The sequence below is a fragment of the Anoplolepis gracilipes genome, chromosome 10 (assembly GCF_047496725.1).
Source record: "Anoplolepis gracilipes chromosome 10, ASM4749672v1, whole genome shotgun sequence".
NCBI classification, from domain to species: domain Eukaryota; kingdom Metazoa; phylum Arthropoda; class Insecta; order Hymenoptera; family Formicidae; genus Anoplolepis; species Anoplolepis gracilipes.
Genome location: NC_132979.1, coordinates 12,734,397 through 12,806,485, shown reverse-complemented (window position 1 = coordinate 12,806,485; position 72,089 = coordinate 12,734,397). Strand labels below are relative to the sequence as shown.

At 46.9% G+C, this 72,089-nt stretch overlaps 4 protein-coding genes and 1 long non-coding RNA gene across 5 annotated transcripts; 3 read left to right on the top strand and 2 right to left on the bottom strand.

The window, feature by feature from the left end:
- The first annotated feature begins 4,506 nt into the window (after positions 1–4,506).
- LOC140670586 (uncharacterized) lies at positions 4,507–5,553 on the top strand. The gene is made up of 5 exons (XR_012047594.1): positions 4,507–4,594; positions 4,684–4,771; positions 4,844–4,960; positions 5,035–5,257; positions 5,324–5,553. It is a non-coding gene; the product is annotated as an uncharacterized lncRNA (long non-coding RNA).
- A 16,201-nt stretch (positions 5,554–21,754) lies between these two features.
- Positions 21,755–22,775, bottom strand: LOC140670700 (uncharacterized). Its single transcript, XM_072901414.1, has 2 exons — positions 22,530–22,775; positions 21,755–22,411 (listed from the first exon to the last, which is right to left on the bottom strand). Exons 1-2 carry the CDS (start codon positions 22,773–22,775, stop codon positions 21,755–21,757), a joined length of 903 nt encoding a protein of 300 aa, XP_072757515.1.
- An 8,390-nt stretch (positions 22,776–31,165) lies between these two features.
- LOC140670699 (uncharacterized) lies at positions 31,166–31,540 on the top strand. The gene has a single exon (XM_072901413.1). It carries the CDS (start codon positions 31,166–31,168, stop codon positions 31,538–31,540), a length of 375 nt encoding a protein of 124 aa, XP_072757514.1.
- Positions 31,541–46,212: 14,672 nt separating this feature from the next.
- On the bottom strand, positions 46,213–46,563 carry LOC140670698 (uncharacterized). Its single transcript, XM_072901412.1, has one exon. It carries the CDS (start codon positions 46,561–46,563, stop codon positions 46,213–46,215), a length of 351 nt encoding a protein of 116 aa, XP_072757513.1.
- Positions 46,564–53,845: 7,282 nt separating this feature from the next.
- LOC140670697 (uncharacterized) lies at positions 53,846–59,811 on the top strand. The gene is given in 4 exon segments (XM_072901410.1): positions 53,846–53,944; positions 53,996–54,205; positions 57,995–59,537; positions 59,540–59,811. Coding segments are annotated over 4 exon segments (2,124 nt in total).
- Positions 59,812–72,089: the final 12,278 nt, after the last annotated feature.

The window sequence follows — 72,089 nt, the reverse complement described above, 5'->3', positions numbered from 1 at the left end:
CTCACCACGACAAGGTGTGCCCACGAGGGGGTGGCCCCATGGACAGTTGGGACTGGGTCGCCGCTCCCCGGCCCAATCTTACCCGCCATGGCGGCCAGCTTGCACGCCTCCTTGACGGAAGTTACTTTCCGCCAAAGGGCCCCGACGATGCACCGCTTCGGAAGGGAAACTGTTGCGATGCACCGTCGGGCTCCATCCCGCCGTCGAACCCTGCCTCGGAATACGTCCGAGCGGCTGGGCCGACCCGGCGCCGTTGGGCTGTGCCCGTGCGGCCCGCGCCGGCCCTCCTCCGCCTCCCCGACCCCGTCCTCGGAAAACGTCCAAGCGGCTCGGGAGAGGCCCGGCCCGATGGGTCCGGGAGTTCCGGAGTTTCATCGGCCCGTCCGCTCCCCTCGCGGCGCGCACTCAGGGGGCAGAACCCACTGAGCCGCCTGCACGCGAGATGGAGCCCCACGACTGTTGGACGCCAGCCCATGCCAGCACCCACATCCCTCCGAGGGACGCCGCACGGCGGGAACACCCACACGCGCGGAAACCCTCATGTGCCAGGAGCACCCAGCGGTGTGTCACGGGCGGGGAGCAGTCCTCCCCCAACAGTGCCGTACCACCGGGCGATTGCACTTAGGGCCGCCTACCCCTACCAGCGATTGGGTCCGCGCTTTAGACCACCCCCAAGGGGGTGGGCGCAGTCCCTAAGGGAGTCGCTGGGCTCCCCTTGTACTCTTACTAAGGATACGGTGCGCTCTTAGTTCCCCTTCCACCCCGGAGGTTCACCCAACTTGGCCGGAGCCGTGTGGGTGTTCCATGGGGTTTCAGGGTTAAGTTTCCTCACCACGACAAGGTGGCGCACGACGAGGAGGGATCGGGGAGGAACTTAACCTAACCTAACCTAACCTAATTTTTTTTTTTTTTTTTTTTTTTTTTTTACCAAGCAAAGGGAGGAGAAAATGCAGTTAGGCACACCCCCCGGTCCTCCCGGGGGTAGTGTTGGACTCACCCGGCCCGTCGGCGCAAGCGCCCGGCCAGTCCTACCAACTAAACTCTCCCCCCCGTGGGCGGGTGTTGAGACCCGCCCACTGCAGGTAAGTCCTGCTGTCTTCTCCATGTGTCCGGGCCACGGGTACGCGTGAGCACTCTTCCGCGACCCGGACGGAAGCGAGGCTTGTTTAGCCACCTAAGTTGTAGATCCTCTGTTTTCTTCTTCGGTTGCTTGACTAGAGAGGCCCTCCTTCGGGACCGGGGGTGGCAAATTGGGGACCTGGGATGGCGTAAGGTTCTCTTCTGTCTGGTCCTCCGATTGTACACCTAAAGCCTTATCGATAGGATCGTCTTCAGGTTCCTCTGTGTTACGTCTCGTTACCGCCCGCGCTCATTCCTGAGCAGGAGATAGGTTCCGTCTTCGATTACTTAATATGTTGGTTCAACCTAGGGTTAAACTTGAACTATGAGTTAAGAGTATCATAAACTACATGCTATCTTTATACTACATATCACTTTAACTATAACTAGTTTTACGACTAGATTAAATATTTCTTGATTATAACAGCTATATATACGCGGTCTCGCACTATTGCACGGCCGGCTTAGACCTACATACAACCGAGCCCATACGGTGCGAAAATTCCAGGCCCGTCTCTTTACACAGTACACACTGTGTCACTACTTTGCAGCCATTGGCCATCAGGCCAGCTTGGTCGCAATTATAGCAGCAGCTTCCTCTATCTACTGTAGCTGTGCACTTCACACTGATATGGCCAAATGACCAGCACCTGTAACACTGCACAGGACGCTCCACAATTTTCACTTTCCCTCTGCACCATCCTATAACTAATGCACCTTTTTTGGATATCTTGGAAGCCACCAGCACCGGACAGTTCGCCTATGCTGTACGTGGCATCGCCTTTGAGGTCTTCCTAAAATTGCTCACTTTAATCTCATCCCGATGGCAGTCACCCTCACGGGCTAAAGCCATCGCGACATCCTCTTCAGTGATGGAAACGTCCAAACCCGAGATTCTCATCTCGGCTCTCAGCTGGGGCCTAGTCACCCTGGCAGAGTCACCCAGAACCCGGGTGATTTTCTCTTTCAGAGCGTCGGCCTTGCTTCCGTTCCCACAGCCAGTGAGTTCCACGATTAGTCCTCCGTTGACAGCTCCTCTGACTTAGGTTCCCTCTATTCCTAAATTCTTCAGATTAATCTGTTCGCGGACCCTACACAGAGCCTGAGCGTACGACGTCTTGGAAGTATCCACTCTAATGAGAACCGCAGCTGTCCTGGCGAGACGAGACTTATTCCTCAGTCTAGCCAGTTCAGGTGACAGGTCTATCCGTCCAGGTTTAATTAATTCCTGCTGATAATTTTCAATCCCTGGAGAGTCCTCTGTAGAATTGTCTCTGGAAGTGCTGGGAGCCTCCAGAGTCTTCTTCTTTTTCCGCGTCTTAGGAGTAATCCACTGTTTTCTTTCCCTCTTTTTTTTAGGCATCATCGACAGTTTGCTCTTCGTCGAGGTCGAGTTCGGACTATCGGCATCCTTTTCGACTATACAGATCGTAGGGACCGGTGTACTCGCGTGGGCAATCTCCCCTTTGAGCACAATCTTCCTCAGCTCGCTGACTTCCCTTCTAAGTTCCTGGATGTCGTCCTCATACTTTTGCCTTGCTTCTTTTTTTTGTTCCTTCATGGTAACCTTGACGATATTGGTAAATTCTGTCACTCCATCTTTGATTCCTTGTATGACGTCGTCATTGTCACGTCCTATTACTGGAACATTCTTTTCACCTTGTAGGTCACGCACCTTGGCGTGCAACACTCTATTTTCTTCCCTGAGCGTTTCAACCTCAAGAGATATGGCATCATATTTGTCCAAGGTCGGCAATGCTTCTCTCAGCTTCTTACTTATAGCGTCTAGAGCCTCCTTGTAGTCTTCGTAACAATCTCTTTCGTCGATATTGCCAAGCGCGCTCAGCACGTCGTACGTAGCATAGCACCTGTCAAACATCCTCCGCTGGTCATTTTCGCCTATATCTTGGCGACTCTCCACGAATTGGTAAACCTCTTCTATCCAGGTTTTGCCGGCATCCGTAAGAACATCGTGATCGTAACCGACAAGTTTCTCAAACGCTACAGATTTCCTACCTCTAAGATATCTATCAAGTTTAAGACTAATTACTTCACCATTTTTGTCCTTGACCTCACTAATCACCTCCGCTTCTTTATCGGTAGGCGAGAGGTCTTCTTCATAATAGTAAAACATTTTCCTCATCTTTTGCGTGCTCTTCGCCATTATGACCTCTAATGCCTACTTATTGTCGTTTATTGTTTTGTCTAATTCTATAATTAGCCTATCATAAACTATATCTATTTTAATCAAGTCTCTTAGTGCGCATGCACACAAGAAGACTTTAACACGTAGTCGCGTTTCAAATACGCAGCAGGAAAGAGAGCGTCCAACGAGGACCCCCAGGCACAGCGCGTACTCCCCAACAAACGCGTGATCGTACTGCCGTACTGCGCACTGCAAAAGTCCAATTTTGGGTTAGAATCGGAAACCAGATGTGTTGTGGCCCTCAATGAGAGCCCATGAATAAAACCATATTGATGCGCATGCTAATCTATAACCTCAATTTTAATGCGCACCAATAATTGGGTTTTGGGTTCAGGGATAGTTAGGGGATCTCCATGTGTCTCCAAAAATCCAATTGCACATCCACAAAAAGTTTCACAGCGTTACTGCGCAACCTCTAAAGTTTGCACCAATGGTATGTGCTATCGTAGTTGCGACACGTTGGTGAACACTACCTTATGTCTCATTTCAAGATTCGAGCTCGGAGTCTCGAAATATTCGCTAAAATACTATTTCCCTATCTGGTTACTTTGGAACGCATGTGAGACTCATGCGAACTCACCATAGTCATCGGCGAGACGCGAACTTACTATCGCGACTGTCGGCACGAATTAATTCTTGGTCGTGATTGTATCACTACCCAAAATGGCCGCCAACATCGCGATCGCGCTGCTCCCGCGTGTCGCTCAATTTGTTCCTTTGTTAATAACAAGGTTTGTGTTATTTCCGCGTGTCGCGCCCGTCAAGGTGGCTACTGGGGGTCACCCGCCTCCCCGCGTGCCCCAACAGTGCTTGACGTAGCTCAACTAAGTGCCAATTATCTTGCGCGACCCCGATGCGCGGTGACAATTATCGCGCTGCTAATGATATGTGCCGTCACTTCATTTAATACACAGCACTGCCACTGACAAGGATCTCAGCCTCGCAGGGCAGATATCGCTTGTGATTTATCATCCACTACACGTGATCGTTTAGTAATTGTACTCCTATTGTCTTCAGGCACCGAGATCATTTAGGCAGGCCGAACATAACCGCACCTGTCATGCCAAGTATCGTAAGCCGAAGGAAGTATCGATAAATATATCTATACAAAGCGTAATACTTATTCACGTCTATATTATTATCCACGATATTAATTAGTTTTTATTTCAGGTATACAAGTATTCGCAATCGTTTGCTGTTGTGACGCCGGGAACATGCATCAGATGCGCCAGAAAGGCGCATCGACAATACAAAGTATCATCAACAACAGTACGTTCCGGTTTTATTATATTTTACAATCTATTACAGCGGTCAACGCAGTGCAACTACAGATAACCAACAACTTTATCTTTTTACAGGTTACTAATCTTCAGCACTACACCGGAGAGGATGACAACACATCATCGACTCGTCGACGGTGTTAGCTTTGCAACGATTAGCGTTACGGTAAGTATTCGTCTGTTATTTAATAATATATGTAATATTATTTAATATTAAGTATAATGCTTCTTGTTTCAGGTTCCTCATCAGAATTATTTCTGTCGCAAGATGTTTTGCAGTGTCGAAAGCGCTCTAGGCTCATCAACGACGCTGGCAGACTCACCCACAATATTTATAGTTAATAAAGATATTACGGTAAGTATTCGTCTATTATTATTTATTGCAATAATCCTAATGCTCCTAATGAACAAATTGTTTTTTTGTTTCAGCACCTGTCATCGACCAAGATCATCTAACCTGCATGTGTCACTGAACATGTGTGCGACTGCCAAGCTCACCGGAGGATCCAAACACTCAACAGTATCACTTAGTAAGACGGCTACGCACACCGGACACCGCTAATTATGCTCTTCACGTTCCAGTGGAGATTGCTTCAATACTTTCAATATTTCTTCTAAATTAAACGTCTGTTAATCGTACAACATTATTAAGGTAATTATACACTATTATTGTTTCGTTCTTTTCAATATATTATTCCTCTATGTGCATAATTCGCAGATAACCTGTTACCCCATAGCCGTCATTGATATGTGCACGGTCGCCAGACGCACCGGAGAAAATGGTTCCTCAACAGTGTATGCGGCGTACACAATTCATAATTTTGGTAATATAATGCGTATTCGTCTGTTGTATAGTATAAACAACATTCATGTATACAACCATGTATATATATGATAACCCAGTGCATTTACAGGTAATCTACAACTGTCACTATCGCCTTTATTACCAGATGCACCGTAAAACCAGATCCTTGACACTAAGTATGAATGTACACAAGGATTCTCTATTCTAATATTATAATAAGTATTTCCTATAATTATGGTCTTTCTCTTTACAGGTAATTAACTATCCAAAAAGAGTCATAATCGAGCGTTTCTAATACTACGGTAAGTAATACTATTTCTATAATAATTCATTATTTATAATATATTCTTCTTGTTTCAGATTTCACAGGATACTATCTCTCCTGGAATTCCTTCAAATCTGTGCTTCTATCTTCATACAAGATAAGTAACTCTCTGTGCTTATTCGTTGGAGTGAATAAATATACTATTTATTATCTAATCAAGCAAATACGTCTGTGTCATAATAATCATCTAATGTTCTTTTATTTTATCCTTGTTTCAGAAACTCCAACGCGCGAAGCAGACAGGAGGCCACGAATATCACCAGAGTCGAATTCCGCCATGTACAGACACGCCATCGTCAGGAAGTCCTCGCGCGCGAACCAGATCTTCAGATATTTCCTAGAAAGAAAGAGCAGAGACCAGACGAGCGCGATCACCGAAACAAGTTTCAGTGATTAACGGATCATGTTGACATCACGGTCGACAGTTGTTCGCCGAATAAACAACCTTCTGGAGTCCGCACGACGCCGTCCTGCAATAGTCTCCGGCTTCGACAAGGAGCCCATGAAAGAAGCCATTATCGTAAAAAGGGTACGTATAGTCTGTTATTACATTTGTTTATACTATATTAATAAGAGCAAGTGACAGATTTGATAACCTATAAACTTTGTTCTAGGTTACTGCCACTGTCCATCACTGACGCTCCAAGATGAAATCTCAATTTTATAAATAAAAATATAAAAAGATCGTCTATTTTATTCTACCTTAACTAACAAAAATGAAAGTACATGTACCATTGCACAGAGGTTCGATGTTAGTACTAATTTTTGTGTTAATAGTACGGTTATTTCGTCTATTTTATGTCTAATTATTTAGGTCACTTTTTTATGTGTTAATATGTAGTTATTATCTGATCCTATGTTTCTAATATTTTAAAAATCATCCATTTAATCAAGAACATGTAGCATTGTCACTGTTGTACTTGTTTGTTCGCCATTTCCAGTAGGTTTCCCTTTCCACATGTTTCTTGTCTTTTCCAATCGTCACTCCCGTTATCCACTGTTAGGACTACCAACCCCTTAGCAGTTAAGTCAAGTTCCTCTGCCTGTCTTTCTAATCCCTAAATGTGTCACTGTTTCCAAATGTATATTTCATGTCATCCGTTTTATGTCATCCAAGTGTATTTCATCTGTTCTATTGTGTCATGTCCTTTGTCAATCGCCAAGAGAACACTCCACTAAAGACATTAAAAAAAATTTTATAAATAAATTATGATGCATATAAATAAAATTAATTTTTTAGTTGTATTAAACTTTGAATAAATATTGAATATTAATATTATATTTTAATGTATTATGAAGCATAAAAATTTTTGAAATTTTTTGAGATAGTTTAAATCTATTAAATATAAAAAAATTAATTTAAATGAAAACATATATAAATTATGTATGATTTATTCTATCAAAATAATCCTTTTATCAGGCATATCATTAAATAAATTTTTAGTTATTAATAAAATTTAAATAGCAAAAATAATTAATTAAATAAGAGAAAGATAAAATTTCTATATTTAGGGTATGAACCTAAAAGCTTAGAGAATTAGCTTACTTACTTTAATTAAATAAATATAAATTAGTATAATATTTTTGAAAATTGACTATTAATCATTAGTTAAAATTAAATATGATAAGTAAATTTAATTTAAAAAAAGGTTATAAGTAAATTTAAATAAATAATTTAAATTAAATTTGTATTAGTAAAAATAATAAAAGAATTTATTAAAATTAAAGTAGTTATAAAGATTAATTAATAAATTAAATAATAAAATATTATAAATAAAATTATTATAAAAATTGATTTTTTAAAAATAATTAGTTATTATAGAATTAAAAAAGAATAATTAGTTAAAATAAAATTCAGAGGGAGAGAGTAATTTTATTTAAATTTAATAATTGACTATTTTAATTATATGTATTTATAAAAAAAAATATATTATTAAAATTAAAATTAAAAAACTTATCTATAAATAAAATAATTAATAATAATTAAAAATCTTATTTATATAAATTTAAGGAGAGTATTTTATAGAAAGTAAAAAAAATTAAAAATTTAAGTTTTTATTTATATATACATTAATATTATTTAATAATTATTATTTAATGTTAATAAAATATTTTAATTATTTTTATAAATATATAATTAATTATATATATTTAAAATATTTAATTAACATTAATTATTTAATATTAATTAATTAAAACTTATTAATCATTATTTTTAATTTAAAATATTAAAAACCTAAAATATAGAAAAAAAAATTATTTATTAATAAAATATTTTAATATATTTAAATAATTATTAATAATTAATAATAATGATAATAATATAAAAAAGGGGGGGGGAATATTATTTAATTTTTTTTTTATGTATATTATAAATTAAATTTTATATTCATATTAAATTTAAATTTAAATTATTTTTATAATTTGTTTTTAATAATTAATAAATATAATTAAAAATTAATTTTTTTTTTAAATTTATTTTATAATTTAAAGTATAAATAAAATTTTATAAAATTATATAAAATTTAAATAATTTAATAATATATAAATTAGTATTTATAATAATTAATTAAATGAAAATTTATAATAGAAAATTATAATTTATTATTAATAAATAAAGTGCCAGCAATTGCGGTTTATACTTTAAATAAAAATAAATTTAAATAATTATATATAAATATAAAATATATAAATAAATAAATATATTTAACTAATTTATTTTTTTATGGTGAAATATAATTAGATATTAAAAGTTAAATAATTTTATTTAAATTAATAATAAAATTAAAAAAATTTATATAATAAATTAGGATTAGATACCCTATTATTTAAATGAAAATAAAATATAATTAAATATTAAATGTTAATCAATAAAAATAAAAAATTTGGCGGTATTTTATGATTTAGAGGAACTTGTTGATTAATTTGATAATCCACGAATAGAATTACTTAATTTAATTTTTATATATTGTTGTTGAAAAATTATATTAAAAGATTAATAATTTAAAAATTTAATTATAATTATAATTCAAATCAAAATGTAGAATAGTTAAGATTTAAATGAGTTACATTTAATTTAATTAATTGAAATAAATTTTTAAAGTTTTATAAATATTGAATTTAATTGTAAAGTTAAAAAAATATTTAAATTGAATTTTAATTAAAATATGTACAAATTGCCCGTCATTTTCATTAATAAAAATTTATGGAAAAAGTCGTAACAAAGTAAATATATTGGAAAATGTATTTAGAATAAAAAAAAATTTTAGTTTAAATAAAAATTTTTCATTTACATTGAAAAGATTAATTAAAAATTATTAAAATTTTATTATAATTAATAAATAAATTATTAATAATAAATAAATATAAGAAAAAATATTATAAATTATTAAATAAAATTATATTAAAAAAAAAAAAGTTTTAGTAAAAAATTTTAAAATAATTATTTTAATTTTAATGATAATGTAATGTAAATGAAAAAAAAAAATTTTTAAAAGTAATTTTAGTTAAATGTACCTTTTGTATCAGGGTTTATTAAAAAAAATTATTGATAAATAAATTTCTCGAAAGAAAAAGAGTTAAATAAATAAATAAAATTTAATATAAAAAAATTATTTTTAATATTTATTTAGAGAAGAATATTTTAATCAATTTTTTTGATATCTAGTTTTTTTTGATATAAATTTAATTTAGATATAAATTTAAATATGTAAATTTTTATTAAAGTTTGAGATAATTTTTATTTACAATAAATATATTGATTTATATTAAAAATTTATAGGATAATCTATAAATTAATTTTAAAATTTAAAAAATTTATTAATATTATTTATAAAAATTTTATAAAAATGGTTTTAAAATTTAAAATTTTTTGAAAAAATTTAATAATTTATTTATTTTAGCATAGTTTAATTATAATTTTAAAATTAAAATAAATTTAATAAATTAAAAAGATATTTTTATTAATTTAAATTAAAAATTAATAATGATAAAATTAGTATTATTTATAAAATTTATTTTTAAAGATTTGATAATAATTAATAATTTATATTTAATTAAAGAATTAGGCAAAATAAATTTATTTAATATATTTAAATAAAATTAAGTCCACCTGTTTAATAAAAACATGGTTTTTAGAAAATAATTAAAGATTTGTTCTGCTCAATGATGTGTATTAAATAGCCGCAGTAATTTGACTGTGCTAAGGTAGCATAATCATTTTTCTTTTAATTGGAGGCTGGAATGAAGGAATGGATGAGATTTAAGCTTTTTAAATTAAATAATAAAAATTTAAATTTTGAATAAAAATGTTCAAATAATATTATGGGACGATAAGACCCTATAGAATTTAATATAATTTTTATTAAAATACATTAGTTTTTAAATTTAGTATAAAATTATATTTAGTTGGGAGGATTAAAAAATTTTATAAACTTTTTTAATTTTATTTAATAGATAATCATATATTTATGAAAATATGAATAAGTTTTAAAAAAAATTATTGAAAAGTTAATTACCTTAGGGATAACAGCGTAATATTTTTTTTAAGATCATATTATAAAAAATGATTGAGACCTCGATGTTGAATTAAAATAAAAATTAGATGGAAAAATTTAATTATTTAGTCTGTTCGACTATTAAAATTTTACATGATTTGAGTTTAGATCGGCGTAAGCCAGATCGGATTTTATCTATAATTAAAGTGTAAATAAATTTGTACGAAAGGACTTTTTATTTGAAATTTTTTTTAAATTAAAGAATAATATTAATTTTATAAAAATTGTAGATTACTTTGGCAGAATAGTGTAATAAATTTAGAATTTCTAAATATATAAAAATAATTTATATAAGTAATAATTAAAAATATTTATTATTATTTAGTTTTAAATTTATTAAATTTATTAATTTTATTATTAAATTTATTGTTAGGGATTGCTTTTTTAACTTTATTAGAGCGGAAATTTTTAGGATATGTACAAATACGTAAAGGTCCTAATAAGGTCGGGTTAGTTGGTATTTTGCAACCTTTCAGCGATGCTATTAAATTATTAAATAAAGAATTATTTTATGTTTATAAATCTAATTATCGATTATTTTATTTGACTCCTTTAATGAGATTTGTAACTATATTATCTATATGATTATTATATCCGTTTGCTACTAATTTTTATTATTTAAATTATTCTATTTTATTAAATAATTATTTTTATATCTATTAGCGGGTATTCCCCGAAATACCCGAGGGCTCAGAGGGGAAGGTTATGCCTTCGTACCCAGGGCCATCGACATCCGGTGGCAAACCTATCATCACGGCCATTCAGGATGGTACGGCAGCGAGGGAGGCGTTGGAAAGGAGATACCTCCAATTTCCAATGGCCAAAAAAACGAGCAAATGCCCTCACAACGCGAGGCATATATGCCACAGCTGCCGAGCAAGCGAGAAAAGGAAGAAACATACCGATACAGGTATAACTCCTGCTCCTAGTGACGAGGACTTGGCGTTCCCAGCGGGATCACGCGCCAGTAGCGTGGCGGGTGATCCTAACGAGTACGAAGCAGCATCGCACGCTGGGTCGTACTATGCTGGCTCGGAGGACGAGCAGTCGGACGTCAGCTCCGTCAAGAGAGGCAGAGGAAGGCCCATCACCACGGGTGAAGGGACAAGGGAGAAAAGGGAGGCAAGGGCCAGAGCGAGGGAAGAGGCCAGAGAGAGAGTGGACACGGATTGGGCCCTGGGTGCCTCAATGCCCGATGGACAGGCCTGGGAGAGATGCCGGGACAACCAGAGGGTGGCGAGGGAGATGTTCCTCCACTCTCCGACACCGGCTGTGGTGTCGGATACCATAGCAAACTGCGTGACCATTTTCAAGAGTCTGCAGGTCTCCAAGAACATCAAGGGCCCACTAGAAGGGGAGATGAAGAAGGCTGTGGCGTCCATCATGGCTGCCACAGCAGTCCTTTACGACAGAACTGTATCGCCCTCGCCGAGCAACGCTGAAGCGGAGGAACTTCGGCACCAATTGGAGCTCCTCAAAGCCGAGAAAGAAAAAGAGACGAGCGAGCTCAAAAAGCAGATGGCGGAACTCGCCGATCAGGTAAAAGTGCTGACGAACCAGCTCAGTACTCGCCTGATCGAAGAGGGAAGCATCACAAAAAGTGAAAAGGAGAAGGGGGGCAGGAACCTGAGAGGACGGAACCGCATTGAATCTGACCGGGATTCAGATTCCGACAGCGGGGAGTGGCATTCTCTCAGGCTGAGGACGCCCCAAAATGTCTCCCCAAAGAAGACCGCCTTGAGGAGGGGCGGACTATCTCCGGCATGCGTGTCCCCGGGCCTGGCTGATGACCCCTGCATGGAGGTAGAACCGCAGGCCGCGAGCGTAACGGAGGCACAGGGGCCCCTCTTGAGTGGATCCCCTCGACCCCTCCCACCGGTAACTCGCCCTACAGTCCAGGGCGACTTTGCAATCCTGTACGAAGCCCTCAATCAGCACCTACAAATAGGCGTTGACTTGAGGGAGAGGATGCTGCGATTCTTCGAAGCAACGAACGGACAGGGGGAGGCGGTCCAATCTGCTCCCCTGAACGCACATACTCAGCCGCCAATGGGGAAGGAGACCGAGGCTGAGATCCCCTCGCCAGCTCAGCCCAAGACGCAGGGAATGGTTCCTAAAAGCAGCCAAAAGGAAAAAGCGGCCAAGAAGGGAAAGAAGAAGGGAGAAAGCCAGGTTTGTGCTCACTCCAAAATCTCTCCCCCCCCTTCTCTGCCGGTACCCGCTGCCGATGAAAGAATACCTGGAAAGAAATCTCGCCAGGATGCGGAACCCTCTGGGGCTCCACCCTCTGGCGGAGGACCATTAGGCCCGGGGCCCTTCGACAAGAAATCGACAGACCCCGGGACATATGACCCCTCTCCGACCACGGAAACTCCGTGGAGCGTGGTGGTCGGGCGTAAGGGAAAGAAGAAAGTAGGACAGACTCCCCTCCCCTCCAGAACTGTACCCGTTGCTGCGGCCCAGTCACCGCCCAGTGAACAGGGTAAGCAGAAGCGGGGGCAGGTAGCGGGGGGAGAGAAACCCGGTAAAATGAAGGTTCCCAAAACCTCGGCGGTCATGATAACCTGCCCAGAAGAGAAATATGGCGAGAACATGGCCGTCATCAGAAAGGAGGTAAAACTAGACCAATTGGGAATCAAGGAAGGAAGCCTCAAGATAAGGAAAGGTCTCACCGGTGCCTTAATCCTTGAGATTTTCGGTGAGGACAAGGCACGCAAGGCGGGACAACTCGCCGAACGTGTTAGAGAGGTGACTGGGGACAACGAAGGGGTGCGAGTCAAGTGCCCCCAAAAAATGGCCGACCTCCGCATTCGGGGGCTGGAAGACTCCATTACCCGGGCGGAGATTGTTGCCGCAATCTCCGGGGAGGGTAAGTGCGGGTTCTCGGACGTCAAAGTGGGAGCGTTCGTGAAGGCCCCCCGCACCGGCCTCAATACGGTGTTGGTGCAGTGTCCAATAGACGCGGCCAACAAATTGACACAGATGGGAAAGGTACCGATATCGTGGTACAAATTACCCATCGAGCTGTTGCCGCGGCTCTCCCTTCGATGTTTTAAGTGCATGGAGGAGGGGCATGTGCAGCAACAGTGCGGCAGCGACCGATCCTGTGCCAACATGTGTTTCCGCTGCGGCAAGGAGGGCCACAAGGCCAATTCCTGCTCCGAGCAGAAAGTGCACTGCGCACTCTGTGTTGACTTCGGGGCACCCGCGGGGCACAGGATGGGGGGCATGAATTGTCACCCCCCGAAAAAACTCAACAGGAAGAAGGCCAAATCGATTCCTCCCTCCAAAAAACCCACCCCGTCGGTAGGAGGGGAGAAGGGGGGAATCGAAAACAAGAGCCCAATTCCGTCCCTGATGGAGGTCGTTGTGGGAGAAATCCCACAAGCGAACCAAACAGCTTCAGCCGAGTCTGCGCCCGCGCCGATGGACACATCGGAGTGTCGCAAGCGGCGCGCGGACTCGGTCAGGGAAGGAAACGAGAAGGGTGCGGGGGGCAAAGAGCTCTGCTCCGACTCCCCCAAGCCCCAAAGGAAGCCACGCTTAGACCCTAAGCGTGGTAACGTGAAAGGAGACACCCTTACCCCGGGCGAAATTGAGCCCGTGGGTAATGCGCCATCGAACGCGGATGGAGCCCCCCTTCCACAGCCACGTGGTGCGGGGTCTGAATCGACGGAGGCCCTCTCTACCGACATCAATGAGGGCCTGTAAATTCATACAGGCAAACATTAACCACGCTCGGCGGGCGCAGGACTTACTCCTGCAGACTATCGCCGAGCGTGGTATAGGACTGGCGATCGTGTCGGAGCCGTACCGATCCCCATCAAACCATCCTAATTGGAGGGTGGACGGCTCTGGCACGGTCGCAATCATACGAGGATCGAACAGCCACAACCCCCCCTGTTCCTTACTCAAGTCAGGAAGGGGGTATGTGGCGGTGAAATTGGGATCCATCGCGGTGGTGGCGTGTTACGCACCGCCTAGTTGGGGCCTCTCCCAATTTGAGCTGTATCTGGGGGAGTTGGAGCACTGCATACGCAGCATACTCCCCCAGGAGGTGGTGGTGGCCGGTGACTTTAACGCCAGAGCGCAAGCCTGGGGAGACCGGCTTACCACCCCCAAGGGAGAGGTCCTACTGGACTGGATAGGGGCTCTCGGGCTATGCCTACTAAACACCGGCAACGAGCCCACGTGCGACCGGCTACTGCGGGGGGCGTCTATAGTGGATCTCACTATGATAACCCCCTCCGCGGCACGCCTAAATTGTTCATGGGGGGTGGTCGACCAAGAGACTCTATCGGACCACCGATATATAGAGTTCGGTTGCACCACCCTTCAGCCCGGGAGCCCGACCGGCGGTGCGCCACCGCCGCGATCGAACCTTAAAAAGTTAGACCCGGATAGGTTGACGGCGGCCGTCCAGGCCACCCTTTGGCAACACCATCCGCCAGAGGAAGGAGTGGGGAGCCTGGTGGAGGATGTCGCGCGCCTGGTAGACTCGATCACACAGGCGTGCGACTTCTCCATGCCCAAAAGCAGGCCCCACTTGCGCCGGGCTGCGTACTGGTGGACGGAGGAAATCGCGTCTCTTTGCCGCTCCTCCGTCGCGGCAAGGAGACTCCTCGAACGCGCCCAGCGCCGTGGCGACGAGGCCTGGACAACCGAGGCACTCAGCGACTACCGGTCCGCTCGAGTGGCGCTGAGTGTCGCCATTCGCTCCTCCAGGGCGAGATCGTGGGACGAGCTCATCGCGTTTCTTGACGCCGACCCGTGGGGGCGCCCATACAAGATAGTGACGAACAAACTACGTCACTGGGCGCCTCCCGTGACGGAAACCCTCCTCTCGAAATCCCTGGACCAAATAGTCGGGACTCTGTTCCCGACTAAACCCAATCCTCGAGGTCTCGATTGAGGCAGCGCGAACACCGGCGCTGCCGAGGCCTGGTCCAGGGATCTCGAAATCACCGAGGAGGAGTTGAGGAATGCCGTCCGGGGGATCAAGAACAACAAGGCCGTTAGCCCAAACGGCATCCCAGGGCGCGTTTGGAAGCTCGCCTTGGAGGAGCCAAACCTATCCGGGTGGCTACGAGGCATCTTTAATAGATGCCTCGCGGAGGAGAAATTCCCCCCAATGTGGGGAAGAGCCAAGTTGGTTCTTCTCCACAAGGGCGGTAAGAAGGAGGGTGACCCGTCATCGTACCGGCCAATTTGCCTGCTGGACGAGGTCGGCAAAATATACGAAAGGATTCTCGTTCGCCGAATGGTCCAGCATCTGGCGCGCAATGAGGTCCCTTCCCTTCACGAAGAATAATACGGTTTCCGTGAGGGCAGGTCCACGGTGGACGCCGTACTGCGCGTCAAGGCCCTCACGGAGTCAGCTGTGGAACGCGGGAGGGTGGCGTTGGCCGTCGCTTTGGACGTGTCCAACGCCTTCAATACCCTTCCGTGGAAGGCAATCGGGGACGCGCTTAACACCCACCGCGTCCCCAACTACCTCGTGAAGGGAATTCGAGCATACTTCGGTCACCGTAGGCTCGAATACAGGGACCAAGAGGGCCAGGGTCACACCCGTCGCGTGTACTGCGGGGTCCCACAGGGCTCGGTGTTGGGCTCGCTGCTGTGGAACCTCGGGTACGACGGGGTCCTTCATATTGCCCTCCCCCTCGACTGCCGGGTCATCAGATATGCCGACGATACCCTGCTGGTAGCCGAGGGGGACAACTGGGGGGAAGCCCTAAACAGGGCCAACAAAGGGGTGGCAGGCCTCGTGAGGGCCATAAGCCGGACTGGCCTGAGGGTGGCCCCCAGCAAGACCGAGGCGGTCTACTTCTACGACCGCCGGGCCGCTGGGGAGCCTTCCCCCACCTCCCGACTAGATGTTGACGGTACTGTTGTCCCAGTGGGGTCCCAGATCAAATACCTGGGGCTCCACATCGACAGCCGATGGAGCTTCGCGGGTCACTTTGACCGCCTGGTCCCGAGAGCACAGAAGGCGGCGGCAGCGATTAGCCGCTTGCTGCCGAATCTCGGAGGGCCGGACGGTCGGGTGCGCCGCGTCTACGCGCACACCGTCCTTAGCATACTAATGTATGCAGCACCGGTGTGGGCGGGCGAGGCGATGGCCATCAGACGCATACAGGACGCGATGCGTCGCGTCCAGCGTAGATTGGCCATTCGTCCGAGGCTACAGGACGGTGTCGCACGCGGCGGCCACCATCCTGGCCGGACTCCCCCTTCTGCATATGGTCGCAAATTCATACAAACGTTTGTATGACCGGAAATCCGCGGCACGCAGGGGAGGAGTCGCCAAGATTGCGGCCAGGATACTATGCACTTGGAAGCTCCAGGAGAAAAAGTCCCTCGAGCAGCGATGGATCGCGTCGCTGCACGAGCGCCCCCCAACATCCGGGGAGAGGACTGTATCGGCCGTCCTGCCCTGTCTGGAGGAGTGGCTGGACAAGGCGTGTGGCAACAGTACATTCAGAATGACGCAGGTGCTCTCCGGACATGGGTGTTTCGGAAAGTACCTGCACCGCATCGGATGGGAGGCAAGCGAGACCTGCCACCACTGCGGTCACGAGAGGGACACCGCGCAACACACCCTCCAAGCATGCCCAGCCTGGAGGGACGAGCGCGACGTCCTAACCCGGACTATCGGGGGCGACTTGGCGCTGCCGAGCGTCGTCGTCAAGATGCTCGGCAGCGAGGACAACTGGAGAGCCGTGGCCGCCTTTTGCGAGGCGGTCATGGCCCAGAAGGAAAGCGCCGAAAGGGAGCGTAGACCGGGACGGGCGAGGGGAAGGGCTCCTGGCAGGAGACCCCAACCTCCCCCACCACCTGGGCCCTTCTTGCGTCCGGTGACGGTCCGGCTGGTGCGACTTCCGCCGCACCCGCCGCCGTCATCGTCGCCATTGGCAACGGCGCACCCACCGACACCCACGGGAGCGCCGCCGAGATGACAGTCAGTGGGGGGAAGGAGCAGACTGGTTCTGCTCGCGCTTCCCCTCTTTACCTCTCCCTTTTTTGCCCTCCTTTTTAACCCCCAGATGAAATGAGATCCCCAAAGTCTCGACTCCTTCCCCCCACCATCGGGGGGATGAGAAGACACGACGGGAGGAGGTAGTGGCCCTCCCGTCGCAGCGTCAAAGTTTGATTTGGAGAGGAGGGGAGTATAAGATATATTCTTTTCTCCCCTCCCTCCCAGAAAGAACTCCAATTAAGGAGTGCGGCGAGGGGAGGCTCCTGAAGTATTGCATCGCTAGTTCCAGGAGTCTCCCCTATAATCGCCAAAGAAGCCACTCGTGAGGTTTTTAGTGGGTATGCCCTTAAATAGGGAGAGTCCCACATTTGGGGGGGATGCGTAATGCATTTTCCTCACGTAAAAAAAAAAAAAAAAAGGTTCCTCCCTGATCTTCCCCGATGATGCGCCACCTTGACGTGGTGGGGAGGCTTTGTCCTGAAGCCCCGAAAAACCGGAGTGGAGGGATAGCTAAGAGCGCATCTTTAGCCAGATTTCCTCTTGGACTTCGGCTGGGGCAGAATGCATAGCACCGGCGTGCATACCTGGGTGTTGGACGTTTACAAATCGGTCCCTGCTACAGACGCGACGGTCGCGGCGGAAATGATGGTGAACGCCACATAGTACGCCGAAGGCGAAAGCCCTTAAGCCGGAGAGTGGCTGGGCGGGGGTTGAGGAGTAACGAAGGCACTACGCGAGGACCTTAGCGCGCCCGCCTGAAGAGCGTCCTCTCTTCCGGAGGAGTCCTTTTCAGAAGAGCCGATCGGATGGAGAGGCAACCGATGCTGATCGGGCTCCCCGGGTGCCGATCCTGAAGTGAGGCTTACGCGTCGCAAATCCCAACAAGACGGGAAGCGAGCGGTCGGGGCGCGGCTTCTTGGGGGGAGGCGGACCTACGGGTGCCGACGAGCCTCCCGGGACGGTCGCGCTTCCGGGCCATCTCGGTGTCGGGGGATCCGCCGGCTCCTCGGGGACTGCGGGTTTGGCCGGCATCGCTTTGGTCGTTGTAGGGTAGTCGCCACCCTACGATGCAGGGTTCGGGTTGGACCCGACCTGTTGGCTTGACAGCAGGGCGAGGCATCAGAGGGCCGCTCACCCCTGATTCGAGTTTTGATGGTGGGTGATGGAGGAATTTTCGGCTGGATTCGAGTCCCAAAGTCACCAAACACCGCAACAGGGGTCCTCTTTCCTCTGTATAGGAATCTCGAAAGACGGATCGGTTAACAGGACGCCCGATGTAGGTTGAAGGACCGCAGTCCTGATGCTATACAGGGTACGCACAAGGGTCCGCCTTCCCCCTCGTATAAAAACGCGGAGGCGGGGACACGGTTTAGGAAGCCCGATGTGGGTTGAAGGACATTACCGTCCCGATGCTACACACGGTTCGAACAGGGGTGCGCCTATCCCCTGTACAAAACACGGAGGCGCCCGGTGCAGGGTGTCTATCAGCATGCGATGGCACTCTGCCTCTAGATATAAGGTAGTTCTTCACCTTACAATGTGGGTGCGAGCAGAACCTTAGCAGTTGGTTTCACGTGGAAACAATCCTTGAACTAGCGATGCAATACTTCAGGAGCTTCCCCTCGCCACACTCCTTAACTGGAGTTCTTCCTGGGAGGGAGGGGAGAAAGGAACATATCTTATACTCCCCTCCTCTCCAAATCGAACTTTTACTTTGCGGCGGGAGGGCCACTACCTCCTCCCGTCATGTCTTCTCTTCCTCCCGATGGGGGGTGGAGGGGGAGAGTCGAGATTTAGAATCTCGACACTCCTCTCACCTGGGGGGGTTAAATAGGGAGGGCAAAAAAGAAGGGGAAGTAAGGGGAAGAAGGTCGAGCAAAACCAGTCTGCTCCCTCCTTCCACTTACTGACGTCTTGGCGGCGCTCCCATGGGTGTCGATGGGTGCGCCGTCGCCGGTGGCGACGATGACGGCGGCGGGTGCGGCATAAGTCGCACCAGCCGGACCGTCACCGGACGCAAGAGGGGCCCGGGTGGTAAGGGATGTTGGGGTCTCCTGCCAGGAGCTTTTCCTTTCGCCCGTCCCGGTCTACGCTCCCTCTCGGCGCTTTCTTTTTGGGCCATGATCGCCTCGCAAAAGGCGGCCACGGCTTTCCAGTTGTCCTCGCTTCCGAACATCTTGACGACGACGCTCGGCAGCGCCAAGTCGTCCCCGATAGTCCGGGTTAGGACATCGCGCTCGTCCCTCCAGGCTGGGCATGCCTGAAGGGTGTGTTGCGCGGTGTCCTTCTGATGGTCGCAATGGTGGCAGGCCTCGCTTGCCTCCCGTCCGATGCGTTGCAGGTACTCTCTGAAACACCCATGTCCGGAGAGCACCTGTGTCATCCTAAACGTACTGTTGCCTCACGCCCTGTCCAGCCACTCCTCCAGACAGGGCAGGACGGCCGATATAGTCCTCTCCCCGGATGTTGGGGGGCGCTCGTGCAGCGACGCGATCCATTGCTGCTCGAGGGACTTTTTTTCCTAGAGCTTCCAAGTGCCCAGTATCCGGGATCTTGGCGACTCTTCCCCTGCGTGCCGCGGATTTCCGGTTATACAAACGTCTGTATGAATCCGCGACCATATGCAGGGAGGGGAGTCCGGCCAGGATGGTGGCCGCCACGTGCGACACCGTCCTGTAGCCTCGGACGAGACGAATGGCCAATCTACGCTGGACGCAACGCATCGCGTCCTGTATGCGTCTGGTGGCCATCGCCTCGCCCGCCCACACCGGTGCTGCATACATTATTATGCTAAGGACGGTGTGCGCGTAGACGCGGCGCACCCGACCGTCCGGCCCTCCGAGATTTGGCAGCAAGCGGCTAATCGCTGCCGCCGCCTTGTCCGCTCTCGGGACCAGGCGGTCAAAGTGACCCGCGAAGCTCCATCGGCCGTCGATGTGGAGCCTCAGGTATATAATCTGGAACCCCACGAGGACAACAGTGCCGTCCACATCTAGTCGGGAGGTGGGGGAAGGCTCCCCAGCGGCCCGGCGGTCGTAGAAGTAGACCGCCTCGGTCTTGCTGGGGGCCACCCTCAGGCCAGTCCGGCTTATGGCCCTCACGAGGCCTGCCACCCCTTCGTTGGCCCTGTTTAGGGCTTCCCCCCAGTTGTCCCCCTCGGCTACCAGCAGGGTATCGTCGGCATACCCGATGACCCGACAGTCGAGGGGGAGGGCGGTATGGAGGACCCCGTCGTACCCGAGGTTCCACAACAGCGGGCCCAGCACCGAGCCCTGTGGAACTCCGCAGTACACGCGACGGGTGTGACCCTGGCCGTCTTGGTCCTTGTATTCGAGCCTACGGTGACCGAATTAAGCCCGAATACCCCTCACGAAATATTCGGGGACGCGGTGGGTGATGAGAGCGTCCCCAATTGCCTTCCACGGGAGGGTTAAAGGCGTTGGACACGTCCAAAGCGACGGCCAACGCCTCCCGCGTTCCACAGCTGACTCCGTGAGGGCTCTGACGCGCAGTACGGCGTCCACCGTGGACCTGCCCTCACGGAAGCCGTATTGTTCCTCGTGAAGGGAAGGGACCTCATCGCGCGCCAGATGCTGGACGAGTCGGCGAACGAGAATCCTCTCGTATATTTTGCCGACCTCGTCCAGCAGGCAAATCGGCCGGTACGTTGATGGGTCACCCTCCTTCTTACCGCCCTTGTGGAGAAGAACCAACTTGGCTCTTTCCCACATTGGGGGGAATTTCTCCTCCGCGAGGCATCTATTGAAGATGCCTCTAATCCACCCGGATAGGTTTGCCTCCTCCAGGGCGAGCTTCCAAACACGCCCTGGGATGCCGTCCGGGCCAGGGGCCTTGTTGTTCTTGACCTTTCGGACGGCATCCCTCATCTCCTCCTCGGTGATTTCGAGATCCCTGGACCAGGCCTCGGCAGCGCCGGTGTTCGCGCTGCGCCAGTCGAGACCTCGAGGGTCGGGTTTAGTCGGGAACAAAGTCCCGACTATTTGGTCCAGGGATCCCGAGGGGAGGGTTTCCGTCACGGGGGGCGCCCAATGACGAAGTTTGTTCGTCACTATCTTGTATGGGCGCCCCCACCGGTCGGCGTCCAGAAACGCGATCAATTCGTCCCACGATTTCACCCTGGAGGAGCGAATGGCGACACTCAGAGCCACTCGAGCGGACCGGTAGTCGCTGAGTGCCTCGGCTTTCCAGGCCTCGTCGCCACGGCGCTGGGCGCGTTTGAGGGGTCTCCTGGCTGCGACGGAGGAGCTGCGAAGAGACGCGATCTCCTCCGTCCACCAATACGCAGCCCGGCGCGAGTGGGGCCTGCTTTTGAGCATGGAGAAGTCGCACGCCTGTGTGATCGAGTCTACCAGGCGCGCGACATCCTTCACTAAGTTCCCCACTCCCTCCTCTGGCGGATGGTGTTGCCAAAGGATGGCCTGGACGGCCGCCATTAACCTATCCGGGTCTAACTTTCTCAGATTTCATCGCGGCGGTGGCGCACCGCCGGTCGGGCTCCCGGGCTGGAGGGTGGTACAACCGAACTCGATATATCGGTGGTCCGATAGAGTCTTTTGGTCGACCACCCCCCACGACCAGTTTAGGCGTGCCGCGGAGGTGGTTATCATAGTGAGATCCACTATGGACGCCCCCCGCAGCAGCCGGTCGCACGTAGGCTCGTTGCCGGTGTTTAGCAGGCATAGCCCGAAAGCCCCCATCCAATCCAGTAGGACCTCTCCCTTGGGAGTGGTGAGCCGGTCTCCCCACGCTTGCGCTCTGGCGTTGAAGTCACCGGCCACCACCACCTCCTGGGGGAGCATGCTGCGTATGCAGTGCTCCAGCTCCTCCAGATACAGTTCAAATTGGGAGAGGCCCCAACTAGGCGGTGCGTAACACGCCACCACCGCGATGGAACCCCATTTCACCGCCACGTACCCCCTTCCTGACTTGAGTAAGGAACAGGGGGGGTTGTAATTGTCCGTGCCGCGTATGACTGCGACCGTGCCAGAGCCGTCCACCCTCCAATTAGGATGGTTTGATGGGGGTCGGTACGGCTCCAACACGATCGCCAGTCCTATACCACGCTCGGCGATAGTCTGCAGGAGTAAGTCCTGCGCCCGCCGAGCGTGGTTAATGTTTGCCTGTATGAATTTACATGCCCTCATTGATGTCGGTAGAGAGGGCCTCCGTCGACTCAGACCCCGCACCACGTGGCCGTGGAAGGGGGGCTCCATCCGCGTTCGATGGCGCATTACTCACGGGCTCAATTTCGCCCGGGGTAAGGGTGTCTCCTTTCACGTTACCACGCTTAGGGTCTAAGCGTGGCTTCCTTTGGGGCTTGGGGGAGTCGGAGCAGAGCTCTTTGCTCCCCGCACCCTCCTCGTTTCCTTCTCTGATCGAGTCCGCGCGCCGCTTGCGACACTCCGATGTGTCCATCGGCGCGGGCGCAGACTCGGCTGAAGCCGTTTGGTTCGCTTGTGGGATTTCTCCTACAACGACCTCCATCAGGGACGGAATTGGGCTCTTGTTTTCGATTCCCCCCTTCTCCCCTCCTACTGACGGGGTGGGTTTTTGGAGGGAGGAATCGATTTGGCCTTTTTCCTGTTGAATTTTTTCGGGGGGTGACAATTCATGCCCCCCATCCTGTGCCCCGCGGGTGCCCCGAAGTCAGCACAGAGTGCGCAGTGCACTCTTTGTTCTGTGCAAAAGTTGGCCTTATGGCCCTCTTTGCCGCATCGGAAGCACAGGTTGGCGCAGGATCGGTCGTTGCCGCATTGCTGCTGCACATGCCCCTCCTCCATGCACTTAAAGCATCGGAGGGGGAGCCACGGCAACAGCTTGATGGGTGATTTGTACCACGATATTGGTACCTTTCCCATCTGTGCCAGTTTGTTGGCCGCGTCTATCGGGCACTGCACCAACACCGTGTTAAGGCCGGTGTGGGGGGCCTTCACGAACGCTCCCACCTTGACGTCCGAGAACCCGCATTTGCCCTCCCCGGAGATTGCGGCAACAATCTCCGCCCGGGTAATGGAATCCTCCAGCCCCCGAATGCGGAGGTCGGCCATTTTCTGGGGGCACGTGACTCGCACTCCTTCGTTGTCCCCGGTCACCTCTTTTACACGCTCGGCGAGTTGCCCCGCCTTGCGTGCCTTGTTTTCGCCAGAAATTTCCAGGATTAAGGCTTCGGTAAGACCTTTTCTTATCTTGGGGTTTCCTTCCTCGATTCCCAGTTGGTCTAGTTTAACCTCTTTTCTGATGGCGGCCATGTTCTCGCCATATTTTCCTTCTGGGCAGGTTATCATGACCGCCGAGGTTTTGAAAACCTTCCTTCTACCGGGTTTCTCTCCCCCCGCTACCTGCCCCCGCTTCTGCTTACCCCGTTCACTGAACGGTGACCGGGCCACAGCAACGGGTACCGTTTTGGAGGGAAGGGGTGTCTGTCTTACCTTTCTCTTTCCTTTACGTCCGACCACCACGCTCCACGGAGTTTCGGTGGTCGGAGAGGGGCCATATGTCCCGGGGTCTGTCGACTTCTTGTCGAAGGGCCCCGGGCCTAATGGTCCTCCGTCAGAGGGTGGAGCCCCAGAGGGTTCCGCATCCTGGCGAGATTTCCTTCTAGGTATTCTCATCCAATGCGAATGTCGGCAGAGGAGGAAGGGGAGAGATCTTGGTGTTCGCACGAACCTGGCTTTCTCCCTTCTTCTTTCCCTTCTTAGCCACCTTGTTCCTTTGGCTGTTTTTGGGAACAATATCCTGTGTCTTGGGCTGAGTTGGTGAGGGGATCTCAGCCTCGGCCTTCTTCCCCATTGGCGACTGGGTGTGTGCGTTCAAGGGAGCAGATTGGACCGCCTCCCCCTGTCCGTTCGTTGCTTCGAAGAATCGCAGCATCCTCTCCCTCAAGTCAACACCGATTTGTAGGTGTTGGTTGAGAGCTTCATACAGGATTGCGAACTCATTTGGACTGGTGGGCAAGTGATTGGAAGAAGGGATCGAGGGGATCCACTTAAAAAGGGCCCCTGTGCCTCCGTTACGCTCGCGGCCTGCGGTTCTACCTCCATGCAGGGGTCACCAGCCAAGCCCGGGGACACGCATGCCGGAGATAGTCCGCCCCTCCTCAAGGCGGTCTTCTTAGGGGAGACATTTTGGGGCGTCCTCAGCCTGAGAGAATGCCATTCCCCGCTGTCGGAATCTGAATCCCGGTCAGATTCAATGCGGTTCCGTCCTCTCAGGTTCCTGCCCCCCTTCTCCTTTTCACTTTTTGTGATGCTTCCCTCTTCGATCAGGCGAGTACTGTGCTGGTTCGTCAGCACTTTTACCTGATCGGCGAGTTCCGCCATCTGCTTTTTGAGCTTGCTCGTCTCCTTTTCTCTCTCGGCTTTGAGGAGCTCCAATTGGTGCCAAAGTTCCTCCGCTTCAGCGTTGCTCGGAGAGGACTGTGTAGTCCTATCATGAAGGACTGCTGTGGCAGCCATGATGGACGCCACAGCCTTCTTCATCTCTTCTTCTAGTGGACCCTTAATGTTCTTTGAGACCTGCAGACTCTTGAAAATGGTCACGCAGTTTGCTATGGTATCCGACACCACAGCCGGTGTCGGAGAGTGGCGGAACATCTCCCTCGCTACCCTCTGGTTGTCCCGGCATCTCTCCCAGGCCTGTCCATCGGGCATTGAGGCACCCAGGGCCCAATCCGTGTCCTTTCTCTCTCTGACTTCTTCCCTCGCTCTGGCCCTTGCCTCTCTTTTTTCCCTTGTCCCTTCACCCGTGGTGATGGGCCTTCCTCTGCCTCTTTTGGCGGGGGTGAGGTCGGACTGCTCGTCCTCCAAGCCAGCATAATACGAACCAGCGTGTGATCCTGCTTCGTATTCGTCAGGATCACCCGCCACGCTACTGGCGCGTGATCCCGCTGGAAACTCCAAGTCCTCGTCACTAGGAGCGGGAGTTATACCTGTAGCGGTATACTTGCTCCTTTTTCTGCTCACACGGCAGCTATGACATATATGCGTCGCGTCGTGGGGGCATTTGCTTGTCTTTCTGGCCATTGGAAATTGGAGGTATCTCTTTTCCAACGCCTCTCTCGCTGCCGTACCATCCTGAATGGCCGTGATGGTGGGTTTGCCGCCAGATGTCGATGGCCCTGGGTACGAAGGCATATCCTTCCCCGCAGGGCCCTCGGGTATTTCGGGGACCTTAAAGGTCTCCCCAGTCGCTCCGTCCGCAGACAATTCTGCGGTAGGTTCCGCCTTGGTCTTCTTATGTGTTTTTGTTTTTAGAGAATTCATTATTTTGAATAATCCCGCTCCCCGCTGCGACTCCGTCACCCAGGGTGTACTCTCATCTGCCGCAGAGTGTCCCGAAACATGACCGGCAACACTCCACGACAGGGCCCCAAGTTCCCCCTAAGGGGGTGACATACGACACGGGCCGGGGGATATTTCCCTTCCGAAGCGATGCACCGTCGGGGCCCTTTGACGGGAGGTAACTTCCGTCAAAGGCGCGTGCAAGCTGGCCGCCATGGCGGGTAAGACTGGGCCGGGAAGCGGCGACCCAGTCCCAACCGTCCATGGGGTCCCCCGGGTGGCACCACCCGCTGCGGTATCCCGGAGGTCGGAGGCCGGGAACCCCCGAAAGCCCATGGAGGCGTCAAAACCTCCATGGGTGAGTAAGGGGCTGGGGACCAGTACCGGGGATGTATATCCCCCGGCCCGTGTCGTATGTCACCCCCCCCGGGGGAACTTGGGGCCCTGTCATGGAGTGTTGCCGGTCACGTTTTGGGACACTTCGCGACAGGTGAGGGTATACCCTGGGTGACGGAGCCGTAGCGGGGAGCGGGAATTATCAAAAAATGGAATCGACAAAAATAAATATAAATAAGGAGGTGGGCGTAACGGGAGGCACTGCGAGTCTCGCGGGAAGAAGAGGAAGGATAGCCTCGGTCGGGGCGGCCGCTAGTGTCCCTGTGGTCAGGGGACAGGTCTGCTCTGCCAGGGGAAAAGAATAAAGCCTGGAAAAAGCTAAAATCTCAAAAGAAGATTGAGGAGGAATTAAAAAACTCTCCGGCAGCTGATGTCTGCGCAGAGATTCTCACCGCAACACAGGCGGTGGAGACGGTGACGAAGGTCTCCAAGAATCTCAAAGGAGACCTCGTCAGGCTTCTTAAGGAAGCCGTGCTGGTGACCTCTGCGGGGGCGGTTACCCTAGCCAGTAGGGGAAGCATGTCCTCCGATGAAGTAAGGAGGCAATTGGAAGAGACCAAGGCTCAGTTTGGGGCCCTCATTAAGGAAAATACCAAACTGAGAAGGGACGTCGAAGAATTGAAGGGAGCGAGCGGTTCTTTTCAGCGCCAAATAGAGGAGTTAACGCGGAGAGAGACCGCGCTTAAAGAGGAGAATGTACTCCTAAGAAAAAGAGTGGAGGAAGGGACACCCATCAGGAGGAAAGAACCTCCCCTGGAGGTGGCTTCAAATACCCCTACCCCTGCCCCTCGTACAAGGAGCAAAGAGGGTATGGGGGTAATTAATTATGCGGAAGAAGGCTCCTGCGAGGAGATGGAAACCGAACCGCTCCTGGAGAAAAGGCCCCAGAAACTGACTCGGTGGCTCCCAAATCCATGGGGACAAACACATCCCCCGCGGGATCATCAAAAAGGGGAAGGTCTCAAATATAAAAGAGGAGGTAAGACTGGACAAAAGAAAGGAGGAGGAAAAAAAGGGTGCGGCGAGGAAACTGGAGGTACCGCAACCCCAAAGTAAAAAACCGCCAATCTCCCTCTCGCTCATGGAGGAGAGGGAGATAAGAATTAAGGCCAACCCCGAGGTGGGCTGGAATGTGGGGGAGGTCGTGTCCAAGGCCCTTAAGATCATCAAAGGGCGGAAGTATCTCGGAGAGGGAGACCTGATAGAGGTCAGGTATGCCGAAAACCTCGCCTCGGGATCGACCTATGTGAGAGAGAATCATGGCTCCTTCAGAGGACAAAAGGAAAGAGGAGCGGGAACTAAAGCCGCCCTGCTTAAAGGCGGGGGAGGACCCGTCCCAGGGCCGTCGCGGGCAGCCGACAAGGAGCGGCTCACATATGCGGCGGCACTGGGAAGGAAAGGGAAAGTGAGGATCAGGAAGGAGACCGCATTCCTGGCACCCCCGACAGGCAAGGTGAAGGGAAAGGAGAAGGGGGAGAAGAAGAGACCACTGCCACCTGAACTCCATGATGGGGGGAAAAAGAGAGCTGGTGCCTCCAGGCCGATAAGGGTCCCCCGCACTGCGGCGGTTGTCCTGACATGCCCGGATGGGCAGTACAGCGAAATGGTCCGCCATGCGAGGGGCCAGATCGACCTGACTGAGCCCAATATTACAGAGATCAGGAACAGGAGGGCCCTGACAGTGGCGATTATATATGAAGTGGGAGGGGAGAGAGCCAGCCAAAAAGCTATGGCTCTTGCCTCCAAACTTAGGAAGGCGTTGGAGGGGGTGGAGGGAGTTAAAGTGTCCCTCCCTACCAAGACTGCGGAGCTCCTGTTCCGAGACCTGGACGACGTAGTCCAGACTTCGGAGGTAAGGGACGCAATCGCAGAAGTCGGTGGATGTGCTCACGGGGACATCAAGGTGGGGGCGATTCGAAGAGCCCCCAACGAGATGGGGTTGGCGTGGGCCAAATGCCCTGCAGCTGCCGCCAATTTGGTGGCGAAAGCTGGCAGAATCAGGGTTAGATGGGCCCACACCAGGGTTGAATTGCTGGAGGAGAGGCCCCTCCAGTGCTTTAAATGCCTGGGTAGGGAACACGTACAGTCTAGATGCACGGCAGCCGTGGAACGGAGATTCGGTTGCTTCCAGTGCGGGGAGGAGGGACACCGAGCGGACTGTAGGGCGGCGCCCAGATGTCCCATATGCGCGGATAGGGGGAAGCCGGCAAGACATAGGGCAGGGAATGCGGTCTGCCCCATAGCGCAGGGAGGCCGCATGTCTGGGCGAACTGCCGGGGCCCCTAGTGGGGAAACACGCAGGCCCGCAGGAGAGAGCCCTGGCGGAAAACCCTCCTCTATAAAGGGAGAAAGACCGGACGCGTCAAAGAGGGCAATGGATGTGGGAACTCCCACGCCTCACGGCGCGTCAACCCCTAGGTCGCAACCGAAGAGGAAAAAAGAGGGAGAATTGGAGAAAAAGGCCAAAGACCTTAACAATTCTTGCTCTTCACCCCCCAATAAGCAGCTAAAGGAGGGGGGGAGGAAATGGAGGGGAATGAGGAAACGAAGTGTGTCCCCGACATCAAAGAAGGGGAGAATACCCTGGAGGGGGTACCGCCGGTAACCGCCGGAGCAGCGGTAGCTGGGATGGTGGGTGAGACCGAGGCGAAGAAGAGAAACAAAGGGGAGGATGAGGATAAAATTTTCTTTCCCTTAGAGTACCCCCCTGAAGGAGAGGGTACAAAATGAGAAAGGGGCCCCGAAAGCCCCTCTTCTTTAAAGGAATCGGAGGCAGGCCCGAGTCAAAATTTAAATAATAAATAAATGGCGGCTTAGGTCCTGCAGGCAAATCTCAACCACGCCCGTCAGGCGCAAGATTTGTTTGTGCACACTCTGGCAGAGCGTAATTGTGGTTTGGGCATTGCTGCGGAGCCGTACCAGATCCCCGAGCACCCTTCGTGGGTGGGGACCGATTTGGGCTCCGTAGCAATTACATGGAGGGCGGATGCTCCGGCCTCACTTCCCGCCACACTGACGGGCAAGAGCAAAGGGTGGGTGGCGGTCAGGTGGGGACCCGTTTTGGTCGTCGGGGTCTACCTGCCGCCTAGCCTGGACCTCTCAGGATTTGCCGAGAGGTTGGACTCTCTTTCCGCTATCATCAGCGGGAGTGGAGTGGGACGGGTGGTAGTCTCGGGGGACTTTAACGCAAAATCGATGTCGTGGGGTTCCCCGAGAACGGACCGCCGAGGTGTCACGGTCGAGGAGTGGGCCGTGACACTGGATTTAAGGCTGCTCAATGAGAGAGAAATAAGCACCTGCATACGGGAAAGGGGAGAGTCGGTGGTGGACCTTACCTGGGCATCCCCAGCGACCCTCAACAAGGTGCTAGGGTGGAGAGTGGCCACTGAGGTCGAGACATTGTCGGACCATAGGTACATAGTCTACGGCCTCGTGGTCACACCTGAGCAGGTGCTCCAGCGTCGACAGCTGAGAGAGACGCGACCTCTCCTAGGCGCTGGAGCACAAAGAAAATGAACGAGGACGCCTTTATGGCCTCGATTTTCTCAGCCACATGGTTGGGGAAAGGAAAACCGAAAGAGGCCAGTAAAGACATCGACCAGGAGGTTGAGTGGATCCGGGGCGTCATGTCTGAAGCATGTGATGCGTCAATGCCCCGGATCAAGGCTGGTCGACAAGGCTGTAGAGCGGCGTACTGGTGGAACGGGGAGATCACGGAATTGCGACAATCCTCGGTCCACCAAAGGAGGATATACGCCCGGGCCAAGAAGAGGGATAGGCCGGTAGAGGTAGTGATAGGCCTCTACCAGGCGTACAGAGTGGCCTGGGACGCCCTACGCCTAGAGATCAAAAAGGCGAAAGCCAGGGCGTAGGACGAGCTCCTAGTGCAGTTAGAAGAGAACCCTTGGGCACGACCTTACCAGATGGTTCTCGGGAAGCTCCGCAATAGAGGGCCACCGGCTACGGAGACCCGGAAGCCCTGGACCGGGTGGTCGGAGGGCTCTTTCCCCCGTGCGAGAAGGAGGATACCCTCTCCCCCATCCTTACGGGGGAAGGACCCGAATGGTTGGAGGAGCTGAAGGTCTCGGGAGACTAAATGAAGAGGTGCAGGAGAAGACTCCGCGGCACCAAGGCCCCCGGACACGATGGCTTCCCTAGGAAAACGTGGAGTGGAGCCTTTGAGGTGATAGGTGGGCATCTCTCGCACCTGTATTCGGAGTGCCTCAGACTGGGAATCTTCCCTGAGAGGTGGAAAAGGGCCAATCTGGTCCTCTTGCACAAGGAAGGCAAAGACACGGAGACCTCCTCGTCGTTCAGGCCCATATGTCTGCTCGACGAGGCTGGCAAAATCCTGGAAAGGATAGTCGCCAATCGTTTCGTCAAGCACTTTGAAAGCATAGGGCCGAACTTGGATGACCGGCAGTACGGCTTCCGCGGTGGAAGATCAACCGTGGACGCAGTACTGAGGGTGCGCGCCTTTGCGGAGGCCGCGGTGCGGGAGGGCAGGGTGGCAATCGGCGTGTCTCTTGACATCTCGAACGCCTTTAACACCCTGTCCTGGAGGTGTATCCAAAGAGCCATGGCCTGCTTCGGCGTGCCGGGATACCTCCGCCGAATCATCCAATCGTACCTCAGCGACCGCTCCCTGCATTACACCAACAGGGATGCGGTAGAGGTTACGAGACGAGTGGGGTGTGGGGTTCCGCAGGGGTCGGTCATCGGACCACTCCTGTGGAACCTGGCCTTCGACGGGGTAATAAGGACGGCCATCCCCCCCGGCTGCACGGTCGTCTGCTACGCGGACGATACGATCGTGTTAGCCGAGGGAGAAAACGGAAGGGAGGCCTCGGCCCTAGCCACGGTAGCGACGGCGTGTATTACGCGGGCTATCAGGGAGTTGGGCCTGATGGTGGCGCCCCAGAAGACTGAGGCAATCATGTTCCGGCCAGGTGCCAGAGGTGTGCCGCCGAGCCTTCGGGTTATGGTGGAGGGAGTGGAGGTAAAGGTGGGAAATACCCTCAAATATCTGGGGCTACTCCTGGACAGTGGGTGGCGCTTCGCCGCGCACTTCGCCCAGTTAGCCCCCCGTCTGGAGAAAGCAGCTGCCGCGCTGGGCCGTCTACTTCCGAACCTGGGAGGTTCATACAGCCTCCTGACGGTCGAGTCAGGAGGCTGTATGAATGGATGGTCCACGCTATGATGCTGTACGGGGCACCCGTATGGGCCGAGGATATCAGCGACAACCAAAAGACTCTGGGCATTTTACACGGGGTCCAAAGGAAAATGGCATTACGGGTGGTACGTGCCTACCGTACAGTGTCGTTTGAAGCGGCGACTTCTTTGGCGGGGATTCCTCCCGTGGAGCTTCTCGCGAGAATGTACACCGATGTGTACCGACGCATGCGAGGGCTCCGGGAGGCGGGGCGGAACATCGTCTGCCGGGCGAGGAGTGCGGTGGGGCGGCAACACCATAAGAAAATGCTGGAACGGTGGAAGCAGCAGTTGCTCTCTCCGTCTGGCAGAGCTGCGGGGCGTAGAGTGGTTGAGGCCATAGGGCCTCACTTAGAGGCCTAGATAGAAAAGAGAAAGGGAGGAATGACCTTCCGTATGACCCAGGTGTTTACGGGGCACGGCTGTTTCGGTGAATATCTGGGCCGTATTGGGAAGGAACTTACGGGCAAGTGTCACCACTGCACCGACCCCCTGGACTCGGCGCAGCACACCCTGGAGGTATGTTCTGCGTGGGTAAAAAGCCGGGCGGAATTGTCCTTGGCCGTGAAAGAGGATCTAGCCATAGTAAAGACTATGGTAGGGGGGAGGATAAATGAAAGGCGGTGGCCTCCTTCTGTGGAGTAGTCCTCAGGACAAAGGAGGAGGCGGAGCGAGAAAGAGAGCAAAAAAGACGAGAGAAACGCCGGGAAAGGGAATGTGAGACTCCTCCTCCATCTTCTGGAAATTCGGGCGAGAACCTCCAACACCAGAGCCCCACCCTTGGAAGTCAACCACTAGTAAGTGGGCAGACCTACGGGTTGAGGCAGGCAGTAGGGTGGGTATCGAAGTAGGACGAAGATGACGATAAAAGGGGCGACACGATCATCTTTCCCCCTAGGCGTCTCTTGTGTGGGAGAGACGCAGAGACGGAGGTTGGGGTAAGAAACGGATATTCCACCTCCGTCAACTGCAATCTGAAAAAAAGAAGACCCCGGCTGGTATCCCGGGGTCGTATTAGGGGAGGGACACTCCTTTAAAGGGTGCCCGCTGGACCTAGGTTCAAGTGTGTGTTTGTGAGACGGGCAGGGGAAGGGATAGTGCCGTTGGCGAGGCCCTCCTCCATGCATAAACCGTCTGGGAAAGATACCCGAAAGGGTTTTAGTGGGTATTCCGGCGCACTCTATTAGCGCCGGCAAGTCCCACATACCCCGGCCAACCAATACCAGGCCGGAGATACGTAAAGGCATTTCCCCCTCGAAAAAAAAAAAAAAAAAAAAAAGGTTAACCTAACCTAACCTAACCTAACCTAACCTAACCTAGGTTAGGTTAGGTCCTCCACCCTCCTCGTCGTGCGCCACCTTGTCGTGGTGAGGAGGCTTAACCCTGAAACCCCATGGAACACCCACACGGCTCCGGCCAAGTTGGGTGAACCTCCAGGGTGGAAGGGGAACTAAGAGCGCACCGTACCCTTAGTAAGGGTACAAGGGGAGCCCAGCGACTCCCTTAGGGACTGCGCCCACCCCCTTGGGGGTGGTCTAAAGCGTGGACCCAATCGCTGGTAGGGGTAGGCGGCCCTAAATGCAATCGCCCGGTGGTACGGCACCGTTGGGGGAGGACTGCTCCCCGCCCGTGACACACCGCTGGGTGCTCCTGGCACATGAGGGTTTCCGCGCGTGTGGGTGTTCCCGCCGCGCGGCGTCCCTCGGGGAGATGTGGGTGCTGGCATGGGCTGGCGTCCCACAGTCGTGGGGCTCCATCTCGCGTGCAGGCGGCTCAGTGGGTTCTGCCCCTGAGTGCGCGCCGCGAGAGGAGCGGACGGGCCGATGGATCTCCGGAACTCCCGGACCCATCGGGCCGGGCCTCTTCCGAGCCGCTCGGACGTTTTCCGAGGTCGGGGTCGGGGAGGCGGAGGAGGGCCGGCGCGAGCCGCACGGGCATAGCCCGACGGCGCCGGGTCGGCCCGGCCGTCGGACCCGCTCGGACGTATTCCGAGGCAGCGTTCGACGGCGAGATGGAGCCCGACGGTGCATCGCGACCGTTTCCCTTCCGAAGCGGTGTATCGTCGGGGCCCTTTTGGCGGGAGGTAACTTCCGTCAAGGGCGCGTGCAAGCTGGTCGCCATGGCGGGTAAGACTGGGCCGGGGAGCGGCGACCTAGTCCCAACCGTTCATGAGGCCCCCCGGGTGGCACCACCCGCTGCGGTATCCCGGAGGTCGGAGGCCGGGAACCCCCGAAAGCCCATGGAGGCGTCAAAACCTCCATGGGTGAGTAAGGGACCGGGGACCAGTGCCGGAGATGTATATCCCCCGGCCCGTGTCGTATGTCACCCCCCCGGGGGAACTTGGGGCCCTGTCGTGGAGTGTTGCCGGTCATGTTTCGGGACACTCTGCGGCAGGTGAGGGTACACCCTGGGTGACGGAGCCGCAGCGGGGAGCGGGATTATTCGAAACAATAAATTCTCAAAAAATCAAATCCAATAAGAAGACCAAGGCGGAACCCACCGCAGAATTGTATGCGGACGGAGCGACTGAGGAGACCTTTAAAATCCCCGAAGTACCCGAGGGCTCTGAGAAGAAAGATATGCCTTCGTACCCAGGGCCATCGACATCTGGCGGCAAGCCTACCATCACGGCTATTCAGGATGGTAAGGCAGCGAGGGAGGCGTTAGAAAGGAGATACCTCCAATTTCCAATGGCCAAAAAGACGAGCAAGTGCCCTCATAGCGCAAGGCATGTATGCCATAGCTGCCGAGTGAGCGGGAAAAGAAGCAAGTATACCGCTACAGGTATAACTCCCGCTCCTAGTGATGAGGACTCGGCGTTCCCAGCGGGATCACGCGCCAGTAGCGTGGCGGGTGATCCTGACGAGTACGAAGCAGGATCACACGCTGGTTCGTACTATGCTGGCTCGGAGGACGAGCAGTCCGACATCAGCTCCGTCAAGAGAGGCAGAGGAAGGCCCATCACCACGGGTGAAGGGACCAAAGAAAAAAGGGAGGCAAAGGCCAGAGCGAGGGAAGAGGCCAGAGAGAGAAGGGACACAGATTGGGCCCTAAGTGCCTCAATGCCCGATGGACAGGCCTGGGAGAGATGCCAGGACAACCAGAGGGTGGCGATGGAGATGTTCCGCCACTCTCCGACACCGGCTGTGGTGTCCGACACGATAGCCAACTGCGTGACCATTTTTAAGAGTCTGAGGGCCCACTAGAAGGGGAGATGAAGAAGGCAGTGGCGTCCATCATGGCTGCCACAGCAGTCCTTCATGATAGGACTACACAGTCCTCTCCGAGCAACGCTGAAGCGGAGGAACTTCGGCACCAATTGGAGCTCCTCAAAGCCGAGAAAGAAAAGGAGACGAGCGAGCTCAAAAAGCAGATGGCGGAACTCGCCGATCAGGTAAAAGTGCTGACGAACCAGCTCAGTACTCGCCTGATCGAAGAGGGAAGCATCACAAAAAGTGAAAAGGAGAAGGGGGGCAGGAAACGGAAAAGACGGAACCGCATTGAATCTGACCGGGATTCATATTCCGACAGCGGGGAGTGGCATTCTCTCAGGCTGAGGACGCCCCAAAATGTCTCCCCAAAAAAGACCGCCTTGAGAAGGGGCGGACTATCTCCGGCATGCGTGTCCCCGGGCCTGGCTGGTGACCCCTGAATGGAGGTAGAACCGCAGGCCGCGAGCGTAACGGAGGCACAGGGGCCCCTTTTGAGTGGATTCTTTCGACCCCTTTCTCCAATCACTCGCCCTCCAGTCCAGGGCGAGTTTGCAATACTTTACGAAGCCCTCAATCAACACCTACAAATCGGTGTTGACTTGAGGGAAAGAATGCTGCGATTCTTCGAAGCAACGAACGGGCAGGAGGAGGCGGTCCAATCTGCTTCCCTGAACGCACACACCCAGCCGCCAATGGGGAAGAAGGCCGAGGCTGAGATCCCCTCGCTAACTCAGCCCAAGAAGCAGGATACTGTTTCAGCCAAAAGCAGTCAAGAGAAGGAAAAAGCGTCCAAGAAAAGAAAGAAGGGAGAAAGCCAGGTTCGTAACACCAAGATCTCTCCCCTTCCTCCTCTGCCGACACCCGCAGCCGCTAAGAAACCTGGAAGGAAATCTCGCCAAGATGCGGAACCCTCTAAGGCTCCACCCTCTGACGGAGGACCATTAGGCCCGGGGCCCTTCGACAAGAAGTCGACAGACCCCGGGACATATGGCTCCTCTCCGACCACTGAAACTTCGTGGAGCGTGGTGGTCGGACGTAAGGGAAAGAGGAAGGTAGGACAGACTCCCCTCCCCTCCAAAACCGTACCCGTTGCTGTGGCTCGGTCACCGCCCAGTGAACAGGGTAAGCAGAGGCGGGGGCAGGTAAAGGGGGGAGAGAAACCCGGTAAAAGGAAGGTTCCCAAAACCTCGGCGGTTATGATAACTTGCCCAGAAGGGAAATATGGCGAGAACATGGCCGCCATCAGAAAGGAGGTTAAACTTGACCAACTGGGAATCAAGGAAGAAAGCCTCAAGATAAGGAAAGGCCTCACCGGAGCCTTAATCCTTGAGATTTCCGGTGAGGACAAGACACGCAAGGCGGGACAACTCGCCGAACGTGTGAGAGAGGTGACCGGGGACAACGAAGGGGTGCGAGTCACGTGCTTCCAGAAAATGGCCGACCTCCGCATTCGGGGACTGGAGGACTCCCTTACCCGGGCGGAGATTGTTGCCGCAATCTCCGGGGAGGGTAAATGCGGGTTCTCAGATGTCAGGGTGGGAGCGTTTGTTAAGGCCCCCCGCACCGGCCTCAATACTGTGTTGGTGCAGTGTCCGATAGACGCGGCAAACAAATTGGCACAGATGGGTAAGGTACCGATATCGTGGTACAAATTACCCATCGAGCTGTTGCCGCGGCTCCCCCTCCGATGCTTTAAGTGCATGGAGGAGGGGCATGTGCAGCAGCAATGCGGCAGCGACCGATCCTGCGCCAACATGTGCTTCCGCTGCGGCAAAGAGGGCCACAAGGCCAACTCCTGCACAGAACAAAGAGTGCACTGCGCACTCTGTGCTGACTTTGGGGCACCCGCGAGGCACAGGATGGGGGGCATGAATTGCCACCCTCCGAAAAAACCCAACAGGAAGAAGGTCAAACAGATTCCTCCCTCCAAAAAACCCACCCTTTCGGTGGGAGAGGTAAAGGGGGGAATCGACAACGGGAACTCAATTCCGTCCCTGATGGAGGTCGTTGTGGGAGAAGTCCCACAAGCAAAACAAACGGTCCCAGCCGAGTCTGTGCCCGCGCCAATGTACACATCGGAGTGTCGCAAGCGGAGCGCGAACTCGGTCAGGGAAGAAAACGAAGAGGGCGCGGGGGGCAAAGAGCTTCGCTCCGACTCCCCCAAGCCCCGAAAAGAGCCACGCTTAGACCCTAAGCGTAATAACGTAAAAGGAGACACCCTTACTCCGGGCGCAATTGAGCCAGTGGGTAATATGACATCGGACACGGATGGAGCCCCCTTCCACGGCCCTGTGGAGGGGAGACTAAAACGACGGGGGCCCATCCTACCGACATCAATAAGGGCCTGTAAATTTATACAGGCAAACATTAACCACGCTCGGCGGGCGCAGGACTTACTCCTGCAGACTATCGCCGAGCGTGGTATAGGAATGGCGATCGTGTCGGAGCCGTACCGACCCCCTTCAAAACACCCTAATTGGAGGGTGGACGGCTCTGGTACGGTCGCGGTCATACGCGGATCGGACAACCACAACCCGCCCTGTTCCTTACTCAAGGCAGGAAGGGGGTATGTGGCTGTAAAATGGGGATCCATCGCGGTAGTGGCGTGTTACGCACCGCCTAGTTGGGGCCTCTCCCAATTTGAGCTGTATCTGGGGGAGTTAGAGCACTGCATACGCAGCATACTCCCCCAGGAGGTGGTGGTGGCCGGTGACTTCAACGCCAGAGCGCAAGCCTGGGGAGACCGGCTCACCACCCCCAAGGGAGAGGTCCTACTGGATTGGATGGGGGCTTTCGGGCTATGCCTGCTAAACACCGGCAACGAGCCTACGTGCGACCGGCTGCTGCGGGGGGCGTCCATAGTGGATCTCACTATGATAACTCCCTCCGCGGCACGCCTAAATTGGTCGTGGGGGGTGGTCGACCAAGAGACTCTATCGGACCACCGATACATCGAGTTCGGTTGTACCACCCTCCAGCCCGGGAGCCCGACCGGCGGTGCGCCACCGCCGCGATGGAATCTAAAAAAGTTAGACCCGGATAGGTTAATGGCGGCCGTCCAGGCCATCCTCTGGCAACACCATCCGCCAGAGGAGGGAGTGGGGAGCCTGGTGGAGGATGTCGCGCGCCTGTTAGACTCGATCACACAGGCGTGCGACTTCTCCATGCCCAAGAGCAGGCCCCACTCGCGCCGGGCTGCGTACTGGTGGACGGAGGAGATCGCGTCTCTTCGACGCTCCTCAGTCGCAGCCAGAAGGGCCCTTAAACGCGCCCAGCGCCGTGGTGACGAGGCCTGGAAAGCCAAGGCACTCGGCGACTACCGGTCCGCTCGAGTGGCGCTGAGTGTCGCCATCTGCTCCTCCAGGGCGAGATCTTGGGACGAACTGATCGCGTCCCTAGACGCCGACCCGTGGGGGCGCCCGTACAAGTAAGTGACAGATAAACTACGTCACTGGGCGCCCCCCGTGACGGAAACCCTCCCTTCGGGATCCCTGGACCGAATTGTCGGGACCTTGTTCCCGCCGAAACCCGATCCCCGAGGTCTCAATTGGGGCAGCGCGAACACCGGCGCTGCCGAGGCCTGGTCCAGGGATCTCGAAATCACCGAGGAGGAGTTGAGGGATGCCGTCCGGGGGGTCAAGAACAACAAGGCCCCTGGCCCGGACGGCATCCCAGGGCGCGTTTGGAAGCTCGTCCTGGAGGAGCCAAACCTATCCGGGTGGCTAAGAGGCATCTTTAATAGATGCCTCGCGGAAGAGGAATTCCCCCCAATGTGGGGAAGAGCCAAGTTGGTTCTTCTCCACAAGGGCGGTAAGAAGGAAAGTGACCCGTCATCGTACCGGCCGATTTGCCTGCTGGACGAGGTCGGTAAAATATACGAAAGGATTCTCGTTCGCCGACTCGTCCAGCATCTGGCGCGCGATGAGGTCCCTTCTCTTCACGAGGAACAATACGGCTTCCGTGAGAGCAGGTCCACGGTGGACGCCGTACTGCGCGTCAGGGCCCTCACGGAGTCAGCTGTGGAACGCGGGAGGGTGGCGTTGGTCGTCGCTTTGGACGTGTCCAACGTTTTTAACACCCTCCCGTGGAAGGCAATCGGGGACGCGCTCAACACTCACCGCGTCCCCGACTACCTCGTGAAGGAAATTCGAGCCTACTTCGGTCACCGTAGGCTCGAATACAGGGACCAAGAAGGCCGGGGTCACACCCGTCGTGCGTACTGCGGGGTCCCACAGGGCTCGGTGTTGGGCCCGCTGCTGTGGAACCTCGGGTACGACGGGGTCCTCCATACCGCCCTCCCCCTCGACTGCCGGGTCATCGGGTATGCCGACGATACCCTGCTGGTAGCCGAGGGGGACAACTGGGGGAAAGCCCTAAACAGGGCTAACGAAGGGCAGGCCTAGTGAGGGCCATAAGCCGGATTGGCCTGAGGGTGGCCCCCAACAAGACCGAGGCGGTCTACTTCTACGACCGCCGGGCCGCTGGGGAGCCTCCCGACTAAATGTGGACGGTACTGTTGTCCCAGTGGGGTCCCAAATTAAATACCTGGGGCTCCACATCGACGGCCGATGGAACTTCGCGGGTCACTTTGACCGCCTGGTCCCGAGAGCGGAGAAGGCGGCGGCAGCGATTAGACGCTTGCTGCCGAATCTTGGAGGGCCGGACGGTCGGATGCGCCGCGTCTACGCGCACATCGTCCTTAGCATACTGATGTATGCAGCACCGGTGTGGGCGGGCGAGGCGATGGCCACTAGACGCATACAAGACGCGATGCGTCGCGTCCAACGCAGGTTGGCCATTCGTCTCGTCCGAGCCTATAGGACGGTGTCGCACGCGGCGGCCACCATCCTGGCCGGACTCCCCCCCTGCATATGGTCGCGGATTCATACAGACGTTTGTATGACCGGAAATCCGCGGCACGCAGGGGAGGAGTCGCCAAGATCCCGGCCAGGATACTGGGCACTTGGAAGCTCCAGGAGAAAAAGTCCCTCGAGCAGCGATGGATCGCGTCGCTGCACGAACGCCCCCCAACATCCGGGGAGAGGACTATATCGGCCGTCCTGCCCTGTCTGAAGGAGTGGCTGGACAGAGCGTGGGACAACAGTACGTTTAGGATGACACAGGTGCTCTCCGGACATGGGTGTTTCGGAGAGTACCTGCACCACATCGGACTGGAAGCAAGCGAGGCCTGCCACCATTGCGGCCACGAGAAGGACACCGCGCAACACACCCTCCAAGCATGCCCAGCCTGGAGGGACGAGCGCGACGTCCTAACCTGGACTATCGGGGACGACTTGGCGCTGCCGAGCGTCGTCGTCAAGATGCTCGGCAGCGAGGACAACTGGAGAGCCGTGGCCGCCTTTTGCGAGGCGGTCATGGCCCAGAAAGAAAGCGCCGAGAGGGAGCGTAGACCGGGACGGGCGAGGGGAAGGGCTCCTGGCAGGAGACCCCAACCTCCCCCACCACCTGGGCCCCTTTTACGTCCGGAGACGGTCCGGCTAGTTCGACTCTCGCCGCACCTGCCGCCGTCATCGTCGCCACCGGCGACGGCGCACCCATCGACACCCATGGGAGCGCCGCCGAGATGACAGTAAGTGGGGGGAGGGAGCAGACTGGTTATGCTCGCCCGTCCCTCCCTTAATTACCCTTCTTTTTGCCCTCCCTTTTGAACCCCCCCCTTCCCAGATGAAATGAGGGTCGAGATCTCTAAAGTCTCGACTCTTTCCCCCCCCCATCAGGGGGAAGAGAAGACACGACGGGAGGAGGTAGTGGCCTTCCCGTCGCTGAGTAAAAGTTTGATTCGGAGAGGAGGGGAGTATAAGATATATTTTTTTCTCCCCTCCCTCCCAGGAAGAACTCCAACTAAGGAGTGCGGCAAGGGGAGGCTCCTGAAGTATTGCATCGCTAGTTCCAGGAGTCTCCCCTACAATCGCCGAAAATGCCACTCGTGAGGTTTTTATTGGGTATGCCCTTAAATAGGGAGAGTCCCACCCGGATATCCACATTCCGGGGGGATGCGTAATGCATTTTCCTCACGTAAAAAAAAAAAAGGTTAGGTTAGGTTCCTCCTCAATAATGCGCCACCTTGACGTGGTGGGGAGGCTCTGTCCTGAAGCCCCGGGAAACCGGAGTGGAGGGAGCTAAGAGCGCATCTTTAGCCGGATTTTCTCTTGGACCCCGGCTCGGGCAGGATGCATAGCACCGGCATGCATACCTGGGTGTTGGACGCGTACGAATCGGTCCCTGCTACAGACGCGACGGTCGGATGCGGCGGAAATGATGGTGAGCGCCACATAGTACGCCGGGGGCGAAAGCCCTTAAACCGGAGCGTGGCTGGGCGGGGGTTGAGGAGTAACGAAGACACTACGCGAGGGCCTTAGCGCGCCCGCCTGAAGAGCGTCCTCCCTTCCGGAGGAGTCCTTATTATAGATGACACCGTATAAAACGTTACGTATATTTATATATAAATGGATTGATAGCTACAATTAGAATTATGTATATGTAAGCTTATACATACTTATACACAATGCCTGCAACATTTTATGTATAATTATTAATAATTATATATAAAATGGACAAATTTCGTATATTTTCGTATAAATTTGTATAATTAGATACGACTATTTTTGTCTGATTATATATAAAAATTTTTTACCGGGTTTATAACACAATATCAATATCTGATCGAATTCATGGTTTGTCACAAATGAACCAACGAGCATAACTGTAAATTTACAATACTTATATAAAAATGTAACTAATTTACGGAAGATAACGTTATGCTGCGTAATATTACAAAAATTTAGATATCTTCATAAAATTTTTTTAAATATTAATGATTAAATTATACATATATTAATATTAAATATTAATTTAAAGTAAATTAAAAACTCTATTTATTTTCTTTTTTTTTTATTTATTTTTATAAATACATATATATATTTTTATGTATAATTATATATAAAATATAAAATAAAAAATATATATATATATATATGTTACGTCCAGGCCCGTAGAGAGGATGAGTCAGAGAAAGGGCGTAACAAGAACTGTTCCGATGTCAAAAGTCTTATCGACGAGTGACTCGGTCGAGCGAGCTGCAGGTTAGCAAACAGGTAAACGACGGGTGTCGTTATTACTCTGTTATGCGAACGCTCTCTCGGTGGTCCCTTTTTCGTAAGAGAATCGAATCTCTTTTACGCGGGACGGGACCTTATATGATCTTTCGCGTGGAGGGAGTGAGAGAGTTAAATAAGTTTACCGATCATTTTAATTTTTAGATTAATATTTATTCAATTAATTCTTACCATTTTACATATGATCTTATTAATATCGGCTTTAAAATTATTTGTATGAGTGTGTGCGTGTGTGTGTGTGTGTGTATGTGGATCGCGGGTGTTACATAAGTACGGAGGTCATCAACCAGAAAAGAGGAGGAAAGAGTGCGGTTCTAAAGATTTTATTCTGGTTGGTATTTGTTACAATGGTTTATAATAAGAGGAAAAAAAATAATAATAAAGATTTACGAAAATGTAATATGTGTTACGGCGCGATTTCGCACACGGTCGTGTCGTCCGATCTATGGTCTCGGTTGGCTCGCGAGAATCGGCGAGTCGGTGCGATTTTAGGCATACTTAGTAAAAGAACAGGGTTGAATAAAGGAGAAAGGAGACGATGAGAAAAAAAAACAAAACAAAAGAGAAGGAAATTAAACTTACTATTTAGGCAGATTTGTTGCGTTTTTTTTAGCTGCTGGTGTAGTTGTGGCTCCAGTTGTGGTCTTACTTGGCGGGTGGTCTTTGTTGAGCACTGACTCTAATAGATTTTAAGATGTAATCGGGACTCCCGCAGTGTAAAACGAATTGCTTGAATCAGCGAACGACCGAAAAATCTGTGCCGAATGAATCTGATGCTGTACTGTCGACTGATTTTAAATTTTTTGGTCTTCGTAAAGCGCGAGTCTTCCCTTTTTATATTAAATCTTGAGGGCGTGTTAACAATTTGGGCGGAAGTATTTTTGAGATCTTGATGTGTAAAAAGCTGTCGTTCGGTGAGATCCTTCTCCTCCTTATTTTTGATTGTTGCTGATTGGTGGGCTCTGTACGGCCTCTTAGGAAATTTGGAGATTCTTCATTTGGTTATCTCCTGGGATTATGCAGCTGTTTTTATCCATTTATTTATTTAGGGGATCTCGCTATCGATCCTTTTCGGTCATTTCTTTGAACATCGATTTCAATGTTTAAAACATTTTTTTCGTTCCGCGGCCCTTTTATGACTGGTCGGGCAATTATTGCTTTATCTTTATAGGAGGTAAAGACGTGGAGCCGACAGTGCGTAGCGGCGTTATTTGTTTCTTTCTTAAGATTATGCAGCTGTGTTTGTCGATTTATTCATTTAGAGGATCTCACTATCGACCCTTTCCGGTCGTTTCTTTTGACATCGTTTTCAATATTTTAAAATATTTTTCGTCGCGCGATCCTTTTTATGATTAGTCGGGCGATTATTGCTTCATTTTCGTGGGAGGAAAAACGTGGAGCCGACAGTGCGTAGCGGCATTATTTGTTTCTTTCTTAAGATTATGCAGCTGTGTTTGCCTGTTTCGTTGTTTAGAGGATTTCGTTATTGATCCCTTCCGGTATTTGTTTAGATATCGTTTTTAGTAGGTCTAAACATTATTTGATAATAACGGTTCTTTTCTATTGCGCGACCCGTTTTTTGTGACCGATCGGACGATTATTGTTCATTTCGTGGGAGGAAAAATGTGGAGCCGACAGGACGTAACATATATATATAGTGTTACGTCCGAAAGCAGACTCGTCTTCTTGCGACGCTCGTTTTTCTTTCAAACTTTTGACCGATCGATATATCGATTTCCTTATAGCTGACACGGACGTAACAGTATATATAAATCTATATAATTATATATATATTGTATATATATTATATATATATATATATAAAATGTTTTAAGAACCTGCCATTAAAATATTTACCAGTCATTTCGGGAAACCTTGTATGTATAATATATGTATGTATGTATGTATATATACATATATATAATATAAAAATAAAAAATAATTATTGACTTAATTATTACTATACTACTTAATAGCAACAGTAATGGTATTATTAGTGAATTATATAAAAGATTATTTTATTAACACATTTTTTTAATAATGGAAGTATATAATATTTAATTAATTATAAATGTAATTATATATATATATATACATATGTGTCAAGAAATGACCAGCATCTCAGCTTTATAAGAAAATACCCGATTTTAGGGCAAAACAATTGTTTAAAAATTTGTTTAATTATTTTTATCATCAGAACTCTTTATGAAATTAATGTACATGACCAGAACTATACTAGACTGTCTTAAAATAAACAGAACTGTCGAAAATCGACCGGCATCTCACATTTATGTTCGAAAATATGAATTTTTTGGGTAAAATAATTGTTTAATCGTCAGAACTATTGACAGGACGTGTTTAGGCGATAGAACTCTTTTTATTCTTACTTCCCCGTAATCAGGTATTCGAAATATGGTGAGATGCTGTAAAGTGTTGTCAGAAGTTAGCATCTCATTTTTAAAAATTCGATTTTAATAATTAATTGGACGGAACTTTTGTTAAAACTTATCAGGAACTGTAGAACTATGCTGGATGCAAGTAAATATAAAGTTTATTTTTGAGATTCTAACATTTGAGATGCTAACTTCACACACCCAAGGACTGCCCGGCCAAGACCCCGAGCTGTTCGACTTGTGCAGGGCGCGGGCGGCCGTCCAACCATTTGATTGGACGGCAAGTCTGCCCCGTAACAAAACCTTAACCGAAAAAACCGGCAAAGGAAGGGGGAGGGGCCGTGAGGACCAAACCCCCTGCCGTCCCCCTTTCCCCCAAAAAGAAAGAGAATATTCCGTTTGGCTCGGCGTCCGCCCCTCCTCACCCCGCAACCCCTGAGGTAGCTGTGCTACCCAAGTATAGAGAGGAAGTTACGGACGTCGATGCCAGAACTGGGAAGGAAAAAAGAAAAAGGTATGCGAGGGAGGACCCCGTATCCTTGACACAGGGAAACGCTTAAGAGGCCCACCTGTGAAGGTTAAGGTAGTAGAGGGCCCACGGGAGGAGGGAGGAAGAGGAAAAACACTTCTTCTCCCCTCTGTCCCCCTTCACCTTCCAACCCTGGAATCTGTGACAGAAGCGGCAACCACGTCGCCCTCACCCTCCCCCACCTATTGTCTACTTACCGATCATCCCCTAGATGGGGAGGGTTGGGGGAATCTCCAGGTGGGGACAGAAGATTCCTTGAAGGACCTGATCGCCTTTAATAACCAAAATGAAGGCTAAAATCCTTCAGGCCAAACTGAACCACTGCCGCAAGGCGCAGGACGTTTTTGTCCACAGCCTCGCAGCAGAGGGTTATGGCCTGGGGGTGGCCGATTTGGGTGCGGGACGATCGGGGCTCCGTGTCCATAACATGGAGACCGAGGGCGGCGAATTCCGCTCTGGCCTCCATGTTAGAGAAAGAAGACGATTTGGTGGCCGTCCAGTGGGGGACCACCGTGGTGATGGGGTGTACCTTTTTTTTTTGACGCAGGAGAAATGCTTGATGCATACCACCACCCTCGGGAGAGGGATGGTGGTTATGTTGGACCCCGGTGGTCCTGATCATATTGGACCACCGGACTACCAACTAAAACTCCTGCGGTGGCCTTCCGCGCGATGGAGGGGCAGGCAGGGACCCGGGACTCGCAGTTACATTACTTCGGTATCCCTGACTGTGGGTCCCCTCCGCGCTTAAGACTCGGCGACATTTGACTTTCGCTGAGTCTCCTTCCCAGATAGGACTGTTGATGTCCTACCTGATTTCTTCTATTTTTGTGAACGAGTGGGGCCACGCCGCCCGTCCACCTTCCTCTGGGACCCGACACAGGGCAATGCAGGCCCCCGCCTGCACTACCCAGGTCCCGAGGGAGAGACGCAACCGTCTCTAAAGCAGACGTCCGTCTCTGGTTGGGGGAACATCATTCCAGCCACCTTTCGTTGAGGTGTGGTTTTTATAGAGGGGCCTATTGGCCCCTCTCTTTTTTAATTTTCTCATTTGCGTTTAGCGACCATGAGGGGGGATCTTATTACCTCCTCGCCATCCTGTTTGTTACTAGGGGGGCTAATAAGGGGGAGGGGAGCACTTGGTGGAGACATCCAATCCCCAACCATGCCCCCCTCTAATGTCATCTTCTCCTTTGAGGAGAGGGCGACTGGATTGTCCCCCCTCAATTGCTCGTCAAGGCCTTAGCTTCATTGTCAGTAGGGGTAGCCGATGCAAGGAGGGACCCAAGCTCCCATCGGAGTCACTCTCCTTCTCCTGTTCCTCCTCGCTGCTGTCATCTACAACAGCCGCTGCAGCGGCCGCAATCGCCGCTTCTGCCGCCGCCTCTTCTTGTCGGCGTATGCGCTCGGCCGCCTCCTTCTGCGTCATAACTTGTTCGCAGAAGAAGACGATCGCCTTCCAGGATCTCTCATCACCCAACATCTTCGTAACCATGGTTGGCAACGAGAGGTCGTTGCCAACCACTGAACAGAGATCACGGCGCAGCGTGTCCCACGCCGGACACTTCTCCAGCGTGTGCCGCGCCGTGTCTCTTACCTCCTCACAATGGTGGCAGGCCGTGGTACCTTCCTTGCCGATTCGACACAGGTACTCACCAAAGCACCCATGCCCGGTGAGCACCTGTGTCATCCTAAAGGATACCTCACCTCGGGCCCTGTCTAACCATTCTTGTAGACAGGGCCGGACGGCCTCAACGCGGGTTCTTTAACCCGCAGTCTTCGGGTCAGATAGGTGGGCACTCCATCTCTCCACCATAGACCGCTGGGCGTGGATCTGGATGGTCTTCTTGACCCTGGCTGGTAGAGGGCTATGACCCCTCCTGAGCCCCCTTTCCCAATTATACCGCTCCGCGTACATTGCGGCCAGGAACTCCAAGGGGGGCGAACCCGCCAGGACCGTGGCCGCCGTATGGGACACCGTGCGGTAGGCCCTTATCACCCTCACGGCCATGCTGCGCTGTATGCGTCGGAACTTGTCCTTTGCATAACGCATGGCCGCGAGATCTGTCGCCCATATTGGGCATTCATACAGGGCTACTGCATTTACGGTGCCCATGTATATACGGCGGACTCGACCATCCGGTCCCCCAAGGTTTGGCAGTAGCCTACCCAACGCCGTGGAGAAGCGCTTCACCTTGGGGCAAGGACATTGAAGTGGTGTCCAAACTTCCACTCGCCGTCCAGTAGGAGACCGAGATATTTAAGCCGGTTCCCCACCGAGATAGAAGTACCTCCCACCCGGATATGAATCCTTGGCGGTTTCCCAGAGGATTTACTGTGAAAGTAAAGAGCCTCGGTTTTTTGAGCCGCCACTCTAAGACCCATACCAGTGATGCTTTGTACCACGGCTGCCACCGCTGTTTCGGCCTTGGCTGCTGTATCCCCCAGCTGCTCCCCACGGCCAGCACTAATGTGTCGTCTGCATAGCAGATGGCGTGGCAGCCACGAGGGAGAGGAAGGCAAAGGACTCGGTTGTATGTGAGATTCCACAGTAGGGGTCCTAAGACTGACCCCTGCGGAACCCCGCATCGAATTTCCCGTCGGCATTGGAGTCCGTCTTGTGTGACGAACTCCAGGCTCCTATCCCGGAAATATTGTCTGATGATCTCCACAAGGTAGGGAGGGACCCTGTATCGCAACAAGGCATCCATTACTCTATCCCAGGGCAGGGTGTTGAAGGCGTTTGCGACATCTAGTAATACCGCAAGTGCCACCCCGCCCCCTTCCACGGCTTCCTCCGTGAGGGACGTAACACGACTAATCGCATCCACAGTCGAACGTTCCTCGCGGAAGCCATATTGCTCCTCGTGGAGACCACCCTCTCGGGATATATGTCGAACAAGTCGGTTTGCAATGATCCTCTCAAAGATCTTGCTGACCTCGTCCAGCAGGCATATTGGTCTATATGCCGACGGGGTTCCTTCTTCCTTGCCTTCCTTGGGGAGCAGGACCAATTTAGCCTGCTTCCATTGCTGGGGGAAAGCGCCATGTCTGAGGCATTTATTAAATATGTACCTCAGACGTTCTCCCAGAAAGTCCAGTGCCCAGACCCATATCTTTCCAAGCACGCCGTCAGGGCCAGGAGCTTTTCTTGATCTTATTCTTTTGACGGCGCGCTGAAGTTCGTTGCTGGATATCTCCTCGTCCTCCTCTAGTTCATAAGGTCCCCCCAGGCCGGGACCCCAGTTGAGTGTGGACTCCTAAACCACTAGCGGGAAGAGGGTGTCCACAACATTCCTGAGGACGGGAGTATCCAGGGATTCCGTGACGGGGGGCGTGTCCAGTTCCTATACTTATTCAGAACTATTCTGTATGGACGCCCCCATGGGTCCGTGTTGAGGGATGACAGTAGCTCATCCCAACAACTGGCCCTGGACTTCCTGATAGTGGCGCTAAGGGCGCATCTTGCGGCCCTATAGGCAGCCAAGGCCTCCTCTCGGATCTCCGGGTTTCTTCTTCTGGGAATACGAAAGAGGGTGCGTCGCGCCTGGACAGAGGAGCGCCTTAATTGCGCTATTTCCTCCGTCCACCAATAGACGGCGTGACGTGGGCGGAGGACCCTGGCGCGTGGCATGGCTGCGTCGCAGACTTCGCGCATAACGCCCCGCAACCATTCCACATCCAGGTTAATGTCCCGCCTTTCCTCTCCCTCCGGGATACCCCACAAAATGGTCATTAAGGCCTCTTCTAGTTTCTTGGGGTCCAGCTTTGTGAGGGTCCACCTACCTGTGTCCCCGCCTCGAGGTGGGTGATGTACCCAGTAATGCACGGCGTCCAGGACAAATTCAATGTATTGGTGGTCCGAAAAGGTTTCCCCTCTCGAGTCACCCACCACGCGCCATCCCCGCACCATCCTCTTGGCCCCCTTGGAGCCGATCGTTATATCCACGATCGACTCCTCTTGGGGCCGGACACATGTGCTCACTCGGCCTTCGTTAATAACGTGAAGGCCGACCGAATTCACCCACCTCACCAGGGTAGTTCCCCTGGTGTCTTGCCTCGACTCACCCAGTGCCGGAGACTTGACGTTAAAGTCTCCAGCTATTATGAGTGGATCGGCAGGGAGTATGTTTCTGACAACATCCCCCACTTGTTCAAGGAGTGAGTCAAACTGGGCAGGACTTCAACTAGGGGGGACATAGCAACTAACTATTGTTGTGGACCCCCACTTTGCTGCAACATATCCGTTCCCCTTTCCAATACATTTGAGAGGGGGGGTGTTATTTGTTGCAGCACCGACCTTGATTGCCGCCGTGCCTCTTGCATTCCCCAGCCACGTAAGCTTTGCTGGGATCTTATAGGGCTCAGCAACAATGGCCAGCCCGATGCCACGCTCAGCCAGGCTCTGATAAAAGAGATTCTGTGCCTGACTGGCGTGGTTTAGGTTAGCTTGGAGGAACCTGACCGCCATTTATTTTGGGTGATCAAGCTCCTCCGGCTCTGCCTCTATCTGCGTACCCTCCCCATCATCTTTCGGCAGGGGGTATCCTCGGGCTTTTTTTTAGAGCCTTTCCTTGGTACCCTCTGCTCGAGGGGTTCCCCCTCTTATCACCCCCTCTTTATCCGCGAGGACCTCTCGCATTCGGCTCGCCAACGCATCCGCCTTCTTTTTGTTGTCCGGACCCCCAACCTCAAATAGTTGGACACCGGTAACTGCCTTTCTGGCCTTCAGGCCATTAATTTCGAGACTGGCGAGGTCTATACTGTCCATCGCCAGTCTCAGATTCTCCTTGTATTGGCCGGATGGGCATGTAAGCACCATCGCAGTTGTACGGGGAACTCTCCTACGTCCATTTTTCCCTCCCCTCTTTTTTGGTTGGGAGGGAGGATTGGACGTCGCAGGCTTAGGTTGAGGGCCCTGTGGTTTATTGCCTGGCTCCTTTGCCTTCGCCTTAACATTCGTGGTTGCCGGAGCCCGATTGTCATCTTCTTTGGTGGTTTTTTTGCGAGCTTTACGCTCTACCACCTCCGACCATTTGGTAAGGAAAAACATCCATCCGGATAAGCCTAGTCGCGAGGAATCCCCAGAAGCTTAGCTTCTGAAATACGCGACCGGTCAGGCGAAAGGTCCGACCACTCTTAGGAGCCGCGACCCCGTTTGACGTAACAATATATATAAGAAGAAAAGGAAAAAATTTTTATAGGCGCTTAACGCTTACTATGTCTACTTAACAGGTGGCCTATGGCGTCAACGGACGGCGGCTAGTGTCAAGCGGAGGCGCTGGACGTGACAAAGTCCTGCCCTTTAGAAAAAGCCCCTCTCTTCCACCTGATCCTGACTCTGACTCTGACGAATCTCTATTTTCAATGCCACAACCACCTGGCCAAACCTCCGTGGAAGTTATTCCCCATACTCTCCCACCTGTAATAACGCATCCCAATATGCCTATAAATAAACCAATTTCTGACTCAATGATTATTGAAGATTACAATAGTAATGAGAGCGTTATTAGTAATGAAGATTTAGAAACAAGCAGCGATGAAAGCGACACAGAGTTAATGCCAACTGATATTTTGCCATACGTAGAAGTATCCACTGACTCTAAAGCTAAAGTTTTAATAAGCCGCGACAGATTGTTAAAACATAATGATAATTACGTAATTTTTATAACTCTGAACGGTAAACCCCTTGATAACGGTGTAAAAGAGTTATAAGAAGCTAATCTCCTACCTACATACAAAGATATAACCTATGAAAGAGCTAAGAAAATAAATACATTACGCTCTAAGACCTTAATATCTTTACCACTAAAACTCAATCATCGCACGTTAATAGAGCCAGACAAGATTAAAAATTGTATTAAATCATTAACAGACGTTTTAAATGAATTACAATTAGAATCTATCTCAATTAAGAATACTAACTTTTTTGATAATATCCCTTGGGCTTATGTAGAAAAACAATTAATTAAACATGTAAATGACATTAATATTCGCGTAACTATATACAAAGAACTTATTCAAACACCAAATATAGAAAACAGATCAGCTCTTATCCGCGAATACCACGATTCAGCAATAGGTGGACATAAAGGAATAACTAAGACTTACAATCGATTACGAACCTTCTATTACTGGAATACAATGAAAAAGGATATTCAAATTTTTATCCGGAATTGTCGAACCCGTCAATTAAAAAAATTAACTAGAGTAAAAACTAAACAGCCTATGATAATCACCGACACTCCCGGATCGGCTTTCGACAAAGTATCAATGGACATTGTAGGTCCATTACCCATATCCGATAACGGAAACGTTTACATTCTCACTATGCAAGATTTACTAACAAAATATTCAGTCGCGGTACCATTAAAAGAAGCCACATCATTAATAATCGCCGACGCCTTTACTAAGAATTTCATATGTGTTTACGGTGCCCCACAAGCCATTTTAACCGATCAAGGATCTAATTTCTTAACGGTCTTAATGAGAAACTTAGCAAAAAAGTTTAGAATCAAACAATATCATACTACCGCGTATCATCCTCAATCTAACGGATCAATAGAAAGGTCTCATCACGTCCTAACAGAATATCTGAAAACACAAATTAACTATGACTCAAATTGGGATGATCATCTTACCCTAGCAATGTTTTCATACAATACGAACATACATGAAAGCACTAAATTCTCCCCTTTTAAATTAATTTTTGGAAGAATAGCACGATTACCTTCATCTAACACTATAGTGGAAGAAAATATAAACCCTACATATATCGAATGTTTAACAGATTTATTTAATCGATTGCGCGACACGCAAGAAGAAGCGCGGCAAAATTTAATTCAATCCAAAAACAGAAGCAAGCACTACTACGATAAACATATTCACGTACAAGAATTTAAATAGGGAGATTACGTATTCTTATTGAAAGAACCAACTAAAGGAAAATTCTCTGATCAATATATTGGACCCTTTGAAGTACTTGAAATATTGCCCAACAATAACGTTGTGACGTCCCGTCAAAAATTTCAAATTGAATTTTTCAAAATATAAACGTACCGCTAGAAATATGAACACAAGGTATGAGATATACATATATATCTCAAATTGAACTTAATACAATATTTAATCGAGCATAGTATTATATAGCTATTAAATTGGACACTGCTTACATAGAAGTATTAACAAAATAATACTGATCCTTATCAGTAAAGAAATAAAAAAAAACTGTAATCATTAGACTACTATATATTAATTTTCCAAATAAAAGTTAAAATTCTCTCTACTAAAATATATGGAAATAAAATACTACTGTAATATCAGAATCGTTGAAATTCAATAAATAAATTACGCGATCGTAACAGAAATACTTGCAAATTAATATAGCAAAATTAACAATCGCTTTATAAATCTTACATTTTCATAACTATAATGAAAAGGAAAATAATAAGAAAAAAAAAGAAATATTATTCAGTAAAGTACATTTCAAAAGATATACGCACACTAGCATTCAGAGATATATATATATATATGCAAATCCATATAAGTTAATATATTTAATAATATTAATAAGCTGATTTTATATATCAACATGTAAATCTACTTGGAAGACTTTCTCTTAATGTAATTGATGAAAAAGTAATATTCTAAAAAATAACGTATGACAAGTATTACTATATATATATACATATATATATGTTTATATATATATATATATATATATATATACATATATATGTAAAGGAGTGCTAGTTTCCTATGCTAAAGTAAAACCATAAGGAATCACGATAGAAAGGAATTATAAATTAAAAATAACAGTATTAAATTGCATTAATTAAACCTTCCACATAGATACTATAATAAAAGCAGATATGTCAATATGAAATATGTGATACAACAAGAGAGAAAATTAAAGGAAATTCAAATATAAAAGCATAAATTAATAAGTGAAAAGAAAAATTAATGATGAGACATAATAACTTTGAGAATAAATATTAACTCTTGCTATAGTTAAATTAATAAGTCTCTCTTGCTGTAAAAGGAATTATAATATAAGAGTGCGAAATTATTTTATAATACAAAGAGCCTTTCATTCGCATGATGACGCAATAGACGACGGCGAGAAAGACTCAGTGAAATCGAATATTATTCTTATCTCTTGACGCAGAGACCCGATGAAACCGAATATTATTCTTATCTATTGATGCAGAGACTCAGCGAGACTAAATATTATGTCAACGCAGAGACCAGTGAAACCGAATATTATTCCTATCTCTCGACGCAGCGACTCGACGAAACTAAATATTATAACAACGTGCTTTTTGATATTCACCGCTGAATATCAACTTAAGATTAAGAAGAGCTCGCCGCTTCTGACGTCTTCGAAGGCGGAGAGTTCCCTCACCAAGATCAAGAATCCATCTCCACCGGACGAGTAGCCAACCCGGGAAGTCTTGGATCCACCGGACGCCTAGAGGAAGGTGACCCGAAAATGGGGACGGACCGCAGAACGTCAGTCGAGTTTGCGGACAGAGCCAGTCGCTCACCATCAGTTAAACAGTTCAGTCGCATTATAACATCCGGAATGACCAATCGCTAAAAAATCATCAACCTAATAAGTCGCTAAAAAATCATCAACCTAATAAGTCGTTTTTCAATTATCATCATAATAAGTCGCATTATAACATCCGAAGTGACCAGTCGAAAAATACCATCATAACCGTACAATCGCTAACAACTCGTCATCTTAATAAGTCACTTCAACATCTCTCCGAAACGTTAGTCCGAAGTCGTGAAAAGTCGTCTCTGTCTTTATACATTCACTGCGTCCTAAAATCAATTTTAACTTAATTTTCGTCAGCTACTTTGTGTCGTCAAGGTAGATCTTTAATAATACTTTACTTTCTCGTCTTCGCGACTCGTCTTATATTATAATTTAGAGCTTCGACTCACTCTACATTATAATTTAGAATTACTACTTTATTGTTAATTAATTTCTAATTTCTGGTACAGTGCGGTTGTACTTTTTACATTCGAATTGTGACCAACATTTGTAATCATTACTTGCAATCTCTGTAAAATCTTCAAGCTTTTAAAATACATAGTCGCTTATTTCAGAATATTCACAAGTTCATTATTTTAATATAGTGTTCCTTCATCCCCAACCAGTATTTACTATAATTAATTTAATATCGATAAAATATTTAACGTACGTCTGGATTTTGAGCGTTAGCGAGACCCGTGCCTGGGATAGAGCAGAGTGACGTGCCCCTCGTGTTAGTTCGAGCAGAGCTGAGACTTAGTCGATGAGCTGCTTGAATGTCGCTTGATCCAGATTGTCAAACTGAAATGAATAACTTTTCAAATTAAAATAAAATTTTGATTATAATTTATAGTAAATGCCTGGTTCTCGTCGCGCCGGTAAACGACATAGACAACTACGTGCCGCTTTACGCCGACAGAGACAAATTTCGAACAGTGATAACGGTCTCAGCCAAGTAGAAAAAAAAGACAAATTAACGTACCGGACAATCAAAGAATTGTCGTAGAACTTTTCGATCAGCTTCCTGCATCCGACTCAGTCGAAGTTTCCATTTTGCGAAGAACCTTCGAATTTATTGGCTGGCCTGGACCTTTGGTTGAAATCAAGCTGCATCCTGCCTCAACGTCTACCACTGACATCCCTGAGGGAGATCCACGAGTCCAGAGTACGAGGAAAAGGTCCAGGAAAATCAGCAAAACTAGTGACATTAATAGAGGTAAGTCACTATTTTAAATACATACACACACACGCACATATGATCAATCAAGAAGAATATTACTATTTTAATAAAAAAGAAAAACGTACTCATATTCCAACAAAATATAATAAAAAAGAAAAGAATTCCGAATTGAACCACTATTTATAACACATCGTGCTTAACATTTATATGACATCATATTACTCTAACAACTTTGATTTTGCAAAACAATTATAATTACATTCTAGACATATGCTTTTACGACTAATGCAATAAACTGTTCCACCTTCAAGCTCCGAAATAAAAATTTTATACAGTTAACTAGACATACATACAAGATATATATATATATATATATATATATATATATCACTCTTTTGAATAACTCACAGTTCAGGCGATTGACACTTATAAAATTACAAATTGACTCACATTCTGATATTACTCTCAAGAATTATAAAGTTAAAATACTATATCAAGAAATTTGCAAATTTAGAATGAAATTAATTAATCGATCTATCAATGTAAGAGAATTAACTACTCGCTATACTTAATTTAATAATAAAAATAACGGAGCATCCCTTGCTTAATCTCTTCTTCCTATTTTCCATCGGAGACAGTGATTTTGAAACAGTAAATTATATCGCTGGCCTCCACCATATTCCAGTGTACATTTCTTTATATGACACCTCACCACACAGTGCTGAACCTGCAAAGAACCATACTCTTATTAACATATATATATATATATATATATATATATATATATATATATATATCTACATAAGAGCAATAACAATTTTAATAATCTTTTCTTATTACATGAATAGATGCATCAACGATATTTATGAAAAATAAAATATTACAACAGTTGACTTTCTCTTAAGGAAAGAGATATCTACATTCAATATAAATCCAAATCATTTAAATTTCACAATTTAACTTTGTTCTTCATATTAAAGCAGTCATTAATTAATGAGAAATTTGCTCTTACATTATACAAGTCGTAGATTAAAACTTTCAAAATCAGTATATATTTGGAATTGCTCCGACGGTGAATTCTACTATACAACAGTAAGTACGTAATCCCTCATAATTACTATCACGAACCACTATAATCCTTACCTCAATTCTAATATAATTGAAAATTTGTCAAATTAATCACAATCTATTTATAATTTCAAAATTGAAATTTTCTAATCATAATTATTGCTCCAACTTAAAATTGAATAAATTCAAAACTATTGCAGATATAATTTTAGAATTTTATTTTTTTTTTCTTTCATCTTTAATTGACTCAAGTGTCATTGTGCGTCACGTTCATTGCATACGCGATAATTGTCATGGTGTCATGGAGTTCCTAGAACTTCCTCAGCCTCTCGTTAGTCCCGAGTGAATTGCATTCTGACCAGACTATATCAAATATACAATAGCGGGATTCAACGCGTTTGCTTAACATTCTTAATCATTTTCAAATACATATGTCATAAATTTAATCGCTTTATTTCCAACTTTCTTAATTTTTTTCTTATCAAATAAAATAAAATAAATGAGGCCTCAGACAACTGATTCTAAAATTCAACAAAATCCCTTTGTTGACTCTGAAGTCATATTAGAAACTTTAATCCAATTTATAGAAGAAAATAAAGAAAACATTATTTACAATTTAGATAATATCATAAAAGAGTTTTTAAATCAAGTCTCTATTATCATCATTCCAGATTAGTAAAAAAATCCCCCGATTTGTTAGTTCCTAGTACATATTGATCCTGCTCTCGGCGGAGCCCTGGGTATAACCGATTTAGACAGATTACCCAAAAAACTAAATAGAGAGCAACCCTGTTATTGACACCTAGGTAGACGATAACAGCGGGTCACAGCACGTGACACACTATTCTTTTTCTCTTTATAGAATGAGCTTAAGAAACCATACTACTGGGCTACAATTCAACACAGCAATACAACCTAGCTTCGATCCATGTCAAATACTTTCAACCTCGCGGTGCTATAAATCTTTTGAATATAGACATCGCGTCAGGATTTGCTTACTGTACTCAGTGTTATCACATTTACCAACCACGATATCGAGATCAATATGAGTGGATAGTGTCACACCACTTGATCTCCGGCGAACACTTCCGTGTAATAATCTGCGCGCGGTGTAATACAGATATCACCATAGTCAAACCCGTAAATTAATGCGACCAATGTTTATTGAGGTTCTTAGAATTCATATTGTATTGCGATGAAAGACAAATAAATACTCTTCCTAATTCGCTCATATTACATGTAAACGGAGCTAGATACTACTAATTAAATTCAGGCAACAAGGTGCATCATTCAACGCACAATCAGCCAGGTCCCTCACCATTATCTTCCTCACACCCTTCCGTAGAAGCTCTTCAAAAATTATATACCGTACATTGTTTCAAAACTCGCTCCTATCAAAAAATATATGATGCACATGTCACTTTATGCGTCACATGTTATAATAAACTAATTCCTGAATCAGTAAAGTCATATTACCAGGAAACTAAGAGACATCAAGCGTAGATGGCACAAAATTCTACAGAAATAAATGTTATGCATGCGAAAATCACATGGGAACTATCCAACCTATAGCTCATTGCAATCCCTATATCAATAGGTATTTTGAATTCACTACTGAAATAGAGCAACTACACCGTACAATCCGCGATTATGAGGACCCTATAATATTAGCAGTCATCGACGACTAAAAGCAAAACACATATACACATGGGCATATAAAAATATTAGGTTAGATATAATCACAAGGTAGTAATACTAATATAAAAAAAAGAGAAAATATAACAAATAACACATAAAATACGAAAATAAAAAAAAAATAATAATATATAATGTATAATACAAATATATATATAAGAATAGATATAAAACAATAGACAATAGAGTTATGTATAAGTGCTCAGATTAAGAAATATATATATATATATATATACAAGTATCATCTTTTCAGTAGGAGAATCCATTCCTTGGAGACATTGGCGACCTGAGCCTGGCCTGGTCTATAATAATAATAATAGTAATAACTTTTGAATACATATAAAATAAATATATATATATATATTTCTACGTAGCAATAGTAATTCATAAAATGTGTAGACCTAAACCTTATAGATATAAGCCGCCTTATATTCTGACGCATTGTCCTGGAATATAATCGATATTGCGTCACTTGCTTCAGATTAATTCAACAAAATTTTCAAGCGTACGGACTTATACAATTCCATGGCATGTATAGTGGTATTTTTCAAGAAGAAAATTATTATATTTGCGGAAATGATATAATTACTTATACTTCCGTAAAAGAATGTTCTACTTTCTTCATGCATTATTTAGCGATATGTTGCGTACTCAGAGGAAGAGAATTAGACCTAAATAATGTAGAAGAGTTGTATGATTGCGACAATATGGAAGTAAAGATACTATTAATGTATGAACCAACAAATGAGATGGAAATACCATGAAATAAAGTAAATATATATATATATATATTATATTCATACAAATATACATGTATAAATAATAAATTGTATCTGCTTACTTACAGAAATGATGTATCATTTAGTATTATTATTCACTGCGCAAACCTCCCTCGCCCTTCTTGGTTTTGATTGCGGAGGGCGACATTTAAATATCATATCGGTTTCGTTGTTGGATGTGGGAGAATGCAATCTTCCGCATAAAACATCAAACTCTACGGATACTTATATCCAACTGCTTCAATTATCTGACTATAATCATGCATATATCATACAATGTAAGGTTGAAATTTCAAGAACTATATATTACTGTGGCATGCACTCACATGTTTCCATCGTGCATAACGGACGTGCTGACTATATACATGAAACCGGACACTCACAGTGCAAACGAATGTTTCGTGATGGTACTCTTTCGCTAGGAGCAAGAGTTTTAATCGACGGCATCCGAGTCAACCAAATCGCCTCCTACAGCATCACCATGGCTGGAAGCGTAGGCAACGATGGAAAATGCAAAAGCACGCAGTATTCCGACCATTATGGAACATGGGACGACGTTGTCGTGCAAGCTGTCGCCAGAATATTAAAATCAACCTATGTCCCCGTGAAACTAAATACTGGAAAAATAATGCTAAAATCAGGAACAATTTGTACGCTCAGTGAAGGATTTTGCATCGATTCAGAGGATGGATATACCTATTGGGAACCGATGCCTACCTCTTCATGTAATTTTCATCAATACGACGTTCTATATGAAGGACCTGCTATCAAAACTACGGACGATACCAGTGAAGGAAAATCACCTATTGTATACAGCCTGACAACACAAGACATAACCTTCACTCTGACAAGAACACGGGAACAGCCACTGTGCGGATACACGCTTCTTCGTACAGAGCATCCCAAACTCTTTATACTGGAAACTAAAAAGGGAGACGTCTTCGCCGAAAGAGGAACAATCCCAATTGATAATCTTGATATTTTTGCATATATGAACTCGAAGTTTGTATATGTAGAAAAACACATACGATATCAAATGACATCTCTTTACCACAATGTCATTCAACAGAAATGCGAGCTGGAAAAAGATGTAATAACTAACACCTTATCATTTGCCACCTTACAGCCTGACGAATTCGCCTATCGATTAATGAAAGGACCAGGATACATGGCTGTCACTGCAGGAGAGGCAATTCATGTAATAAAATGTATTCCCGTTGACGCCATAATTCGGAGAACAAAAGAATGTTATGCCGAGCTCCCTGAAACAGTAAGGAACGCTTCACTATTTCTAACGCCAAAATCAAGGATACTCACCAAATTCGGGACTCAGAAGAAATGTAGCTTTGAACTACCAATACTCTACCGCAGAGATGATACATGGATCCAGCTCACCCCTGATCCACAAGTCATACAATTACCTCCACAACGATTACATCCGATGATTTCTTTGAGTTGGAAATACCTCACCCCAGGTCCATTAGCCATTAGTGGAATATATACTGAAAAGGATATAGAAAAGTTACGAGATCATATTATGTTTCCTGCAGAGAAACCAGCACTTCTAAATTTCATAGCCCGTGGGATGACAGGACAAGCTGTCATACCCGGAGAAGTCTCTATATACAGTCTGCTAGACGAGGAATCACTCCAGAAAATAGCTTCGAATATCGTCTCAAGAATTTGGGGTAGATTTGTAACCTTCGGATCAGCAACGGCCGGAATTCTAGGAGTATTCCTAATTATACGACTCATTAAATTGACTATTGACACAGCAATCCATGGATACGCCCTTCACACCGTGTACGGATGCAGTCTGCACCTGCTAGCGCCGTATGGAGTTCTCTCACACATCTCCTACTTCACTTAGCACGAGGATCCGTGAATCAACGAAGAATAGAGCCAGAAGAAGATCAATCTCCCCTGGAGCCAATGAGTCCCTCACCAGTAACACCGACAGCATCCAAAATCGAGTCAACTATCGTTAATGCAACAGCGGTAAATACAACCACCCCTATTCCCATTGTTTACACTGACCTTCGAGAGCGATTGAACGATATTGAACAAATCCCTCCGATAACATCGGGAATTCGTTCTTAAATAAGGGGGGGATGTGACGTCCCGCCAAAAAATTTCAAATAAAAATTTTCAAAATATAAACGTACCGCTAGAAATACGAACACAAGGTATGAGATATACGTATATCTCTCAAATTCGCGCAATAAAATATTTAATCGAGCAAAATATTATATAGCTATTAAATTGGATATTGCTTGCTTACATAGTGTTAGCAAAATAATACTGACCATTATCAATAAAGGAAATCATATAATTGCAACCATTAGACTACTTTACCATTTAACTCTCTAAATAAGAATTGAAATTTTCTCTATTAAAATATATAGGAATATATGTTACTATAAAATCAGAATCGCTAAAATCTAATAAACAAATTATGCGAACGTAACAATAATACTTTTAAAACCATTATATTAGTATGTCAATACCAAATCATACTAAAAATCGCTTTATCAATTATAAATTTTGCATTTTCTTAATTATCATAATGAAAAAAAATTAGAAAAAAAAGAAAAATTATTTAGTAAAGCATACCTCAAGGGGAATGCACACATTATATATAAAAGGTTGGACAGGGTTAAAAAGGGTTGAGGCCTGCCCAAGCAGGGATCGTGCCGACTTCCCCCCCGATGGCACACCACCTTGACGTAGTGGGGGGACTCACCCGGATGGTGATCCCGGTGTGGTTGTCGGGTCTTAGGACCCACAACCCTCGGAAGATCCTGAAGGGTGCCAAGAGTGTGCCAAAACAAACATGGGATGAACCGACTGAACGGAAACACCACCACCGGATCGGATACGGTGGACCGGCGGAGGGGGGTTATTGTCCCTGACCCCCCTTCGTCGTCATCATACGAAGGGCTACCCGAGAGCTTACTGGCGAGGCCCTCGGGAGCAATGGCTATCGCCAGGGTTGAGATGATCCGCTCCGCTTGTCTAGAGCTGTTTAGGAAGTTGAAGAGGATCAGACTATCGGAGGAGTACAACACTGCTGAGGTGTGGTCGGAGAATGCCGCGGACATTATGTCCGACGTGTATGACTTGATCATAGAACACCTCGACAGTGTTGGGCTGATCCTGGAGGGTCACCGAGAGGAGAATGCTTCGGAGAGGATGAATCAGGGGATCCAGGTCCTCCCGAAGCGTAAGGGCAAGGCCCTTCAAGTCACTCCCGATAGCAAGAAGGTGGGCCTCCAGGCTGCTCTTGAAAGTGGGGAGGTGTACGTGTCCTGCGAGAGAAATCTTCGCGAAGAAGCGAAATCTGACTCGCAGGACACGATATTGATGGACTGCGAGGAGTTAATTGAGACTTCTCGCACTCCTAACGCAACCCCAGGGTCCACCCGCCAACCGCCGAGAGGACCACCGTCTGGTTTTAGTGGGTATACCTCGTTAAATAGGGGGAGTCCCACATACCCCCGGGGAGTTCCCGCCCCTCGGGGGATGCGTAACGCATTTCCAGACGAAAAAAAAAGGGATCGTGCCGACTTGGAAAGAGTGCTGAACGGGGTGGGACACGTCATTAGGCAATGCCGGTTCCGGTTTTGGTCGCCGGAGATCCCAACGCCAAATCGTGGGCTTGGGGTTCCTCGGTGACAGATGCAAGAGGCACGATCCTAGAGGAGTGGGCCGAGGAGCTCGACCTGGTGATACTGAACCAGGGTCGGGTCCTCACATGCGTTCGCGGCAACGGGGGATCCATCATTGATGTAACGCTTGGATGCCCCGTGTCGCGCGCATGGGTGGCGCGTCATGTACTAGGCGGAGACAATGTCTAACCATAGATACATAAGGTTCAGTGTCTCCGACCCGTCCATGGGCGCCATGCCGGAGAGGCCCACCGAACGGAGGGGTACACCCCCACCAAGAGGATGGTGTGTGAAGAGGCTCGACACGGACCTCCTGATGGCTGCCGCAGTCACCAAGTCGGCGACGGAAGAGATGACCCGTCCCGTCGAGGATGTGGATGAAGGTGCGGCCCGACTCCGGGGGATGCTCACGGAAATGTGTGATGCGTCCATACCTCGGAGGAGGGTCGCTCCCCCCGAAGAGATGCGTGTACTGGTGGACGCCTGAGCTCGCTGAGCTTTGCTCGGCGTGCAACAGGGAACGCCGCCGGTACACGCGTCAAATGAGACGACGGGACGGGGCCCTAACGGCGGCACCGCTGCGGGAAGCATATCATGATGCTAAAAAATCCCTACAGCGGGCCATCAGAACGGCCAAGGCTAGCGCATGGAATGAGCTCGTCCAAACAGTTGACGGTGATTCGTGGGGGCGCCCGTACAAAATTGTGAGGAAAAAACTCAGTGCGGGCGGCCCACCGATCACTGAGGGGATGGACCCGCGGGTCCTGGAGGGGGTGGTATCCACTTTCTTCCCGGGGGGCGCGGGCCAGATGGACGATGTCTTTAGATATTCGAGGATCGGCCGCGTCCCCTGGACAGAAGACCTGCGGGTAAAAGAGGACGAGCTCATGCGGGAGATCAAGAAAATCCGGGGCAAAAAGACTGCCCCGGGACCGGATGGAATCCCCGCAAGAGTGCTGGCCTTGACTGCCGAGGTCACTTTAGAGCTAGTGTCGAGCCTCTTCAACGAGTGCTTGAAGCAGGGAAGTTCCCTAGTGTGTGGAAGTGCGCGCGAATGGTGCTGCTCCCGAAAGCAGGAAAGCCGGTGGGCTCTCCCTCTGCGTACCGTCCCATATGCCTCCTCGATGAGGCGAGCAAGCTCTTTGAAAGAGTAGCTGCCCGCCTAAGGAGGAGTTTGTCCCGGAATGGTCCCAACCTGGCAGAACGCCAGTTTGGGTTCCGTGAGGGCCTTTCAACGATTGACGCGATAATGCGGGTAAAGGCTCTCACGGAACGGGCAGTGGCCAGGGGAGGAGTGGCGGTGGCGGTGTCCCTGGACATCGCATTTAACACTCTCCCCTGGAAGAGTGTGCGCGGGGCCCTAAACTATCATAGGGTTTTCCACGTACATCCAAGAAATAATATGGGACTATTTCCGGGACAGAAATATAATGTACCCGGGACGGTACCGTAAAACACATAAGAGGGAGGTCCACCGTGGGGTTCCACAAGGGTCGGTCTTAGGACCACTCCTGTGGAACCTAGGATACGATTGGGTCCTGCGAGGGGCCCTCCTCCCGAGGCAGGAGCTTGTGTGTTACGCTGATGACACACTGGTCCTGTCCTGGGGGGATGACTGGAGCAGTGCCATCCGCCTCGCTGGAGTGGGAGCGAGGTACGTGGTCGGCCGTATTAGAAGGATGGGTCTCGGGGTGGCTCTACCAAAGACAGAGGTGATGTGATTCGCCCCTGTCGGCAAAAAGGGGCCGCCTCGGGACAAATCCAAAATTGAGATCGAGGGTGTCGTGGTCGAGGTTGGGACCCAGTTGAATTACCTGGGCCTCATCCTCGACAGTCGGTGGAGCTTCAGGCTTCACTTTGAGAAACTGGCTCCCCGAATGCGAGCGGTGTCTGCTGAGTTAAGCAGACTCATGCCCAATCTCGGGGGGCCGGGTGATGGGGCTCGCCGCCTGTATATGACGGCGGTCTAGTCCGTAGTAATGTACGGAGTCCCCGTATGGCACAATGTGGTAATGGCCAGCAGTAAGAATCTGCATGCTCTACGGAGTATGCAGAGGAGGCTGGCCATCCGCGTCATACGGGGGTATCGGACCGTCGCCTTTGAGGCGGCGTGCCTGGTGGCCGGGGTCATGTCCTAGATCTTCACGGCGGGCGCGTATACCGAGATGTATCGGATACGCGTAGCCCGCCGGGGGGATCCGGATTTAGGACCCCTGCCACCAAGGGCAGTTGCAAGGCTCAGGCTCCAGGCTCGGCGGCGCAAACTCTCAGAATGGGAAGAGGACCTGTCCAATGCCAGCGCTATACGCCGTCGAGGCTATCCGCCCATTCTTCTATGAATGGATGAACCGACGACACGGCGCCCTAAATTTCAGGACGGTGCAGGTGCTCACGGGGCACGGTTGCTACGAGGAGTACCTGCACCGAATAGGCAGAGAGCGGTCGGCCACGTGCCACCACTGTGGCGCCCCGGAGGACACCGCTGAGCACACCCTGGCTGAATGCCAGGCGTGGAGCAAACGGCGGGGTGTCCTCCGGGACGCCATAGGGGAGGAGGTCTCCCTGGCCGCCATGGTGAAAGCCATGGTGGTCGGGGAGGACCAATAGAAGGCGGCCGCCTCCTTCTGTGGGGACATCATGTCCCGGAAGGAGGCGGCCGAAAGAAAGAGGAAGGCGGATCCCAATGCCCCTCCCTCTCGGAGAAGGAGGGGGGAGCGAGGATGCGGACGTATAACGCCCGCGTCCTCTAATCCTCCTAAGTGTCCCTTCTCCAGGGTCGCGGGGGTGCAGGTGCGGCGGACACCTGCATCCCATTGCACCGCGACCCAGCGAAGAGGCGACGTTGCGTGGTGGTCCCACAACGTCGCCATCGGTGCGGCATTGAACGCCGCGGAAGAAGAGTCCTCCCTCCTTCAACCCTTGACGAGGCCGAAGGACGGAGGACCTAGCGGGGACGGGTCCCGGTCGAATGCGAAAGTGACCCAGGGGCCCGTCCATAACCGCAGCGTGGACCATCGTTGGGTTTTAGTGGGTATGCCCGACCATAACTAATTGGTCGGGTGAGTCCCACATACCCTCTGGGAGTCCCCGCTCCCAGAGGGATGCGTAAAGCATTTCCCAACGTAAAAATAAAAGAGTTGAGGCCTTCCTCAATCCCTTTTTCTCATAATAAATGTAAATCTACATGGAAGACTCTTTTCTCAGTGTAACTAATGAGGAACTAATAATTTGGAAGCATAATATGACAAGCATTACTATACACACACATATATATATGTATACCTATATATGTATATATATATATATGCATACATATATATATATATAACCCACAAAACAAAAAAATATATATATATATTTTATAAAATTTTTTTATTAACGATAATAATAATTTCATATAAGACCTTTAAGATAAATAAAAAATTATTCAAATTTTTAAGACAAACGTATAAGTACTTATGAAACAATAAATTTTATTCTTATCAATAAAATTAATATTAAATTATTAATTATTGATTTTTCTAATTATAATAAGGAAATAAACAAATAAAATATAATAAAAAGGAAGATTCATGATACTTATCTTAATAAATAACGATATGAATAAATAAGGAGCATCCTTCTTGTACTACCCATTTCCCTTTTCCATCGGAGACGGTGATTTTTAAATAAATAATATCGCCATCCTCCAATGAACTCTATTCCAGTGTGAATTTATTTATTTTGTATGAGACCTTCCCACTTAATATCAAATCTGCAAAGACATTTTATTTAGTAGATATATATTTAATCACAAGAATAATAATAATATTAATAATAATAATTGCTTTATTATAGAATAAGAAATTAATTCAAAGTATTCATGAACCATAAAATCTCTCATACAAATAAAATAATTGATTCCCTTATATTCGTTACTATACAGATATAACTTGTCCAAAACTTATAAATTAATTTACATCAATTTAATCAACAACTCATATTAAGTCAATTTTATCTTCCTCCAGAACAATAAATTAACAGATTGATCATCAATATCCATTATCCTTTCATATTTATGTTCTATCTAGTAATATTCTTTCTTTTTCCACCAGGCTCAATCACGAACATGCTCATACATACATAAATTTTATAAAATTATCATTTTCTTATTAGTTGCAAATCTTACTAAATAAAATATCAATTTTATCAATTATAAAAAAAAATATAATAAATTCTTAATAATAACAATTAATATAGTTAACCCATTTTCATATAATTCGTTAGTACATGCAACAATAATTGTTTAAACAACGAAATTTATATTCCATACGAAACTATTAATCACATACCTTACCCCCTTATCCGAAAATCCATAAATAACCACCGATTTCTTTGTTAAAATAATAAATACTTTCGACACGTCTTAGACCATATGTTCCTCCTTAAGCCATAAACTATATAACTTCCTAGAGTTACCACTCTTATACCATTTTGCATTAAGGGACCAAATTTGGTCCACCAATTGATTACGACCTGAGGAACTAGAACATAAATATTAAAATTCTGTGTACACCCATTAACACATATATATTAACTTATTGAAAACGACCTTTTAGATTTAAATTTATAAAAATTTACAAACAACAATTTATCTTTTCCATATAAAATTTAGTCAAGTCATTATAATTAAACTCCTGTATAATTATAAATATTATTTTTCCAACATAAGTTAATTAACAAGTTACTTATATAATTGAACAACTTAAGATTTATCGGGAATACGATATTAGAAATTTTTCTCATTTATTCTATTCTACTTGTAAATTAATAATTTCCAACAAATTTTTTCCTTATGATCAATTAAAAATAGTATTTTATAATAACAATAAAAAACATAAAATTTATTGCAAAATAAATAAAAAATTAACAAAAATTTCTAAATTGCCCGAAACTTCGAGGACATGCTTTTTAGCCTATTTTACACATTTTAGCCGCGATTTTTGATTTTTTGACTTAAGGATTCCAAATACCTTTAAATACCCTTACTACTATTAAACTAAGATTTATACAAAATTTCAACTAAATTGAGACAACTTTAGAATTCTACTATTCAATAGATCACAGTTTTGCGCCTGCAAAAATATAATTTGAAACGTCTATTTTATGCAATATCTCCTGACGACCTTATAGGCAAAATTTCGTAAACTTACCCCTAATAGGTTCCGAAATACTTCCATTTGTTTATAAGACGTCAGCCATCTTGATTTTACTGGTCCATCCTAAGAAGACCGGATCAATTCCATTGTAATAGACTCGAACCGACGATAATCAGTCCCTAATCTCGATTCTCCAAATCATTCCCTATAATAGTTAATTAAATAAATTAATTATATGAATTATAAAATTCCTTATTAACAAGTTATGATAATACCTAATACTCACTACTGAATAATAGAGACGATATCTTACTTTAAAGTCACCCTATATACATCTCTTGTATACCGGGTGTCAAAAAATCATTACTCGTTAAATTTTAAAATTCAAATATCTATAATATTCCCAACACTTACATGCTAAAGACATATAAATCTTATCCTTATCTCTTTTAATTAGCTCCAAATAAATTAAGAATAAATGAGACCTCAAACAACTGATACTGAAATTCAACAAGACACCTTTGTTGACCCTGAAATTATATTGGAGACCTTAATCCAATTTATAGAAAAAAATAAAGAAAATATTATTTACAATTTAGATAACATTATTAAAGAATTTTTAAATCAAGCTTCTATTATGATAATCCCAGATCAGTAAAAAAATCCCCTGATTTATTAGTTCTTAGATCACACTAATCCTGCTCTCGGCGAAGCCCTGGGTATAGCCGATTTAGACAGATTACCCAAAAACTTAAATAGAGAGCAACCCTGTTATTGACACCTCGGTAGATGATAACAGTGGGTTACTGCACGTGACAATAGACACATATATACAACTCCTACAACTTTCGGACTATAATTATGCCGAAGTTATTCAGTGTAAAGTGGAAATATCACGAACAATTTATCACTGTGGAGTGCACTCGCATATCTCTGTTGTTTACAATGGAAGAGCAGATTATGTGCACGAAACAGGATACACTCAATGCCTACGGATGTTTCAAGGCGGAACTCTAACCCTGGAAGCAGGAAGTCTCCTCACAGGCTTAAAGGTCAACCAGACTACGTATCGCAGCCTTACCATGGCCGGCCGAATACAAAACGACGGAGCCTGCAAAGGAACTCAATACTCCGATCCTTATGGAACCTGGGACAACGTTGTAGTCCAAGCTGTCGCCCAGATTACTCTCAAGTCTTCGTATGTACCTGTAAAATTAAATTCAGGAAAAATACGACTAAGATCTGGAACGATCTGTACACTCGCTGACACCTTCTGTCTCGACTCCGACGACGGATACACGTACTGGAAACCCATGCCTACGTCATCCTGCGACTTCAATCAATATGACGTCCTTTACGAGGGTCCAGCAACCAAAATGATAACCAATATCAATGAATCAACGTCTGCAGTTATCTACAGTTTAACAACTGAAGATATTACTTTAGCTCTTACAAAAACCAAGGAACAACCACTATGTGGATATACTCTCCTTCGTACAGAGCACCCGAAATTCTTCATTCTGGAAACTAAAAAGGGAGATACATTCGCTAGTCGAAGTACTATCCCAATCAACAATCTAGATATTTTCACATATATGAACTCCAAGTTCGTATACGTGGAAAAACACATACGACACCAGATGACATCTTTATATTACAACGTTATGCAGCAAAAATGTGAACTAGAAAGATAAGTTATAACAAACGCTTTGTCTTTCGCTACTCTTCAACCCGATAATTTCGCTTATCGACTCATAAAAGGACCTAGATACATGGCTGTCACCACCGGAGAAGCCGTTCAAATAATCAAATGTATTCCAGTCGACGTTACAGTAAGAAAGACTGAAGAATGTTACACAGAACTATCCGTCATAGTACGCAATAGTTCATACTTTCTCACCCCAAAATCAAGAATCATTACTAAAATTGGTAATGAAAAAGAATGTAGTTACGAACTACCCACTCTTTATCGAATTGAAAACACATGGGTTTAATTCACTCCGAAACTTCAGGTACGACAGTTACCTCCTCCGCAATTACGACCAATGGCATCCTTGTCATGGGAATACTTGACGCCTGGACCATTGGCTATCAGCGGAATCTATTCCGAAGTAGATATAGAAAAACTAAGGGATCATATCATGTTCCCTGCAGAAAAACCAGCCTTGTTGAATGCAGTCGCTAGAGGATTAACCGGACATTCCGTAAATCCTGACACTCTCTCCATGTATAATTTACTGGACGAAGAATCGCTCAACAAAATAGTCGAAGGTACCGTCTCCCGCGTATGGAAGGGATACCTAAATTTCGGCTCTGCAACCGCTGGAATTGTTGGAATATTAATGATAATCCGACTAATAAAATTCATCATCGATATCACAATCCACGGGATACGCTCTTCATACAGTCTATGGATGCAGTGTACATCTGATCGGAGCCCTATGGAGCTCACTCACCTACTGCTACATCTCGCTCGCGGACCAGTCGACAGACATGGAAACCATGAAGACGGCAACGATACACCAACACCCCCATCCGCACCACCTAATTCAATAGAGGACCCTGTAACCCGACAGCTACCTGCAGTTGCCCGAGACAGTGATCCTGACACATCGACAACCGTAAATATAACTGATTCCGATTCTCAATTTTATATAAATCTAAGGAATCAATTGCAAGGCATAGAACAAATTCCTACGAAAACATCGGAATTCGTTCTCAAATAGGGAGGGAGGTGTGACGTCCCGTCATTTTTTCGAATCCAAAAATTTAATTTCTTATATAATATAATAATCACAGCCCAAAATTGCATAAGAATAATTATCTCTCTATTATTATTACTTGCTTATTACATATATAATCACGCTCTTATTAATTATATTTAAATATTCAATATTACATTATCAATTATATTATAAAATATTAAAGAATAATAAATAACAGTAAAAGTAGATTACCGTATAGCATATAACGGACTATACTTGCAAACTATAACTTATGAGACAAGAATCCGATAAAAAAAGCAATGCGAAATAATAACAATTCTTTTCCTTATTAAAATAAGTATTCTTGAACTTTAATTTAATTAAAACTTGCCTAAGAAGCCAAATGGAAGCATCAGGATAGATCCATCCTTTATTAAAGTCATCAGTAATAATGATGCATATATAAAATTTATTTAAATATATACAAGAATTTGAAGTTATTAATATTATCCTAATGGTTTCAATTGCCAATATCGATTCAACTTACACTATCGTTCGTTAGACATCGTTATGTCTCCAACAATATAGTTATTCGAAAATTTACGAAATTATTATTAACAATTAATTTTAATAACAAATGAAGGAGACGACCTAGCACTCTGAAACATAGCTAACGTGATCACTATTTCAAGTAGAGTAAAAAGAAATTAATCTGGTTCCTCTAGGACCAACTAGTAAAAACAAAATGGTGGACCTTTTATAAACAAATAAAAACTTCTCTTAAACTAATGCACGAAATAAAACGAAATTTGAACGGCATCATATACAAAGGCCCCTTTTTAAGACCGGAGTAATTGCACGTTGATTTGTTAGCCCAGTAAAAACAAAATGGCCGTCACTTTGTTTAAATTAATTCCGATTTTCATGAAACTTTCCATAAATGTTATACTTAAAGATTTATACACGATTTAGCTAGTTTCGAATTTCTAAGTCTAAAGATAAAAAATCCAAAATGGCGATTTTTAAAGTTGCTCCAAATCAGCTGAGACTTTACACATATCTTAGTTTTGTTACTTTAAGGCCAGTCAACATATTTTCGATCCTCTAAGTCCAAAAACAAAAAAGAAAAATGGCAGCCAAAAATTTTAAAATTGCCTAAAACGCATACCCTCAAAGTTTCAATTCATTTGGAAGTATACAACTAAAACCCCTTAATTGTTAGTTAAAAATTAATAATTTTACTCTTAAATATTATTTTTACCAATATTAAGAATGAGCACCACTGATAAGTACATAATTACAATAATGCACCTATGATATTATAATAAATAATTAAGTAACAAACTCTCTTTGCAACCATTAAGAAGCCTATATTAATACATATTAATAAATAATTAATAATGGATAAATTTAAATTTAATTCCAAAGTCACTAAATAATTTTAGAATGAGAACCACTGGCATCAATAATTGTTGCAAACAGAAAAGGGCTTAAATAAAAATTATAACACATTATATCATAATCGAGAGTCTTAATATATAATTATTATATAAAATAATTATATATATTAAATAATTAAATATTTCATTAAATAATTTATTAGCATTTATATATGAAAATTTTACGTTCATTAAGATCTTTACAATTTTTACTAAAACTCTCCATTATAAAATAATGTAAAAATCGAACAATGTATTATTTAAATATTATTAATATTATATTCTAGCGAAAATATTATTTTATAATAACCTTTATTCATTATAAAATTAACAAAAACCAAATTGTACTTATAAAAAGATCGATTGTTAATTAATTAATTAACATAGAAGCATAATTTATTAATTACAAAAATAATGAGAATATTAACCATATTCAATTTGACTAAAGGATATATATATATATATATACATATTTTGATCTTTTTATAAATTTTAATATGTGAATAAGCTATGCGAATTTATATTATTTCTCTTATAATAGCACGGAATCCAAAATATCAAAATAATTAATCAATTCTTATATCAAAAGGTAGAGTAAAAATTCCTGATTTCATACATATATATATGTTCAGGAAATAATTAACAATTACTTCAATATAAGAAAAAGAAAATTAGAGTTATAAAAGAAATTTATATGTTAAAATATTATACGCTTATAACAAATGACCTTTGAATAACCTTCATTATACTACAAGAAAATTAAATATTGGAATAATTATTTGATTTTTATATCAAAATGTAAAGCAAAAATTCCTGAATCGATACATATATATATATATATATATATATATATATATATATATATGTTTATAAAATTATTAACGGTTTCCCTGCAATTAATTAAAGAAAATTAGCGTTATAAAAGAATTCATGTATTAAATATTATAAGCCTTAGTGCAAGGAAAGTATCAAGTTTCATCTTGCACCTGCGTCATCTTGAAAGATTGTTTAAACGGCGGCATCTCTTTGTAAGCCGCCGCGCTCAATACCGAAAATTACCTCTGCATATACTGAGGGAGCCCACAAGCTCGAGATCCCCGATCCCCGCGGCCCACATTCAATCTGAATATAAGGCGCGTCCGCGGACGACCAGAGCATTCAGTCGGAAATTTTCAAGAGAACAACTACAAGGAAGAACTATTCAGTCGGAAATTTTCAAGCAAGCAACAACAAGAAAAGAAGAACTATTCAGTCGGAAATTTTTGAACAAGTAACATCAAGCAAAAACCATTCAGTCGGAAATTTTCAAGAGAACAACAACTAGAAGAACTATTCAGTCGGAAATTTTCAAGAGAGCTACAACAAGAAAGGAAGAGCCATCCAGTAACTACTAATCAGCAGTTAAATACTTGTAAGTAAAATTGTACT

Excerpts from the sequence above, each read along its gene's own strand:
- LOC140670700 (XM_072901414.1), bottom strand. The coding sequence starts at position 22,775 with ATGGAGGTCGTTGTAGGAGAAATCCCACAAGCGAACCAAACGGCTTCA. Across the intron at positions 22,412-22,529 it reads CCCCGGGCGAAATTGAGCCC|GCAAACATTAACCACGCTCG; the intron begins GTGAGTAATGCG and ends AAATTCATACAG.
- LOC140670699 (XM_072901413.1), top strand. The coding sequence starts at position 31,166 with ATGCTGTACGGGGCACCCGTATGGGCCGAGGATATCAGCGACAACCAA.
- LOC140670698 (XM_072901412.1), bottom strand. The coding sequence starts at position 46,563 with ATGGGCACCGTAAATGCAGTAGCCCTGTATGAATGCCCAATATGGGCG.